A 72089-nucleotide genomic window follows, 5' to 3' on the forward strand; every position below is an offset into this window, starting at 1 on the left:
ACTTTAACCACTAGGCCATCAGGGCTGGCTCCCTCTAGGCTAATTTTTGGAGTCTCCGAGGCGTTATTTTTTTTCTATTACTGTATATCCTACTTTGTTGCCTAAATAATGGAGGCAGTGGAGTCTTTAGATTTAGAATGCAGGTGTGGTGTGGGGGTAGGGCACAGGGTCTCAGCCTTACACTACTGATGGATTTCCTGCTAGTCCTAGCCAAGCCTACAGGAAGCCAGCTTGATCAAGTTCCTACAGGAAACCCAGGAAAGAATGAACTGCTGGATTTTAGTTTTGAGTAGATTGGCTGTGAAAAAGCTGGTGGTGACAAGATTTCTAGATTGTGTTTTAAGCTAAGTTATGATTCAGTGAAAACAATACAAGCTTTTTTTACCCTCTGATTTGTTTTTCCCAAAAAAGTTTTTGTTTCTTTAGCATTTAAGTTACATATTACATTTTAAGAGGTTTTCTAGTTGTTTTTTAAAAAATAGCTCTGTGAGACAGATCAAAAACAAACCTGGTTGGAGAAAAATAGCTCCTAAAGGCAGATTTGTAACTTGTTTATGTCTAGAACTAGGCTGTGGTCCCACTAAAAGAAGTGCCAGAACAGTATTAATTTGGCTATTTTTATATAAATGTGCATTAATATCCAAGAGATCCTACGCCAGGTATGCAAAATAAAGTAGCATTAATTAATTAGTGCTACCTCTGTCAACTATATTCAAGCCCAAGATTCAAAGTGGGAAAGTAGCTGAAACACACAACAGGTATTTAAACCAATCAGTGCTAATTCATGCTTAGAAAAGACACACAAAGGAAGTTTTCCAATCTGTACACACAAAGGAGGAGGTCACAGATAGACACCCTCATATTTGTAACAGGAAACATGACCACTCCCTTCCAATTCCTCCCTCCTGTCCCTCCCAAAAAGATCTCCCACAAATAATGACTAACACACACGGGCTGGAGGGACAGAAGACCTTTACAAGAACTTGAGTCTCCATATATTTTTTCAAATTTTATTATTATTTTAGTTTTTAGATAAGCTCCACTCTCAGAAACTAAAGTGCAGAATTAAATGTGGAGGTAGTGGGTAGAGAGAGGTGAATTGCTCTCGATTAGTAAATTTTGGGGGTGGTGGGGGTGGGCGCACTGCTGAGAGGGAGCCACAGAGAAGGGAACAAGAGGGCGGGAAGGAGGAGTAAAGAGGAGGTCTGAGCAACAAAGGAAGACAGAAACCTGAATTGCTGACTATATACTTTGATTCACTGGAGCAGATAATATTACATAGGGAGAGATTGTAGAACAAGAAAAGGACGAAACTTTGGGGAAAACTAAAATTTACGAAGAAGAGAAAGAAGTACCAGTGAAGGAGATTACAGACAAGCTCTCCTTCTCCCAAATCTGTTCCATCTTCCTTATTTTCATAGTACAGACAGTTACACACACAAGGTGTGGTTTTCTCCCTCCTGAACTGTCACTAACAACTTTTCTCTGAGCTCTAGACTTTGGAGAAAAATCGAAAGCACCTAATTTTCAGCAATAGGAGAATTAATAAATAGCTGTATTGCATCCACATACAAACACTATACAGCAGGTAAATTGAGTGATCTACAGCTTCAGGTATTAACGAGGAAAAATCTCAAAAACATAAGGATGCATGGGGGAAAAAAGTGCAAAATGATACATCCAGTATGATACCATGCATGTAAAGGTTAAAAACTAAAAAATCAGTAATTGTCATGGATACACATATCTGAACGGAAACGGTAAACAGCAAATTCAGAATAGAGGTTATCTTCAGGGAGAGAGTGAAGGGAATGGAATTAGGCAGATGTTGATACAGGGGGTTACATCTCTACCTGCAATATCATATTGCTCCCTTTCTTTTCTGTAGGAATAGAACTTTCACCTGACTTTAAAAGGGCACTTGGCTGCCTTGCTAGAGATTAAGTTTTTTGGTCTCCCTTGCAGCTGTAATATGCTCACGTGACTAAATTCTTGCCAAGATAGTGTGACTAGAAGTGATAATATGTGACTTCCTTAGAGGAAATTCCTTGTCTTTGCATCTTTGTCCTTCCTTTTCCCATATGCCAGAATGTGGATGTACTACCAGTAATCCAGTCTCTACCCTGAGGACAAGGACAGTACTCTGGGGCGGGGGTCATGGGCCTTGGGCTAACGTCCTTGTTTGATGCATTTAATAGTAATTCACTAACTTTTACTCCTATGTCTTATTTTATTGTGCAAATACACCATGGTTTATCCATTGTCCTGTTAATGAACATTTAGATCATTTCCTGTTCGGGGCTATTAAGAATATCCTTATATAAGTCTCCTTCCCTCATAGATTAGAGTTTCTCTATGATATATCCTGTTTTATTTTGTTTGGGCTACTGTGATAAAAATACCATAAACTGGATGGCTTATAAACAGACATTTATTTCTCGCAGGTCTGGAGGCTGGAAAGTCCAAGATCTAGGCAGCAGCAGATTTGGTGTTTGATGAGGACCTACCTCCTAGACGGCCACCTTTTCTCTATGTCCTCACATGGCAGAAGGGGAAGGGAGCTTCTTTAGACTGCGTTTATAAGGGCTCTAATCACTGAAGGCTCTGTCCTCTTGACCTAATCACCTCCCAAAGACCCTGCTCCCTAATATCACCACCCAGGGCTTAGGTTTCAACATATGAATTTTAGTGGGACACAACAATCAGACCATAGTATATATATTTAGGGATGGAATAGCTGAATCATGGAATTTGTCTCTGTTCAATTTTCCTTAGTACTGTCAGGATAAACTTTTTTCCAAGTGGCAGCCACAATTTTTATTTTTATTTTTTTTAAAGTAGTGTTGACATACAATATTATATTAGTTTCAGGTGTACAACATAGTGATTCGACATTTCCGTATATTACAGAATGATCACCACGACAAATCTAGTAACCATCTGTCATTGTACAAAGTTATTATAATATTATTGACTATATCCCCTATGTGGTACATCACATTTCTGTGATTTATTTATTTTATAACCAGAAATTTATGCTCTTAATCCCCTTCACGTATTTTCCCCATCCTTCCACACCTCTTCCCCTCTGGTGACTACCAATTTGTTCTTTATAAGTTTGTTCCTGTTTTGTTTGGTTTGTTCATTTGTTTTGTTTATTTTAGGCTCCACATTTAAGAGATAGCATACAATATATGTCTTTCTCTGCCTGACATTTCACTTAGTATAATACTCTCTAGGTCCATCCATGCTGTCTCAAATGGCAAGATTTCATTCTTCTTATGGCTAATATTCTATTCTTTCTCTTTCTATATATATATATACCACATCTTCTTTATCCATTCATCTATCAATGGACACTTAGGTTGCTTCCATATTGTAGAAAATACTGTTTCAAATTAGCGTTTTCATGTTCTTTGGATAAATACCCAGAAACGGAATTGCTGGATAGTATGGTAGTTCTATTTCTAATTTTTTGAGGAACCTCCATACTGCTTTCCATAGTGGCTGCACCAATTTACATTCCCACCAAAAGTATACAACGGTTCCCTTTTCTTCACATCCTCGCCAACACTTGATTGTCCTTGTCCTTTTGATAATAGCCATTCTGACAGGTATGAGGCGATATCTCATTGTGGTTCTGATTTGCATTTCCCTGATGATTAGTGATGTTGCGCGTTTATTCATGTATCTGTTGGCCATCTGTATGTCTTCTTTGGAAAAATGTTTAATCAGATCCTCTGCCTGATTTTTAGTTGGATTCTTCTTTTTTTTTTTTTTTTGCTAAGGAAGATTCACTCTCAGCTAACATCTGTTGCTAATCTTCCTCTGTTTTGTAAGTGGGTTGCCACCACAGCATGGCTGCCAACGAGTGGTGTAGGTCCATGCCCAGGAACCAAACCTGAGCTCCCAAAGTGGAGCACTCAAAACTTAACCACTAGGCCTCCAGGCCAGCTGTGGATTTTTTTGTTGTTTTTTGCTATTGAGTTGCACATGTTCTTTATATACTGTGGATATTAACCCCTTATTGGATATATCATTTGAAAATGTCTTCTCCCGTTCAGTAGGTTGCCTTTTTATTTTGTTGATAATTTCCTTCACTGTGCAAAAGCTTTTTAGTTTAATGTAGCCCCATTTGTTTGTTTATTTTTGCTTTTGTTGCCCTTGCCTGAGGAGACAGATTCAAAAACATATTGCTAAGATTGATGCCAAAGAGCTTTCTGCCTATGTTTTCTTTTAAGAGTTTTATGGTTTTAGGTCTTACATTTTAGTCTAACCCGGTTTGAGTTTATTTTTGTATATGGTATAACAAAGTGGTCCAGTTTCATCCTTTTGCATATAGCTGTCCAGTTTTCCCAACACCATTTATTGAAGAGACAATCTTTTCCACTTTGAATATTCTTGGCTCCTTTGTTGTAGATTAATTGACCACATAAGCTTAGGTGTATTTCTGGGTTCTCCATTCTGTTCCATTGCTCTATGTGTCTGTTTTTGTGCCAGTAACATGCAATTTTGATTGCTACAGCTTTGTAGTATAGTTTGAAATCAGGGAGCATGATACCTCCAGCTTTGTTCTTCTTTCTCAAGATTGCTTTGGCAATTTGGGTTTTTTTTTAGTTCCATGCAAATTTTAGAATTATTTGCTCTACTTCTGTGAAAAATGCCATTGGTATTTTGGTAGGGATTACATTGAATCTGTAGATTGCTTTGAGTAGTATGGACATTTTAACAATATTGGTATTGATATTAATGGTATATCTTTCCATTTAATTGTGTTGTCTTCAATTTTTTCATCAATGTCTTATAGTTTTCAAAGTACACATCTTTCAACCTCCTTAGTTAAATTTATTCCTAGATATATTTGTCTTGCCGATGCAATTGTAAATGGGATTTTCTTAAAATCTATTTCTTGTTATTTCATTATTACTGTAAAGAAATGCAACAGATTGCTATATGTTGATTTTGTATCCTGTAACTTTACTGACTTCATTTATTAGTTCTAATTTTTTTTTGGTGGAGTTGTTATAATTTTCTATATGTAGTATTGTGTCATCTATGTATAGTGACAGTTTTACTTCTTTTCCAATTTGGATGCCTTTTACTTCTTTTTTTTTTTTTTTTTTTGCTTGATTGCTATGGCTAGGACTTGCAATACTATGTTGAATAAAAGTGACAAAAGTGGGAGTCTTTGCTGTGTTCCTTATCTTAGAGGAAAAGCTTTCAGCTTTTCATGGTTGAGAGTGATGTTAGCTGTGGGTTTGTCATGTATAGCCTTTATTCTTTTGAGGCCTGTTCCCTCTATACCCACTTTGTTGAGAGTTTTTATCACAAATGGATGCTGAATTTTGTCAAATGTTTTTTCTGCTTCTATTGAGATAATCATATGATTTTTATCCTTCCTTTCATTAATATAGCATATCACACTGATTGATTTGTGGATATTGAACCATCCCTGCATCACTGGGAAAAATTCCACTTGGTCATAGTGTATGATTCTTTTAATGTATTGTTGAATTTGCTTTGCTAATATTTTGTTGAGGAATTTACATCTATGTTCATCAGGGATATTGGCCTGTAATTTTCTTTTTCTTAAATGTCTTTGTCTGATTTTGGTATCAGAGTAATGCTGGCCTTGTAAAATGACTTTGGAAGTGTTTCTTTGTCTTCAAGTTTTTGTAATAATTTGAGAAGTATAAGTATTAACTCTTCTTTAAGTGTCTGGTAGAATTCACCTGTGAGGCCATTTGGTCCTGGACTTTTGTTTTTTGGGAGTCTTTTTACTATTGATTCAATTTCATTACACTAGTAATCAGTCTGTTCAGATTTTCTATTGCTCCCTGATTCAGTCTTGGAAGATTGCATATTTCTAGGAATTTATGTATTTTTCTAATTTGTCCAATTTGTTGGCATGTAATTGTTTGTAGTAATCTCCTACGATCCTTTGTATTTCTGTGGTGTGGGTTGTAACATCTCCTCTTTCATTTCTGACTTTATTTATTTGGGCCTTTTCTCTTTTTGCTTGATGAATCTGGCTAAAGGTTTATCAATTTTGTCTATCTTTTCAAGAAACTAGCTTTTGGTTTCATTGATCTTCTCTATTGCTTTTTTAGTCTCTATTTTATTTATTTCCATTCTGATCTTTATTGTTTCCTTCCTCCTACTAACTTTGGGCTTTGTTTTCTCTGCTTTTTCTAGTTTCTTTAGGTGTAAGGTTAAATCATTTATTTCAGATTTGTTTTTTGTTTCCTGAAGTAGATATGTAATGCTACAAACTTACCTCTTATAACCACTTTTGCTGTTTCCCATCGATTCTGAAACATTGTTTCCATTTTCTTTTGCCTTAAAGTATTTCTGATTTCTGTTGACCCATTGGTTGTTTAGTAGCATGTTGTTTAGCCTCCACATGTTTGTGTTTTTCCAAATTGCTTCTTGTAATTGATTTCTCGTTTCATACTGTTGTGATTGGAAAAGATGCTTGATGTGATTTCAGTCTTAACTTTATTGAGACTTATTTTGTGGCCCAATCTGTGTTCTCTTCTGGAGAATGTCCCATGTGCACTTGAAGAGAATGTGCATTCTGCTCTTTTTAGATGGAAAGTTCTGTATACATCTATTAAGTCCTTCTGATCTAATGTGTCATTTAAGGCCAATGTTTCCTTTTTGATTTTCTGCTGGATGATCTATCCATTGATGTAAGTGAGTGTTAAAGCTACTGTTGTTGTATTACTGTAAATTTCTCCTTTTATGTGTTCTGATATTGCTTTATATATTTAGGTGCTCCTATGTTTAGTGTATAGATATTTACAAATGTTATATCCTATTGTTGAATTTATCCCTTTATGATTATGTAATGTCCTTCTTTCTCTCTTGTTACAATCTTTGTTTTAAAGTCTATTTTGTCTGATATCAGTATTGCTACTCCAGCTTTTTTTGTTTCCATTCGCATAGAATATCTTTTTCCATCCCTTTACTTCTGGTCTGTGTGTCTTTAGATCTGAAGTGACTCTCTTGTAGGCAGCATGTAGATCGGTCTTATTTTTTTTAATCTACTCAGCTATCCTATGTTTTGACTGGAGCATTTAGTCTATTTACGTTTAAAGTAAATTGATAGGTAAGTACTTATTGCTATTTTGTTAATCGTTTTCTGGTTGTTTTTGTAGTTCTTTTCTGTTCCTGTCTTCTCTTGGTCTCTTCTCCTGTGATTTCATGACTTTATTTAGTGTTATGTTTGTATTCCTTTCTCTTTAGTTTTTGTGTATCTATTATAAGTTTTCATTTGTGGTTACCATGAGGTTCATATATAATGACCTATGTATATAGCAGTCTATTTTAAGTTGATAGTCCCTTACATTTGAGCGTGTTTTAAATGCACTAAATTTTAACCCCCTGCCATATGTTTTATGTTTTTCATGCCATGTTTCACATCTTTTTATTTTGTATACTCCTTTGCTACTTATTATAGGTATAGATTATTTCACTACTTTTGTCTTTTAACCTTCAAACTAGCTGTATAGATGGTTGTCATTATCAGTGAAATTTTTTCTTTCATAATTTTCTTATTTGTTGTTATGGACTTTGCTTTTCCACTTAAAGAAGTCCTTTAGCACATCTTGTAAGACTAGTTTAGTGATGATAAACTCCGTTAGCTTTTGTTTGTCTGGGAAACTCTTTATCTTTCTTTCAATCCTAAATGATAACATTTCTTGGTAGAGTATTCCTGGTTATAAGTTTTTTTCTTTCATTACTTTGAATATATTATTCCCTTCCCTTCTGGTCTGTAAAGTTTCTGCTGAAAAATCAGCTGATAGTCTTAAAGAGGATCCCTTTTATGTAATTAGCTGTTTTTCTCTTGCTGCTCTTAAGAGTCTCTCTTTATCTTTACCTTTTGGAATTTTAGTTATAATCTTGATATGAGTTTCTTTGGGTTCATCTTACTTGGGACTCTCCATGCTTCCTGTCTTGGATGTCTTTTTCCTTCACCAGGTTAAGGAAGTTTTCAGCCATTCTTTCTTCAGATGGATTTTTTGTCCCTTTCTCTCTCTCTTCTCCTCCTGGGACCCTTATAATGTGAATGTTAGGATGCTTGATGTTGTTCTTCAGGTCCCTTAGGCTATCCTCATTTTTAAAATTCTTTTTCCTTTTTGCTGTTTTGATTGAGTGATTACCACTACCCTGTCTTCCAGATTGTTGATCTCTTCCACATCGTCTAATCTGCTGTTGATTCCCTCTAGTGTATTTTTCATTTTGGTGATTGTGTTCTTCTGCTCTGGTTGGTTGTTTTTCATATTTTCCTTCTCTTTGATTAAGGTCTCATTGTATTCATTCATTCCTCTCCCAAGTTTGGTGAACATCTTTATGACCATTACTTTACATTCTTTATCTGGTAGGTTGCTTATCTCCATTTTGCTTAGTTCTTTTTCTGAGGTTTTGTGTTGCTCTTTTGTTAGGAACATATTCCTTTGTTTTCTCATTTTGCCTAACTCTCTGTGTTTGTTTTTATGTATGAGGTATATCAGTTACATCTCCTGATCTTGAAGGGGTGGCCTTATGTAGAGGTGTCCTGTGGGGCCTAGTAGTGCAATTCCCCCTGGTCATGAGAGCCAGGTACTCCAAGTGTGTCCCTTGTGTAGGCTGTGTGTGCTTTCCTGTTGTGCCTGGGCTGCAATTACTTCAGGCTAATTGCATGAATTCATGCTAGTGTGTGGGACCAACCCCCTGGGGTGGAAGCTGCTTTGGAAGGGCTCTGGTGCCAGACAGGGGTGGTGGGGAGCTGTTTTGGAGGGGTGTTGGCCAGAGTGGGTTCACAGGGGAACACTGGGGTTGGGCAAACAGTGCTAGCAAGGTGGATGGAGGGTATAAGAAATGGTGTTTGCCAGAGCCAGACCAGCTAGGTAGAAGGAGAGTAAAAAAAAAAAAATGGCATCTGACAGCTCTTCTGTCCCCAGAGGAGTTCCAGCAGATCCCTGTCCTTCCGGCACACACTCTAAAGTTAGCTAGTGACCCCCTTCACATATATCCTGGCACATTTCAAACTGCTGCCTCTGCATGGGGACTCAGAGTGAGTGAGTTTGTGCTTCCATCCTTTAAGACCAGTTTCCTATAGCCCTTCAGCTCTCCTCAATGTAAGTCCCGCTGGTTTTCAAAGTCAGATGTTATGGGAGTTCGTCTTCCCAGGGCAGCTCCCCCAGGCTGGGGAGCCCAATGCGGAGCTTGAGCCCCTTGCTTTTCTGGAAGGATCTTTGTAGTTGTGATGTCCCTCCTCCTTCTAGATTGCTGCACCAAGGATGTGGGTGCTGACTAGGTTATATTTACACCCCTCCTCCTCATCTCGATGTGGCTTCTTCTTTCTGTCCTTAGTTTCTTTATATCCTTAGTTATAACCTGCTAGTCTTTAGGTCATTCTCAGTGATAGTTGTTCTATATGTAGTTGCAGTTTTCGTTTGTCTGTGGGAGGAGGTGAGAGAAGGACCTTTGTACTCTGCCGTCTTGGTCTCAGCCCTCCCTGGTGGTAACAATTTAAATCTTCACCAGCAGTGTGTTAGAGACTCTCCCCTTGTTTTTGATTTAGTTTTAATTTTTAAATCTATCATCATTTTAATTTTCACAAAATTAATTTATCATTTCTCATTATGGTTTTAATTTTTATTTTTCTGATTACCAATATGGATAGGCATCTTTTCATATGCTTAGGGCTATTTGTGTTGCCTTTGCTGTGAAATGCTCATTCACTTTTTCACTCGTTTTTCTATTGGGTTATTTTTTTCTTATTGATTCTACATGTAAATCCCTTGTTAAAAATACATATAGCAAAAGTCTCTCACTCTGTGATTTGTCTTTTTAACTCCTTATGTCTTTTGATGAATGCAAGTTTTAGTTTCAAGGTAGTGATATAACTATCTTTCACTTTATGGTGTGCTGGTTTACTATTGGTCAAGAAGTCCTCTGTAGTCTGAGGTTGTAAAGATATTCTATATTTTATTCTTTAATTTCATTGCTTTCCCTTTAATATTTATCTTAAATTTATGACTAATAGTTGATTTTTGGATATGATATCAGTTAAAAATCAAACACTTAATTTCCTTGTAGATAAACAATTATTACAGACCCACTGATTGAATATTATGCCCCCCACTGATCTCTAATTCATAACTCCTTATTATTAGTGTGGGATTATTTTAGGACTCTTTATTCTTTTTTCCATTATTCTGCTTATCCAACCCATTCAAATGCCACATTGTCTTATAGCTTTAATAAAAATGTTGGTGTCAGATAGGACAAATCTCCCACTCTCCTTGTGCTTCTTATGAGAAGATTATCTTGGATAGTCTTATTTCTTTGCTTTTCTGTCTTAAATTCAGAATCCAATTGTCATGTTGCACCATTCTACATGTAGATCCCACTATTCTTATAGATCAGTCTGGGAGAGAATTTGGGTTTTAGTTCTTTATTTGTTTTTAAGTTTACTTAAATGATATTTCTTTTATATAAATTTCTCATAAGCCTTACTTTTATACTCTCTTGTTTTTTGTGGGTTCTAATTTTGGCTCACAATTAAACAGAGAAAGTAAGAGATAATTGGTAAAGAATTGTTTATAAAAAAGAAGAAAAGAGAGTTTTTATTGTTGCTTAAAGGATAAATTTATACACTCAGAAAAAAATACCTTAGATGGAAATAATGAAAGTGCGAGTCATAGAAGATAAATGTCAGGAGCAAAGCATGTGCCTGATCTCCTTGAAGAGTGCAGTGAGGAAGTGCAGGCCATGCTAGCCACCAGCTGGCCTACATTGGCTTAGGACGGCTCAGCTGCATTCTGGAGCACTCCCTGAGGGAGACAGCAGAGGATGCTGAGGTAAATATTGAGGGTGGGAAAGAATGAGTTCATTATGTAAATAATAGTTGCAAGCCAGATGTTCATAGCTTGGGTATACCTTACTTGCCTCAGGCAGTTGTACAATGCATTTTGAGCAAGTTTTCATATCCTCAGGGGCCTTGCTATCAAATTCCAAAATTACTCCCTCTCTTCAGACAGCTTTCCTCACAACTGCTGAAAAAAGAAACTGTTAGGAAGGTCTCACATTGAGGAAATTTTGGTAAAGTGTGTTACAGGCAAACAGAAAGAGAGCAGGAATTAAGCAATTCAGGTAATTACTGTCGTGAATGCTGGATGGTGTAAAAAAGAGAAAGGATTTTGCTTTTCAGTGTATACTAAAGTACACAAAATGCACAAAGAACGGCTTGGAACTAATTTTTAAAAAATTAAGCAGGCTTTTAGCTGCTCAGATCCCATAAAAATCGAAAGGACAAATATGACTTAAACTTGCTTTACTGAAGCAAATTTTCACACCCTAGCATGTAAATTGAGCTTTGGGGCGCTGAAATAATCCCACAGGCATGTAAAATCTGACCCTATATCTGCATCGAAGTATTCTGCTCTGGGACTTGGAATCCCAGTTGGCAACCTGGGAAAACCATATTACTTACACTTGCTCAACTAGTCTCTAATTAGTTCTTCTGACCCTCTTGTATATTAATAAATATCCCATTACGGAACATTAAAACTGAATTCTTTCCATTAAAAATGATTTTCTTGCTAGTGAACACGATCTAGATTTAATGTCCGATGTTGGTTAACATTAGATCGTTCTAATGTACGGTGAATGCTTTCCAGGATGACATGATTGTAGCTCTAATTAGGCTTTCTGGTTCAGCAAATTAGCTGAGAGGGGCTTGAGTCTTCCTACAGTGGTCTAAATATTGCTTATATTCTTAGTTTGTTTTTGGTCTATTACTTTTTGATCTAAAGAGCTGAAAACGCTAATGTGAAATTGTGTAATAAGCCTTGGAAAATTATGAGCCTAAAGAGACTTTTAGATCACCTCATCAGGTCAATTTTCAAGTTTTATTTGGTTAGTGGTATGAATAGGCTGATGCAATAGGAACTTCTTTTGGGATTCTGGCACATTCCTCACGCCATCCAGGGCTCCTTTGGTACCTCATACGGTATTACTATAGTAGGTACCCAATGACTACATGTTAGATTAATATTGGAAAATGATTCTGAGTGGGAATTAAAATTTCTGAAATGTCTATCTAATAAATCAATAAACACATGTTTATTGAACACTTATATGTGTCCAGCATTGTGCATGACCAGCTCTAAGGAAAATGTAAAAGATGCAATAAATATGGCTCTGTGAAACAATAGCATAGGCATTAGATTATGGTAGGTAATTGTAAACTACCTTAGATTGGAGATATCCTAGAAAACCTATGCTATAGTCTCCCTAATTGCAGGCTGTTCAGAGTGTTGAGTAAGAGGCCAGGGTAGGTTTTTAACACAACAACCAACATTTTTTTTCCTGAGCTGATATGGTGGGAATTTTACTCACAGAACTAGTATTTATTGAGCACCTGATATGGGCCAAGTGCTTGGTAGGCCCTAGGCAGACAGATTATGACTGCCTTTCATAGGACCATGGTCAAATGGGAGAGAGAGACATGCAGACAAATATTATAGTGAAATGGAATAAGTGTCACGATTGCTGTTACTGCAAGTTTAGACAGACTGACCCCATCTCCTGCTGAGCTGGGCTTTGCTTATCCAGATGGAGAGACAAGGATCCTTATGACTTGATGGTGAGAGCAGGTGAGGCCAAAGAAATTGGCGAAGGATGTTGAATAAATAGGAATGTACAGGTGATAGGAAGTCGATGCAAGAAAGAGGAGGTACTTGTTGAATGGCGTGAAGTCTGGTGGAGCTTTGGCGCCTTTGTTGGGACCAGTGTTGCAAGAACTTCCCAATGGCTCTTCCCATTTTCAGCCTGAGTTTGTAATTATCAAGTGAACCTTCTTTAAAATGCAGCACATTCATGTCCTCCTCTCAAAGGTCTCCCAGTTTTTTAAGAAAATAAGCCCAGACTTCTTATTTTGATATTGAAGATCTTCTACAGTTTGACCCCAACACACAATTTTGACCTATGAAAATAGCGTTTTTATATGTTTCAACCACATAACTTTGTCTCTCCCTAGTCCTCCACAAATGTATTCAACTTTAGTCAAGCTTGACTCCTTTATTGCCTCTGTGCCTTTTTCAAAAATGCTGCTCATTGCTAAAAGCCTTTTCTAATCCTGCTCCTCTATAATGCTCTTCCTGGTCCTCCTTCACTCCATCCACAGTATGATTTCTTCCTTACCTGAATGCACGCTGTAATTTATTTCTCTCTAAGGTGTCTTCTGTCTTATAATATAATTACTTATGTACATATGTTTTCAACCTCCTTGATTGTAAGAGATTCTTATTGTACTCAACTTTTGGTTTGTCTTCTCACTCTTCTTACAGCAACCACATAATGTGAGACAATAAATAACAGTTACAAATAACAAAATTGAGTGCTTGATGGAGTTGATAGCGAGACACTTGAAAATCCAAGGCAGAGTGACGTGTAGGAGAGATGCTGCATTGTGATCTCAGGACGACGGATGGAAGAATCTCTCTCGTCCTCTCTGTCCTGTGTGTATGTGTGTGCGTATGTGTGTTTGAGGGTTGTCTAAATGTTTAAATCGAGATCTGGGAGTCTCTCCTAAAAGTATTAATAGCTGTGACTATACTGAACCATTGTAACCTTCTTATTTATTGTGTAATGAGATTAACAGCCTCATTTAAATACTGTGAATAATACAAAATGTCTTTGTTGGGGATTCCCATGTACGATTTTCCCCACCATTTCAATTAACGAATGCAAAGTATTTTCAATGCCAGCAACTTCTGAGAATGAATTTGACCTTAAAGATTTTCATCCTCTACTTGCACAATAGAAAACTTATGGAAAAAAAACTGTATCCTTTTTTAAAGAAACTTATTTAGGAGTGGAACAAGAATGTTTGTGGGTACAGGTAGAATAGTTGAATTCAGTGCTTGTGTAATGAAAGGTAAGTATGTAAAAAGTAAAAGGAAAGATGACCATGAAATCAAACAGCATATAAATAACATTCAAATACATGGTGCTAGTCTACGTTTGCTAAGGTATTTCTGGCTACAGCTAGTTTACCACTCAGAGTGCTCATCTCATACCTGCAGGAGGTAAGCATTCTTCAGATGTGGAAACTGAGGCCTAGAGAGATCATGTAATATGCTCTTATTTTCTTTCTTGCTCTAGTTTTGCTCTCTCTCCCCTCACCCTTTAAAGAAAAACTCCTTTTGAATGAGGAACTCATTACTCTGTACTCTTCATATATTTCACACTCCTGCTCTATTTTATTTGCTGGTCAAATCTTTGAACCACAGATCCTATTCTAAAATCAAGACTTGCTCAGATGCAGACACTCGTATCTAATAGTTAGGCAAAATTCCTTTTGTTATGATCCCTTCTCTTTTGTTTTCTATTCTATCTAGTGCCTTTAAAATATTGCTACTGATCTTCACTTAATGTAGATCTTATATCTGTATTATTATTCTTGTTTTTCTGATAAGAAGAATGAGAGCAGAAAATTTATGAGACTTCCCCAAAGTCTCTGGGATTCTGGGATTTCAGGTTAAATTGTGTCCCCCCCCAAATTCACATGGTAGAGTCCTGACTCCCAGTACCTCAGAATGTGACCTTATTTGGAAAAAAGGTCAATGCAGATGTATTAGTTAAGTTGACATGAGGTCAAACTAGAGTAAGGTAGGTCCCTAATCTGATATGACTATTGTCCTTTTCAAAGGGGGAAATTTGGAGACAGACACACCTACAGGAAAAATACCATACGGAAATGAAGGCAGAGGTTGAGGTGATGCTTCTACAAGCCAAGGAATTCCAAAGATTGCCAGCAAACCATCAAAGGCGAAGGAGAGGCATAGCACAGATTCTATCTCGCAGGACTCAGAAGCAACCAACCTTGCCAACACCTTGATTTTGGACTTCTAGCTTCCAGAACCATGAGACAATAAATATCTGTTGCTTAAGCTGCCCATTGATGGCACTTCATTATGGTAGCCCTGGCAAACTAATACAGTTTCCAACCCAGACCGCTTAGGTCCTGTGCTTTTTCTAGTATATCACAGCTGCATTTTCTGAATAGATGCTGCTTTGACTTGCGTCTTACAGTCTAGGTTAAGTTACTGGGGAAAACAGAAAAGAATGTGACTTCTCTTGTCTGGTGCTCTAGAAGGTTTTGTTGAGAAGCTATCACTTGTTAAGGGCCTTGATCGAAGACTTGGAGTCCATCAGATACAGGCAGATTGGTGAGGGGGAGGAATTCAAGGTAGAAGAAACATGTCTTGCGCTCAAAGATAGGAAAAGAGGAGCACAGTAGATTAGAAAAAAGATTAGGGAAAGTGGATAGATTGGGCAAAAGCCCTAAGTAGGCCGCAAGGCACGTAGAAGTTTTCATAAATGTAGGTAACTGACATGTTTTAATAAGAACAATTCTGACCACAAGAACAGACTTAGCCGGAGGCCATAGGAGGCTGTTGTAATGGTTATTGTACCAGACCAAGATTATGCATCAGCCCAGGTGCACTTCACTCCACCTGTCCTGCAACTCAGGCCTCATCTATTTGCCTCTCTTCCTGGCCTGAGCAGCCCTAGCAATATCCCTCAGCAGGCTCATGAGCCTCTACCACAGCCACGATCATCTCATCTCCCAACACCACCAATTGGTTCAGCCTGCTCTGGAGCAAGGATGTCCTCTGGCACAACCTTCATAGCACTTGCCATAGTGGGGACCAACTGTACATGGAGACTTTGGCTTTCCCAGCAGCTTCCCTGAGGGGCCAGGTAACACAACCCAGAAGTATAGGGGAGTTAACATTCACAGGATTTTGGCCAATTAAAGACAGAAGACAGGGTGCAGTTGGCAGATAAACTGCTTCTCCTTTCTGACAAGTTCTGAGTAGAGGTGCTATTCAGCCTTGCCAGTTAATTGTGGGTATTTTGCTTTTTGTTAGATATTGTAACCAGCTCACCTTATATTTGCTTTGTGTTGTATCCTGCTTCACTTTATTTTTCCTTCATTCCTACTTTTCCAGGACTATCCTACCTCATCCCCCCAAAAGATAAAATAAAACACCAGTAGCCATATTTTGCCTCCATCTCTTGGATAGACTAAAACAACTGTGTGAGGAGTGAAAGCAGGAAGCAGACTCTCTGAAAGGAATTTTGAAGTTGAATTGCCCTCTGGTCTGAAAGACTAAGGATCCCTAGTTGCAGTGGCATCCCAGTTATTAAAGCTTACTCCTATGGTTAATTGGGAAAAGAATACATATGTAAAGCTAGGTATTGGGAAAGGAAGTGACAGTTGCACTGGGGACATTCATAATTATAAGGATTTTTGTGTAGGATAGCGACTTCTGAGAACATTGGAGGCCTTGATAAAAGAAAATGATAAGCTTAGGGCACCTCCTTGCCAAGTTAAAAAACACTGTTAAAGCCACAGGCGGCTTTAAAGGAGGTTCTTCTCTCATGCATCCACAGGACAGACTCTACTGTACGTCAGGCCTAGGGTTTTATTATAAAGCAGCGTTGTAAAGAAGACTAAATGAACAGCCTTGACAAAGTTAGATGCCTGAAAGGGAAAGAGTAGGACCCTGAGACGTTTGAATAAACAGTAAACCCTGACGATCTTCTGAATTCTCCTAGGTGGGAGAAGCCCCTTCTTCCTTTGTTAGAGAAGAACAGCCTCCATTTGTCTGAAGACCATTTAATGTCATTTGAGGAGATGGCATGTGAGATGATGCTTGCTCGTCTCAAGATGTACCACCACCACCCCTCCAATACCTGTAGTCCAATACCAGGATAGAGCCCTAACACAGCCTCAATGGGGAAGTAAAAGTCTTATTGCAGAAAGACAAAGCCGACAAGATGAAGACATCATGGAACTTGTATGGAACATAGTAATGTGCTAACAGAAATTGGGATAATATTTATGGGGGTGGATCTTGAAGTGCTGGCCTGGGGATGTGGAATAGATACCTGAATAAGGAAAATGTCCATTGACATGTTGAGCACTCACCAGTGATTCAAGATTCAGTGTTGTGCCAAGATCACCTGGGGTTGGGGTCTCATATGTTGCCTAGATGACTCCTAGAAGCTTGGACATGATAATGGACTATAGTAAATGAAGTGGAGGGGCCAGAACTTCCTTGGCAATTTATTGAGGAAAGTGAGAGAAGGCTAAAAGAAGTGGGATTATTAGATTGGTTTTGTTAGATACGATCCACTATTTGACGCTGGTCCCTAGGAAGGCCTCAGCAGGGGAGTAAAAAGGAGGACATTCCCTTCACTAAGGCAATAAGGAATTCACTGGAGAGGAGGGCACCAAAATCTTGGAGAAGTTTACTAGTGGCTGTTCTTTGCAGGCTGAGGTTGACAGTAGGATAAGCCATGGAACTAGACTCCCTATTATCTGTAGGGATGTTGAGATTCCAGAATATCAGGGGCCCAGTGACAGTACACAACCATCAGAGTTAAGGTGGATTTAATTTCAGAATAGGAAGTAAAGGTAACAAAGCAATTGTGACAATCATGGTTTCTTTTCCTGCAGGAATCTACGGCAATGGCCTTAAGACTGAGATCTAGTAAGAGATAACTAAGGTATTGCTCAATTTGTGTTATAAAAAAAGTAGAATTGACAATTAGCAGTTAGTTGCTATAATGGAGAATTGAGGCCCCTCATTCAGTTTCCAAATCTAAGTCAGTTCATAGACAGATCCCATTGATTGAAGAGGAGGCAGGATCTCCTTGAGGAAAGGACCCATGACTCCATCACAAGTATATCCAGGATATACTCCTCTGAAGCTTCAGAAAAGATCACGTGCCCGTATACCAGAGAACAGTGAAAGGGGATATTAGATTTGTGATCTGACATGAAGTACTGTGATAGTCTCTTAGTTAGAATGGGGGTTTATGGAAGCCAGGTGATAAGTGGATTGTTGGTCCAAGACAGTCTCACAGTGAGTCTTGTAGATCCAACCTGTGGTTATTTCCCCATTCTTCTAAGATATAATTGGGATAGATATGCTTAGCTGCTGGCAGAGCCCTCTCATTGGTTCTCTGATCCGTGGAGCAAGGTCCATTGTAATAAGAAGGGCCAATGGAAGTCCCTATAACTCCCTCCACCCCTTGGACAATGTAGTGAATCAGAGGCAATATTGCATCCCAGGAAGGATTGCAGAGATTAGTGCTTTCATTAAATAGTTGAAGGATACAGGGATAGTGGTTCCCATTATATCCCCACTCCATTCACCTGTCTGGCCTCTGCAATAACCTGTTAGACCACAACAGAAGACATGAGAGGGTCACCATAAGCTTGGAGCCTCAATTGCAGCTTCTATGCCATATGTAGACTCTTTACTGCAATAGGTCAACAAAGCCTCTGGTACGTGGTATGCGGCTGTTGATTTGGTAAATGCTTTCTTTTAGATCCCCATCAATATATACCCTTCACTGTTTTGCACAGGGCTATATGACTGTGCTGCTTTCTGTCATAATACAGGGACCTGGATTATCTTGACATTCTTCAGTCTATCATACCACTCATATATGTAGATGATGTCATGCTAACCGGACTTGGTGAGCAGGAGGTGGCAAGTAGCCCACATGCTCTCATAAAACACATGTGTGCAAAGGGAAAAAGATAAACCCCAGGAAGATTCAGGGGCTTGATACATCAGTGAAGTATTTAGGGGCCCAATGGCCTGGAGCATGTTGGGAAAACAGTTGGTAAACCTCTTATCACTAGGAAAGATGCACCTTGTACCTTGCATCTTTTATCACTAAGAAAGAGGCCCAGTACTTGGTGGACCTTTTTGGATTTGGAAAGCAGCCCACATGTTTTTGTTTTTTAAGATTTTATTTTTCCTTTTTCTCCCAAAGCCCCCTGGTACATAGTTGTGTATTTTTAGTTGTGAGTCCTTCTAGTTGTGGCATGTGGGATGCCACCTCAGAATGGCTTGATGAGTGGTGACATGTCCACACCCAGGATTCGAACTGGTGAAACCCCGGGCCACCAAACAGAACATGTGAACTTAACCATTCGGCCACAGGGCCGGCCCCACACATTACCTATTTATCAAGGTGATATGGAAATCTGCCAATTTATATTTGGGCACAGTGCTAGAATGGCCTCTATTGTAGGTGCAGGCTGCAGCACAAGCCATCTTGCCATTTAGACGATATGATGTAATATTTTCAACAGTGCTGAAGGTAACCATCATGATGAATAAGGAGGCCTCAGGAGGAAAGTCCTAGAGCAGACCTTTAGGGTTCTGGAGTGAGACCATTCTCTCTTTTAAAAAATAGCTCCCAGTGTGTTTCAGAGTCCTAGTAGAGGCTGAATAGCGATCATGTGACAGCAAATGAGAATGAGACCAAAGCTACCCCTCATAAATTGAATGTTTTTTATCTCATGCACAATGACGTTAAATGGGCACAGCAGTAAATCAGTTGGATGGAAGTGGTACTTTCGTGATTGGGCCTGAGCAGGTCCAGAAGTACAAGTAAAATACATGGGCTCAGATTCCAGGTCGTTTACACCTGATGTACCAATGCCTCTCCCTCAATTCATACATATGGCTTCATGGGGCTTCCTTATGATCAATTAATGAGGACAACTTTATCCTGTTTCACAAATGAGTTGAGAAGTTATGTTGGTGCAATCTAGAAATAGACTGATTTTCTATTACAGCATAACTTTGGAGTTGCAGGAAATCCTCAGAGGACAGACCTATGAGAAGTTCACTTGGTTGTCACTTGTCTGGAGAGAAGGTGGATTGAGGTATGGGTATTCAGTGACTCCTGGGCAATAGTCCCTGGACTTGTCCAGCTTGTCAGGGGCCTAGAAGGAAAAATACTAAAAGAACAGAGTCAAGAAAGTCTGGGGATAGATCTGAGGGTGGGTACAAAGTGAGAAAATCTTGGTTTCTCATGTGAATACTCACCAGAAAGCATCTACCTCAGCAGAGGCCATACATACCCAGGTGGATAAATTGCCCTATTCTGTGGCTATCACCCAGCACTTCCTTGATACCCCAGTACCTCTGTAATGGGCCAATAAACAGAGCAGCCATGTTGGCAGCAACAGAGTCTAAAAATGAGTTCAACAATAGGGCCTTCCTCTTACTAAGGCTAATCTAGCAACCAGCACTGTTAAATGCATAATTCTCCAGCAGCTGTGACTGACACTTAGCCCTTGTATGCCACCATTTTTTGGAGACAGCCATATGGTGGCAAGTCAATTACATTGAATCTCTTCCATCTTAGAGAAAACAGTAATTCATCTTTAGCAGAACTGATAACAGATTGAAGCATTAGAATTTGTCAAGATATGACCATTTTTACCCTACATAAATGACAATTTTAGGTCGTTCAACAAGATATGTTATTCTGGGTGTGAGTGTGGCAAATAGAACGATATTGTCCCCTCCCCAAACATGTCTACATCCTAATAGCCGAAACTTGTGAATATGTTAGGTTACATGGCAAATGGGAACTAAGGTTGCAGATGAAATTAAAGTTCCTAATCAACTAACCTTAAGATAAAGAGATTATTCTGGATTTTCTAGGTGGGCCCAATAGAGGTCCTTAAAAGTGGAAGAGAGAATTGGAAGAGAGAACCAGAGAGATGGCAGAGTGAGGACCCAGCTTGACTTTGACGGCTTGGAAGATGGAAAAAGGGGATCATGAGCCAAGCAATGTGGGCAGCCTCTAGAAACTGGAAAGGCATGGAAACAGATTCTCCCCTAGAGCTTCCAGAAAGAAATACACCCTGCCAACACCTTGATCTCAGCCCAGTGAGATCCATGTTGGACTTCCAATCTACAGAACTGTAAGATCATTAATTTGTGTTGTTTTAAGCCACTAAGTTGTGGTGATGTGTTATAGCTGCAACAGAAAATTAATATAGTGGGTTTGTTTTTCCTGCCTGCAGTATTCATGCCAGCAATACATTCCAATCCTTTACAGAAAGCCTTACCCTTTGACATAGTCTCCGCTACAATATTGCCTTGGGCTAAGAGAGCTATTGTTTGGGAAAGGAGGTATGACATTGGGCTCATTCTCACGAAATTCATGTGTGTTCCTCATAACTCCTAAGTAGGCAGCTTGATAAAATTTGGAATAGTCTGTTGAAGGCTCAGTTAAAGCCTCAGCTTAGGGGCAACCTTTGAGGGGTTAAAGCAGTATATTTATTGCACTGACAACAAGTATATGAAGCCGTGTCCCTGACAGAAAGAATATTTAGGATGAAGAATGAAAGGATAGAAGCAGGATTAGTCTATTTTCACTACACTTCCATTCTCTCACTTACTTCTGATCCTAGAAAATTTAGAATCTGCGAGGTTAGAACCGAAAGCTATAAATACTGCTTAGCTCCTATGGAGTTTCTGTGCCAGTAGATCAGCAGGCAAAAAGGAGTTACTCTACAGGCCAATTGACCCTGACTACTGTCAGGAGCCAGGGCTTCCGCTACAAAATTAGGACAGGAAGGAACATTTCTGGAACTGAGGGAGTCATTGAGTCTTCCCTTGGTGCTCCTGTGCCCTCTGATAATTGTGAACAGGATATTGCAGCAATCACAACCTGACACGGAAACTACAATTCAGAGCCTTCCAGAATGAAGGTCAAGGTCACCCGCTAGGCAAGAAATACAGCCCAGCTGGACTACCGGCCAATGGTGATGAACTCTAAAATGGGTAGCACAGGAGAGATATGATAAATGTCAACATGGCTATAGGATCAGCTAAAGCAGCCGGGAACGTAGTGTGGGTTGCTAACTCTCTTTTTTGAGTTGTTTCAGGGGATGGCAACTGGCATAATCTTGGATGCCTGGGTTTTACCTCTCCTCTGGGGAAGAAATGATGGCATCTTGTTCACATTTAAGATCTGTCTATTATTAGAGGTTGTAAGCAAAGCTAAGCAAATTTTATCAGACTGAGCTTGTGTCATTCAACCTTAGCTTGCCTCCCCACCCCAACCTCAGCGATTTGCCTTACTTTCTGTCCAGATTGGTCCCAGCAACTGCTCACACCATGCTGCTCTGCAGTCTCAGTCACCTTAACTCTTAATGCTTCCAATTTTATAGACCTTCTCCAGGAGGTGAGGGCTGGGCTTCAGCACAACCTTCATGCCACCCACTGTGATGGCGGGGTCACAGTAGCTTTAGTACTTAGGTTCTACCTGAGCTGATACCTGGAGGCTCCAACTTCTCCAGGGGCAATCCAGAGGGACCCAGTAACCAACAAGAAAGTGTGGGAAAGTTAAAGCCCCAAGGGGTGCACTTGGACCAATAAGAGATGGACTTCAGGACCAGCAGAGAATCTGCTTGTCCTTCCTCTCCTGTAGATTCTTCCTATCAGTGCTTTCACTTTGCCTTGTGGAACTGAGGAATTGCCTGGATTACTCTGAGAAGCTGTGCCAGTTCAGTAACAGACCATCTTGTATTTGCTTTTTCTTCTTCCCTGCCTCCCTTTTCTTTTCTCCTCACTCTTCCTCTCAACAAAATTTGGACACTTTGGCTTTGCTTCAGCCTCTGAATTTTGGAAAACATGGGCTAAGATATTGCACTTGAAACATGTTAAAGACTTGAACTACATGAGTCATGTTGCAGATGGTAAAGAGGAGTAGATGTGTGAGACAATTAGGGAGAAGCAATTTCTGTATTTGCTATTGCATTAGATTGGAATTGGAGAGCGGAGGGAAGTTAAAGGAGGCAATTATGAAAACTTTGAAGTTTATAGCATTGGCAACTGTTGAAATGATGCATTAACTGAGATTTCAAATATTAAACATTTGGAGAGAAGGTAATGAGCTGAATTTTGAATATATTCTGCTTGAGGTAGCTGTGGGACATCCAGGTGTTGAAGTCTAGGAGGAAGTTGGAAATGTGTTCTTGGAGCTAAGGCGGTGTCTTTAGTAAATGAAAGGTTGAGTTCAGCACGCTACAGTGTAAATTTTTTATACCCATAGATTTTTTATGGCTACATTTCTAGCAGACATGTAGGTGTGTTTCAGCAGTGAATATAACACCTTTTGGAAAATAAATCATCCAATAGCATTTATTTGAATGTCCCTTGCCCTAAAACATTTTAACACTCCTGTCATTTATTTCTTCCAAATCATCTATCATTTATCCTTTCCTGGCTAAGGCCACATTTATCCACAGGGCTGGCTATGATGTGCTGTCAGAGGTACCCGAAAGGCTGCTCTGTTTCAGGAAGTATCTCTTCTATTGCCTTGCTCGAGCTTGAATTTCACAATTAGTGGTTCTACAATTGAAATGAAAGATGTAACTCATCTAAACTCGGTAGGTAACATTAGTGGGTTTGGAGAGACTGAGAGTAATAGATGTTCCCTGAGGGAAGATTTTTATTGTAAGCAGAGGTGAATGCGTGTGTGTGTGTGTGTGTGTGTGTGTGTGTGTGTAAGAGAGGTTGAGAGAGAGAATGTCTGTGTTAGGGAGTGTCCTCAATGGTGTAAAATAGTGGTTCTATTTAGGCTCTCGTGTGATGCCCGGGTTCATTCCCAGCTGTGTTGTCTCTGGTTCCATCATCTTGGAAAAGTTATTTCACTGAGATTCAATTTCACTGCATCAATAAAATTGGGCAAAATCATAGTAAATGCCTATAGGGCTGTTATGTGAATTAAATGAGAAAATGGATGAAAGGCACTTTATAGTAAGCTTTCAAAAATTATTAATAATATTTTTTACAGTAGGGATTATGAAGCTAAAGACAAACATTACTTGCTTTATAATTTTATCTGGAAAAGGCTTTTTTGATCATGTGTAATTATTTTTAGTAAATTTAGATTTGGGATTCAATTTTTTCCTCTTAATTCATTTACTTTGTAATTTAAGTAAACAGATTGGTTCTGAGAGCCCCACTCCTCATGCCCATGGAAGTCTCATTTACCTGCCTCACTTCTTGGATCACTGGGAAAGCAGCTTCTCAGTGTTATGGTTCTCATTCATTTACCTGGAAGGTGTACCATCTGCCTTACCTGTAAAATACACCTTAAATTGTCTACCTCTCATCATCTACATGGCCTTGACAATGGCAGAGATGTCCTGATGAGAATCCAACTTTCATTTTTCCCCCTACACTCTGTTCTCCTCTCAACACAGAGACCATATTGAGAATCCTTCAACTGATTCTTGTTTTGATAAGAGTAAAATCCAAACTCCTAACCATGGTCTCCAAGGTCTGCCAATAGTAGATTCCTGTCACGTCTCCCACTTCATTTTATGATAGCCACAGGACTTCATTCTATTTCCCAAAACATCAAGCCCTTTTGCTTCTTTCTTGATTGCTTGTTTTCTTGGATCTTTTCACTAGTCTCATTGGCCTGAAATGCTCTCTCTCAGCTCATAATGTGTCTCAAACTTGTGTTTACAAATGATCTCCCTACTGTGATTTGCAATCACAACACCCTTTCATTTTCTTCATAGCTCTTATATCCCAATTTTCTTATAATTATCTTGTTTCTTTATTATTTCATTTGTATAAATCTCTCTCTTCTATAAGAGCCTCATGAGGCCAGACACATTATTCCTATCTGATTTATCTTTTATTTCCAACATTAAAGGAGCCTGGCATAGAGTAGGTACTCAATAAATGTTTGTTTAGTGAATGAATGGATGAATGAATGAACATAAGGAAGTATTATTGCCCATCCATGTCTCCATAACTAACAGAGTCAGAGAATGAGGTGACAAAGACCACCCACATGAAGATAATACACAAGTGTCTCTGTGCCTGTGAGTAGTTGAAAAGAAGTAAATATGAAGGTTTTAATAGTTGAGAAAGTGCATAATAATAGCAAACACATTGTTTTTATTTGTTTGTTTGGCCAGGGATTGTTGTGAGAAATGTAACCATATTAATCCTCACTGTAACCCTACAAAGTAGAAGCTGTTATTAACATCCTATTTTATAGATGAGGAAACAGTTACAAAGGAGTTGAGTAAGTTGATGCTCAAGATCACATAGTTAGCAAATGAATCCAAGCAGTCTGGTTCCAGAGCCTGTGTACATGACCAGCCCACTCTATGAATCTCTAAAGTAGCCTAACAGGCTCATCAATGTGATGTTGATACTAGATGATGAAAGCAAGGACCATATCTTCTAAATGTTTATATCCACTCAGCACTTAATACATTGTCTTACCTGAGATGGTCATGTATCAAATTGAATCAGATATTGAAGTCCCTGAAATGTCAGCAGGTAAGTGAGGACAGAAAGATTCTAAGCTAGATGCTAAAATCAGTCAAGTTAATTGAGAGAATGTTTTAGAGATTAGCAAGGAAAAATGATGATTAAATAAAAATGGGGAACATGGTGATAGTAAATACAAACAATAGAGTTTTTATAGAATCCAGAAAAAAAAGTAGGGTAAGAATGAATGTGTTTCCGGGGAAAGATTGGCATTTAAAAGAAAGAGGGTAACTTGATGAGAGAATACAAATACATGATTAAATTCACAAACATAACCCTTTGCTGGAGAGGAATGACTCACAGTCTTCATAGCTTGATGAAAATATCATCTCTTGAGGCCATGAAATTTCCATTTCTCTGATTCCATATTTACCAAGCAACCTTTGAATTTAAATTCAATTTCTCAAAGTTTCCTCACCTGGATAAAAAAGCACTAAGAAACGAAAAACCAAAAATACAAACAAACAACCTGTCTGGTTTAAAGCAAGAATTTTCATGGAAAATTATTAAATTTTCTCTCAATGATCAATTCAAGCAGTGCTGCTTAAGCACTTAATCTATGCGAGGAGCTCTTCCACACTGTGGGGGCAATATGAAGCTGACTGGAACATCATCCCTCTTCTCCACTTACGAAGCTGGGGGCGAGATTGTGTTTTTTTTAAATATAAATGTGTGTCTTATTATCATCTGAAGATGACTGTGAAATTTCTTGCCTTGTACTAGTGGAGGATAAAATACTGGACCCATGTTGCCTTGTAGTAATATGTCTGCACCTAAAATGCCCATATCCCCAGGGAGGGCACACATTTTCACTTTCAGAATTTGCTCACTGGCCCTGTTCAACATGAATTCTTGCTCCTCTATCCTGTGAACTGGTAGTGACCTGTGAACCAGGAATGAACACTTCCCCACCTGTAGACTAAGATAATGTATTCTTGACCTTCTATGTGTAGGGGAGGGAGACATTTCCTCTACTCACTCTGGGTCCTTCTGCTGGACAATGAATTAAATTCACAAGAGACAGAATAACAGGAGAAGATTAAACAAAGCTTTATAACATGTATACATGGGAGAGGCTCAGGCAAACTGAGCAACTCGCCAAAATGGCTGAAGGCACCACCTTAAATATCATTAGACAAGTACAGTAAACAAGAGTCAGGTTATTATGCAGATTTAAGTCCTTGCCTTCCACATTGATTAAGAGTTTCTAGAGATAATGTCATCCCCCCTTCTTCCTGGTACAGAGAGGGAGACACCTTTGCAGATGGAGATTTCCTTTACAAATGTAAATGTCTCTTAACAAAGGGTAAGTAAATTCTACTTTTCAGAGTTTTTTTCCCTTCTGCATTTTTTAAAAGTGACCAGCCCAAAATAAGCCTTATGCCTCTTTGGCATATCTTGGGGTGGCCAATTCCAGTCCCCCACATATGATAGTGATGCCATAATGTTGGTGCCATGATTCCCTTTTTAGTTGTAGCCTTGGGAAAACTTGAGAGACAAAGGTTGTGTGATCTTGGCAATAACTGGAAAGATTTTTATTATTTACCTGCATCAGAAAGCCACAGAAGAACATAGCGTTTAAGCCTGTTTTAAGAATGTTCATTTTCAATGAAGAATTTTGTAGCTTGATCTCTCTCTCTCTCTCTTACACACACACATACACACATGCATGCACACAAACACACTGCCTTCTCTCACCATCCCATTTTATAATTTTCCAGTTCTATCATTCACCTAACACAGATTAGAACCACACACGTCATATGGGGTGAGGATTAGGGAAAGGAGCGTGGAGATAAGGTTATCTCGAAAGGCTTGAATGAATTTGTTTACCATTGCAATCTTCACCCTTTGTCCTACTTGTCAGCCCCTAACATATGATTTTCAGCATTGCCCCATAAGATTTGGTGCATGGGTCCCTCCCAAGGCTAATGTTAATGTCAACATAAAATACTCATAGTTACATAGATCTTAAATATCAACTGGAATAAAGATAAAACACATTCTAAGACAAAGGGAGTGGGGTTTATGACAGAATGGCTCTGTTTAATAGATAAGGAATATAGGCTGGATGGCTGTAACACTGCTTTGTACTCCTGTACCTGTGAACTTGACCCCCATGCTTATGTGGCAGGCCTCAAATCCTCCTCTAGTCTTGATTGAAATCAGCCTAAACTAAATATGAGGCTTTTTTCTTCCCAACCCCTTTTCTCCTCCATTCCATTACTTTTTCATAGTTAATGTCTATGTGGAACGAACTCACTACACTGTTTTTCAATTCGTTCTCCCCAAAGCCTCCTCTGGAGTCATAAAACCATGAATAAGAGGAATTAGCAAACAGAAAGCCTATGATTTTAGAGTATCTGGGGTAAATGGGAATATAATTAGGCTGGTGCTGGTTTACAATTAGGAGAGGGATTATGTCTGCCTTTACTCACTATCTACGAAGGTAACCTGGAGAAATATGACTAATTTGGAGGAGAATTATCACTTTAGCCCATAGCTCTAGGTTAGCCTCTCTCTTCCCCAGCTGTGGTAACCCTACAGGCCCCTTCTTACAGAGAAAGCTCCAGCTACCACCCCTGCTGCTTTATAAATGCTCTCTTCAACCTGAAGGGATTGTGCTCACAGCACAGTGCAATTTTCATTTAGAAATGGGCTTCCAATTGTGTTGACACACCTCATTAGCTGAGCCCTACCTCTCAAGTCAGAGACTTTCATACAGGTGTTAAGTACTGGAGGAAAAAGAAAGCCAACAAGGAAATGAAGAAAAGTTTCATTCTTCACCCAAATAAATAAGGGAAGACAGCATTCCTTATTCCAAGGCCCTTGTACGATGTAATTCTAAGGTTTATTGTTGTTGTTGCTATTGTTTTATTTTATTTCATCTTTCTTCACTCTAGGGTAGAAAGTCACATTATTTGTAGATGATGAGGGTGCTGTTAGATACGGGTTTGGCTTTTGAGAATTATAGAAAAATTGCTCAATATTGTTTTTCTCTCTACGGCTTCCACTATTGTGCATTCTCTTTGTCAGGTGGGCCATTTGGAAGTATTCCGCTAAATTTATTTAAATGTTTCATTTTATCAGCCTCTGCGGAGGGTATGTATGGCACTTTATTTTACTTATTGGTTTATCTGATGAGTGGTTTCTCAGTTGTCTAAGGAGATATGGGTACTGATAACTGTAGCAGGTGTTTAAGCGTTTGGCAGAGTTTGTCTCTTGGAAGAGAACCAACTCAGCTTGGGCTGTGTCCTCTGGTAGTAAATTTCCGCTCCACTGTAGGTTTCTCTTGCTCATCGATGATTTACGTGTCAGGAAGAGCACCTAGGAGGTTTGATTGAGTTAGATGACTCTGCTGTCCTCAGAAATATTTAATGAATCAGTTCCCATCATAAGACCAGGCTGGAGACAATTGCTTGTCTGTTTTGCTCTTTTTCTTCCTGTTTCTTTCCAAGCCCTTTCCTGAGAAAGAGAATCGCATCATAAACCTATTGTGTGCAATTAATATGTGATACTTGCCTTTTTCTGGACAGCTTTTTGTTTCGTGATTAGCTTTTGCTAACAGCAGAAGTGGGAGACAGAGTGTGAAGAGGGAAAAGCTACTGAAAAAGCTTTCTGTGACAAACCATATTGTCAAACCTTACCAGAAAAAACATGGCTGCAGAATGGTGGCAACACGCAGGGGAAAAGCACCAAAGGCCACCGCAGGTAGCAACATATATTTAATTTCCTTTAAGTTCTTTATTCACATGTTATGGTTCTGAAAAGTATATTCTGGAATGCCATTTGGGTAAATTTATAATTTTTAGAGGTAGAACATTTTTCTTCGTGGACTCTGTGCCCCCCTTCTAGGTTTCAGGGATTTTTGTTTTAGCTCTCATTCTCTATCCTTTTCATTTAACCTATTTGTACTGGAATCTTGCTTCATTCTAACTATTGGCTGTCTTTAGTGATGTTTCCAGAGATGTCAAAGAATGATTCTATTTTTGAATATCATCAGCCCACCTAAAACAACGAGCAAGCAGCCCACCACCGGAAACACATACTCTACTCTCCTCAAGAATGTTTCCCACAATTCAGAAATTGTGTTAAAGCCTTTACTTACTTATTTAAAACATGGGGATATCACAATAATTCTAGTTAGTTTCAAATTATGCTCTGGAAAAAAAATGCCCTAGTGCAGTCTTTCCAAAGCTTGAATTCCCATAAAAATTACCTTCTTGATAATACAGATTCTAGCCTAAAACTAGACTGGTTTGGATCAGAATCTCCAGGGGGAGGGGCCCAGGAATCTGTAATTTTGACAAAAGCTTACTTTTACTATCAGACAAGTTTGGGAACCATCTCTCTATGTCTATGAGCTGTTGGTACAGGGGAAAGAGAATGGTCTATGAAGACAGGCAGATGTGGGGTTGAGTCTTTGTCTTATCACTTGTTAATTACGTGGCCTTGTGCAAGCAAACTTCACTGAACTTCACTTTTCTAGCCTGTACATTAAGGATAATACTAATAGGGGCTAAAACTAAAAATATTTGAGAGCCAGAATGGCATGGCAGAAATCAATCAGAATTAACACTGGTCAGAGCACTGGGCCAGGCATCAGCCTTTTAATTGCTGGATCATGGGAACAGGGAGGGCAGATGATGGCAAGAAAGTCTGGGTAGTTGGGGAATCAGGTGGTGGCACTTGGAAGACTGAGTCAGTGGCTGTTTACTAACCCATGAGAAAGCATTACAGTTTTTTTAATAATTGGGAAAGCTATATGCATGTGCATATCAGCAGACTATCAACCCTGTATGAATTAAAAGGTGGTGGTGACTATCATAGGTATTCAATAAATAGAAGTTACTGTCACCGTTTGTGCTCTTTTATTACTTATATGGCTCCTGTTATAATTAGAATATGGAGCTGAACAAGACCAAAGAAGGTCAGGACCAAAAGTCCATAGACACCCCAGGGCCTTTAGAATAAGATTGTAAGCAGATTATTAATCTGTCCGTGGGAGGACATGGATGTGAATGTAGATAAGGAATCTAAAATTGGGAGATGATTCCAAGAGGAAAGAACAGCTAGCGTATGAACCATGGTTACAGTGAATCCCATGTGTCACCTTAAGCAGAGATGGAGCAGGTAGTTATTATGGGGTCTACAGAGATCTTTTTGATCTCTATCATCTCTGTAGAGAGATTTGGCAAAGATCCGAAGATGCAGGTCTTCAGATATTCAGTAGTAGATGTCAAGAATCTAGATCCAGGCGTGGGGGTGCGAACCAGGTGAAGGATCAGATAATAAAGATGGCTCAGGGACAGGAACCCAGACTCTCGGAAACTTGGTTACACTAGTTACAGTGTCATGATAGCAGATCAATTGATTTAACATGGAGATAAAACACCTTAAATATGAACTCTTAAATTCCCTCTCCCTAAAGACTAGGCTGATTGCACTGTATGGGACAAGTCTTACACTATAGATGAAGGCTAAGTGGGCATTTTTCCAAGCAAACTCTGCTCTGCACAGCAACAGGCAAGCACATCATTGCAAACACTAGGGAGATACAGAGAAAGGAGTGGGTGAGAGACTATGGCAATGATTTGCAGAGTCAGGCCTGGGAAACAGGAGAAGTCAGCAGGCATGGAAAAATATCCTTTGGTGACATGTCAGTTTTTTTCTTCCCACACTCACAGCTCTCTCTGCCTCTAGCCCATTTTTCTCTCATCCATTGACATTTGCTCCCCAAATAGTGTAATTGTGTAGAAGCATATCTCCATTGCCCTAGGAAAGTATTATATACATTTATTAAATGGAAATAGGGCTATTTGTAGTTTCTTTTTGTTTAATAGAAAATACTACTTTCAAGGTAGTGACAGCAGTGTGGCCTCCAATCCTGTCATTGAACTGCTGCTAGAAGGAAGAATCCAGCTGCTGGCACCTCCACGGGGCTGGGGGAGCCACTGGAGTCAAAATTGAGAAAATTTCATGTTGTGTAACCCACAGCAGTATTGCTTATTCTCTGCTGCCTTCTGTGGGAACCAGAAATCATTGTATCGAGAAGGCTGGCCAGGGGCAAGTAGAAAAAGAGGTTTCCAAATAGTTTGCGAAGTACCAGGGAGGGGAGCATCTTTCAGCTGGGACCTCTGGGTCCCACGCTGCCTTTTGCAACCTGCCTCTTCCTCTACTTACCTCTGGCCAGAGTTGGTGTGGAATAATAGGGAACATGTCTTCATCCTATTATCAGCAAATTCTAATGGGAACTCTTACCAAATTGCCTCCTGGTTGCTTTCACTTCTAAATTTTGTGCTGGTGACTAAAGTTACTTACAAGGTGGGTACCTTGTGCTCAATGACTTAATTAATGTATGTTTATTTATATCTTTAAATAAGTTTCTCTAAGGCACCTACTGTTCTAAGAACTGTCACAGTTAAGCTGAAGAGGGGGTGATTTTGGGCTGGAAAGACAGTTTCTGTTTCTTGAATTTAAATTACATCCTTGACATTATAAAACGTTACAGATACATTACCATTGTCGATTGTGTACTGCTCGTATGTTTTTGCTACTGCATTATTCAGAATTAGGTTAAAAATTCTTTTTATTGTGTCTTAATGTTTCTAGGATGTGGACAGATCAATATTTCTAGCCTGTGCACACACTCTACCTAGGGCTGTGAGTCATATTTGCTTTGAAAGAAATAGCACTTAAGGACTGTCAGTCAAGTCAGTTGTAAGAAACATAGAACTCTTTAAGAATTACTCTGCCTCCTCCTCACATCTAAATATAGCTAACTGGTTGGAGTGTCTAAGAGAGATAGCTAAGCTGTATTGTAAAAAATGGTGCAATTGCAATTAATCAATGCAAGTAAAAAACTCAAGGTTTTTTTTACTTACACATATCAAATATATAATCTTCATTAAATTAAAAATTATATCACAATATGAGTAAGGAATATGTGTAAGGAAATGGCCCAGTTTACTACAGTCATGTGTATGTCAATATTGCAGTATTTTGTTTTAATAGGTCCCTATGCCCTTGTTGGGAAAGGACTGGGAAGGGTGTGTGAAGATGGGATTTCTAGTCTCCGTTTGGCCACTGCTTAACTAGATGACCTTTAAAAAGTACTGCCTTCATCTCTTCCTTCTCAAGATCTGAGTATCCTTTCAGACTACAGGTTAAGGACTACTATTAAGAATTAACTGGATATTTTCAGATTTACTTGCTGTGTCTCAGTGAGAAGTCAGAGTTAGTATCAATAGAGCTTGATATAGAGGAAATCCTCCTTTAACATTAAAACGAGCTTGCTTAATTAAGATGTGTTTACTGTTCCTGAAAGTAAATAAAAGCAAAACTGTTCCTCTGGTATCTAATATACTAATAATGTAACAACCATTTATGCAGGGACTACATACCTTAGACTCAACACTGTGGTAGGTGTGTGTATTTAATCTTCTCCTCGCATGAACTTCCATTTACCTATCACATAATTTATATTTGCAAAGTGATATTTGGATTCTTCTGGCACATTACCGCCACGATCGCCAATAAAGGAGCCATACTGTGCCCTAATATCCCTGATTATATTTGTATCTGTGTCTGTAGAGTTTGCATCTGCAGATGGAACAATGGACTGTACTATTAAATTAGCACAATTTTGCAGCATTGCCTGGCAGAAGCTCACATTTAATCCAAGAGGTTATTCAACCCCATCCAATATGATTACTCTATAAATATTTGCCCAAGCTCAGCACCAGCCGTTACATCACTAATCACACACAGGTTTGTTATAGCAAAGACCCCTAGTGTCAGCAATTTGAAAAACAAAGCTAATTAGTTTTGATTTAGGGATGAGAAGACTTATTAAGTTGAAAGTGAACAGTTTGCATGGTATAGAGGCTATTCAGAGCACATACAAATATGAAGGAGATTTACTATTATTGGTATAGGATTTTGAGAAGGAATAGAAAGCCTGCTCGGCTAAGAATACAGACACATGTCACAACCATTGGCAACAACCAGTGATGGCTGCGGTGCGGACTGCGCAATAGAATAACTGCCTTAAAAATACTGCTGGAAATAAATATCCATTAAGTAAACAGTGTACTTTCTATGCAACCAGCTTTAAGATAAGTCCCTGGTATCCCCTTCCAAATAGATCACTGTTCCGAAATCCCTCCAATGGAAAATTCTGGTCTCAACAGCAGTGTTGACCCAAATCTTTTGATATGGGGAGAGAGTGGCAAAGAAGCCCCTTACCCTACATTCCTCAGCTACCAGTCTACTGTAGGACTTGAGGGTTTTTCTTTTATTATTATAATGTTTGCATCCCTTAAAAAAAAAATGTTTTGGAGGCTGGCCCGGTGGCCGAGTGGTTAAGTTCGCGCGCTCCGCTGCAGGCGGCCCAGTGTTTCGTTGGTTCGAATCCTGGGCGCGGACATGGCACTGCTCATCAGACCACGCTGAGGCAGCGTCCCACATGCCACAACTGGAAGAACCCACAACGAGAAGTATACAACTATGTACTGGGGGGCTTTGGGGAGAAAAAGGAAAAAATAAAATCTTTAAAAAAAAATGTTTTAATTGCAAAATTTTTACTAACATATATCTTTATGAGCACCAAATAATACAGTGCTATTTATTCCAGTTTTTGAAAGGCACTATTGTTCAACGGAAAGACTTCTACTCTGAGACACAAAAGGAAGAGAACTAACATTAATTGAGCCCTTAAATTGAGCCCAACACTACGCTATCCTCTTTAAATGTGCTCTCATTTAATTTAATAATCATAACAATTTTATTTGGTAGGGCTCATAATTGCCCCTTTCAAGATGAGGAGACTGAGACCCAGGGGGGTTAAATGACTTAGCTGTGGTCATCTCACACTGTCTCGCATTGACAACTGGATTCTTCTACTCACAGCTGAGATCTTGGGTAAGTTGTTCCTTTCTTTGGGGTCACTTGCCTCCTCTGTGAAGTAAGAGGAGTAGGCGAGGTCACTGGTCTCTCAACTTTTAGTGAAACAAAAAAATTTTTGAGTGCTTACCCTCTAACATAAGTCATATATATACTATTATAAGTCATTTATATTTATATTATTATGTCATATATATATACTGTGAATCCATTCATTAAATAAGTTCATTTTTTCTTAAATTTTTTGCTAAAAATACATAAAAATATAAATCTTAATATATTTCCTTCTACTGAACCAAGCAAGATTCCTGTGTACTCTACTTTAGAAACTACTCGACTGGATGGTCTCCACAGGTTCTAAAAATCTACAATTCTAGGTTGTCTATTCAGCTTTGTGAATTGTAGAAATAATGAAATGATGAAAATCTTACTGGCATGGGTAAATGTTGATAGAGGAGCCAGAGGAACCCGGAAAAGCCAGGCCAGGAAAGTTCAGTTGTGAGCCCTGAGCAACGGAATGTGGAGAAACCAGGAACTCAATAAATGGGGAAGATGAAGTAAGGATCAAAGGAAGCGATGATGATGATAATAATAACAATAACAACAACACAATAGAAAACTTTCTATGTTTCAGGACCTGTTTTAATAATTTTATATGTTTTTTTAAATCATCACAGCAAATCTATGAGGTAGGTATGATTATTATCTCTAAATGAGGAACAGAGAAGGAGAAAATGAGGAACAGAGAGATCAAGTAACTTACCACCAGTTACGTAGGTAATAAGTGGCAGAATTGAGATTCAAACCCAGTCACTTAGTTCTAGAAGTGATCTATAAAAGAAAGCAGAAAGGACAAAAGGTCATAGAAAATTGCTAAATCTTAGTAAATACTTGTTCATTGTCTTGTTAGGAGCCAAGTCTCCCAGCCTCATTCCTAAAGCTATTCCCAAGTTTCCCAGTCAACATTTGGATGAAATTGGCTCCCATCCTCTACTCTAGAGGTAGGTCTACTCAGCAGTTGTATTAATCAGGGTTCTCTAGAGAAATAGAATCAGTTGGATAGATAGATAGATAGACAGACAGACGGGTTTATTATAAGGAATTGGCTCACACAATGATGGAGGCTGGGCTATCGAAAATCTTCAGTGTGGGCTGGGAACTTGGAGACGCACGAGAGCCAATGATACAGTCGAACACCAACGGTGCAGATAAAGACTGAAGGCAGCCTGCTGGAGGATTCCTTCTTGCTCTGGGAAGCCAGTCTTTTTGTTCTATTCAGCTCTTCAACTGATTGGATGTGGCCTACCCACATTATGAAGGACAATCTACTTATTCAAGGTTGACCAATTTTAATATTAATCTCATCCAAAAATATTTTCCAAGGTGACATCCGACATTAGCCACCACAGCTAAGCCATTCAATGTATTTCATCTACTTGATTTCAGAGATAGATACCCAGCCCAGTTAAAACCAATGAGGGCCAAGAAATCTTACCACTGTGACTTACTGTGTTTCTGGGGACAGGGCTACCTTGTAAACACAAGGGGAAAGGTTGCCTGAAGGCAGCCAACACCAAGGAAGAGGAGCAGAGCTATGGAGAGAGATCCTAATTTCATTTTAGGAAACTTGATCCAAGTCCTTACAGAAACTAGATATACCTATAGACTACACAATTATGTAAGTTAAGAAATCCCTTTTAATTGAATTTGGGTTGGATATTCTGATACAAGCAACATAAAAGTTCTAACAAATATATAGAGAGAAATTAGGCAGAGAAGGAGCCCAAACTTTTTGAGGTCAACTTCAGGTTGTAGGCAGCTACCATGCCCTTCTTAACAGGACCATGGCAGCTGACTATTAGGCAGAAACAAGATGACATTGCAGACATTTTCATGTTTTTTTAGCTGCAGAGAAAAGCCTGGCTAACCTTTCCTGCCAGATGAACTATTCCCTACTTCATGGTTTCACCCAAGTCTCACTTAATGACTAACAACCAAAGAGAAGGATGTGGCCATACATCAATTAAATCAAAACCAGAAACCCTGAAGAATTTGTGACTAAAATTATCTTAATATACTCTATAAAATAATTCATCTTCAACTCCATTGAAAAATCATCTTGCGAAAATCCCCTATACAAACATTTCACTTTTTTCTCCATCCAGGTCAATCTCCCTGTATTTCTGACTATTCTTCTGCTCACATTGTTCCCCTCCTAACTGTCTGTCCAGTGGTCCCAAAAAGTTCTGCCTTCTTCAAAAGCATTTTGCTGTTTGTTTTCACCCATATTGATCTTTCCTTTTCTAAACCATTGAAGCTGGCATTGCCTGTTTTACTCGTTTGAGCACTTAGTCACTTTTTGTCTTCATCATTAACTTGTAGACTTGTGTGTATGAAAGAAAAAGAGAGAGAGATGTATCACTCCAATTCATTCTTAGAAGACCAAGATATTCCCTATGAGTCCGACGAGGCAAAGAAAGCAGAATAGGAGGAAAATCTAGACGAGTTGCTCAGCCAGGGAGTGGCGAATTTAGAAATAGGCAAGTGGAGACTAGAATGTTTCAACTGCAAAGTCAGGCCAAGTGTGGAATAGACAGAAATGATGTAAGTACCTTCAAGTTCAAACAAATCTTTGGTATCTGTCAAAGGAGGAGAGATATAGGTGATGAGCACATAGTCAAATAAGAGGCCAGGCACTGAAGATAGGCCCTGAGCAGTTAGGAAATACCAATGGGTGCCAGAGATTCTTGGCAGGGAATCCTTCCCTGTGGTCTAGAATGAAAGCAGGAGTCTAGACATGGAAGACTAGAGTGTAAGCAGAGGGTAGGGACTCTAGGATTCAAATTGGATTTATGTCAAAACCTGAAATTAGATCAGAGAAATGTAACGCTCTAAAATAATCACAAACAAGAATCAGGACAGTATGATAATAATAGCCAGAAGCTTAGACTAAGAAAATGTAGGTTCTGGTTACTAGCTGACTGACCTTGGACAGGTTATTATAACTTGTCTGTGCCTCAATTTCCTCTCTAGTAGAGTAAATGGATTGGACTAGATGAACCCCAAGTTCCTTTGGGGGTGATTCAGGGGTTTCTTACCCAAGGAAGTGCATTTTGCTCCAATCACTAAGGCTTTTAGACCTTCTGAGAAACCTGCACCTTGCTTTAAATTACATTAAGTATTAAGGTTTTGTTCTTTGTTCTTCAGTTTCCTAATTTATGCAAGGAAGATAATACTAGTCCTAAAGTGTTTTAAGAATCAAATTTTCAGTGGAAGACATTTGGAAAAAACTAAAGTGTTGTAAAAATTTAAAGGGATGAAAAGTCAACTTTGTAAACAGAAATTGTTTGGCCCTCTGTTCCTGATGGACCATGCCTGGGCTATGCTGAAAGGGTGACATACATTTAATTTATGTAAAATGGATGTCACTGTCTATTAGTGTTTGCTATAATGTGCTCCATTCTTGGGCATTCTAAAATGTTGAGAAATATTTGTATTAGATTTATATTATTTCTAGAATAAAAATTTTAGTTGGTATAAATTGGTAACGCCATAAAAATTTTCTTGAATGACTGGAAAGACGTCCGACCAAGATGAGCCAAATCAGATGTTCTCAGTTTGGGGTAAGTTGTTCTCTGTTCACCATACACGTAATCCTTCTTGCTACCATTTAATAATCTCAGTGCCCTAGTCTCCCTTTTTTAGCACTAATGCCATACCTCAGCCTTGCTTGAAAATTTGTACTGTTGCTACCACTGATATATCTGTTGTAGAAAGAAACAGACTTTCGTTTCCAGGACTGTCAAATCAGGAGCCTTCACAAGAACACAAAGATTCACTCTATTATTGCACATCATAAAACTCATGCCTGTAGTTTGAAAATAGAAGTCTTTGGTGTAAGCATTTGCTTGTTTGACAGTTCTGTTCTAAATTTTGAAACTAGTGGTACTGTAAAGTGCCTGTCTGACAATGGTGTACCAGAGCTTAGTCATGCAAAATAATTATTGTTCACGGTTCCTTAGCTGAAGTCAATAGCTCCGTGCAAAACACAACATAATGCAGAGATCTAAAGTTGCTGAATCAAAAGTGAGAAAAAGAAGAATCTTAAACAGGTTTGGCAGAAAAAAACAGGTTCAACAAGATTTGCCAAGTGATTTTTCTCAGCACTTGGAAGGCCCTAATATTTCTAAAAGAGGCTTCAGGATGGAATCGATGGTAACCTACATTAGTACATTCTGGTAATTGCTGTCAGTAAGCATATATGATGTCAAAGAAACAAAAGCAGTTGTGGAGACATTAGCAAATGGTGCATAGTGCTTGTTTTCTAAACTTGAAATAATATTTTCCGATTTGCTTCTGTGAATTCCGTGTTTTAAAGCCTCCAGTATATCACCTACACTGAAGGAATTGATTAAATTATTCTAAATATGTGAATTTTGGTGACTGGAGTGGCAGGATGCCTCCCCTGGATCTATACTGGAGTCCATGAAAGGGTGTAGCTGCATATGCTGGAAAAGTCAACATTCATCCCACAAATAAAGAATTATGTCTCCATGTTGCCTGAAACATTTGCCAGAGAATCTTGGCAAGATTAGGTGTCGCTCCTTGACTGCTTGAATGAAAAGGATGAAATGATGTCCTTCTTAACCCTTGGCAGACAATTGCACTTAAGAATATCCCTCTTATGGGGAAAACTAACGATATCTATCGTTTCCTTAGAAGAGGGAGAAATACAGAAACAAACCAGGATTTCACAGACTCTGCTCTAATATATTTAACTACATTTTTCTTCAACACTCTCAATCCAATGTTAAGAATGGAATTGATAGAGGTGAATATGTAATAACTTTAGGTTTAGCTCAATGCCATTTTTTCATAGAGTTCATGAACTTTTTAAAATTAGTTGTTGAAGTATAATTTGTATACAGCAAAGTGCACAGATTTTAAGTGTACAGTTCAATGAGTATTGACAAATGTATACTCTCATGTAACTAATATCCTGAGCATTTCCACCACTCCAGAAAATTTTCTTATGTTCCTTTTCAGCCAACCAACACCCCCTTTCCCACTAAAAACAACTGTTTTTCTCGTTTCTATCATCATAGATTAGTTTTATCTATTTTTGAGCTTCATATAAATGAAATCGTGCATATCTAGTCTTTCGTGTGTGTTTCTTTTACTTAACATAGTATTGAGATTCAGTCATGTATTGTATCAGTAGTTTATTATTAATTTTTTATTGTGATGTGATTAGTATTTTTAGGTGAATATTCCAAAATTTGCTTTTGCATTCTTCTGCTGATGGACATTAGGCTTTTCCAGTTTTTGGCAGTTATGAATACAGCTGCAAAGAAATTCTTGACTAATCTTTTTTGTGTCTATTTGTCCTTCTTTCTCTTGAGTCATACCTTGGAGCGGAATTGTTGGATTATAACATAGGTCTATGTTTATATTTATAAGAAACTACAAGACAGTCTTCCTGGTGTGAGTGTTCCATTCTATACTCTGACAGGCAACATGTGAGAATCCCGTTTGCTTCACACCCACAGTAATATTTGTTTTTGCCTGTCTTTTTAATTCTTGCCATTCTAATGTTTGGGGAGAAGCACCTCATTGTGGTTTTGATTTGCATGTCTCTGAAGACTAGTGACATTGAACATCTTTGCATATGCTTCTTAGTCTGTTCAAATCTTTTGCATATTTTTTCTATTTCTAATTGTATATTTTTGTCTCTTAATTATTGCTGTTGGTGTTCTTTATATATTTTGCATACAAGTTGTTTGTCAGATAAATGTATTGACAATATTTTCTCTTGGTCGGTGGCTTGCCTATTTATTTTCTTAATGACTTTTTGATGAGCAGAAAAAGTTAATTTTGGTGAAATGTAATTTATCAATCATTTTCTCTTATAGACAATGCTTTTTGTGTCTGGCTTGGGAACTCTTTGCCTACCCCAAGGTCATGAAGATATTTTCCCATGTTTTCTTCTAGAAGTTTTATAATGTTAGCCTTTAGGTCTATGATCCATCTTGAATCAATTTGTGTGTGCGGTGTGAGCTAAGGGTTGAAGTTCATTATTTTCCATATGGTTATCCAGTTGTTCTAGCTCCATTTGTTGAAACTTTCTTTTCTCAACTGAATAGCTTTGGCACCTTTGTTGAAAATTAATTGACCAATTAAATGTGATTCCATTTCTGGACTCTATTCTGTTCTTTTGACCGACTTGCCTATCTTTACACCCTTACCATATTCTCTTGGCTAGCTTCATGAGTTTTATCCTTTTTTTAGTCCTCTTTCTCTCACTTTGGTACTTTTACCTCCTGCAGGTGTTCGGTTCAGAGTTTATTTCACAAGTTAGTACAATTTCCAAACTGCTCCAGATCTCAGTGTCCATCTATAAAATAGGAAAAATAAGAACACCCTTATAGGGTTGTTGGGAAAAATAAACAATCTAGTATACCTATAAAAAGTATATTATAATTTTAAAATAATATTTGTATGTTTAAAATCTTGCTTATTTTTAGTTCACTTTTTACTTCCCTTAGTTTGAAGACATGTTCTCATGTATGTTGACTAAAATCTCTAAGAAGGGTATGCACCCTTAATTTCAGACTGTGGGGCCACTCATTCTGTGGATTTAGGGAAAAACAAAGATCTCAGATAACTAAAAGAAGTGATGGGCACCAGATTCCTTCACACTTACAGGGAGCCTACTTTAGTGGTGACAGCAATCCTTTCTGATATTTCTCCTTTGTCTGTTTTTTAAAAGGCAAGAACTAGTAAACTTCTAATGCTTTATTCTTCCAGACCTTTCTGATCTGATCTCCCTTTTCTTTGCTGTGGCAGCTATCTTTGCTGAATGACCTTTGCTCTCCCCACCCCTAGTCAATGACATTTTAAACTCTCTTAATAATTAGTAGAGAATCATTTGTGCCAAAGCTTGGATGGAGTTTCTCTGAGAGATTTCATTATAGGCTTCAAATAGTGTGAGGAGAAGAGTTCAAAGTCTGAAGCCTTCACTTTACCCAAACTACAACAAGCTGAATAACAACTCTTTCTCTTCTCACTCATCGGACAGCATATAACAAAAATGAATAGAAAATTCGAATTCCTTCACAAACTTTTTCCTGTTACTGCTCTAGTTTGTACCCCAATTATCCTTGTCATTTCTAATTTAAAATCATTTCTTCCTCAAGTTTAGTGGCAACTTCTTACTTTTTTGCTCTTTTTTGTTTACTAGATTGTAAACTCCTTAAGCACAATTATTATTATTATTATTTTTAAGACTGGCACCTGGGCTAACAACTGTTGCCAATTTTCCTTTTTTTTTTTTTAAGAATTGGCACCTGGACTAACAACTGTTGCCAATCTTTATTTTTCTGCTTTATTTCCCAACCCCCCCCGCCCCCTTCCCCCTCCGCACTCTCCCCCCCCCCCCCCCCCCGCCACGTACATAGCTGTATATCTTAGTTGCAGGTCCTTTTAGTTGTGGGATGTGGGACGCCGCCTCAACGTGGCCTGACCAGCCGTGCCATGTCCGCACCCAGGATCCGAAGCCTGGGCCGCTGCCGCAGAGCGCGGGAACCTAACCACTCGGCCACGGAGCCGGCCCCGAGCACAATTATTTGATGTTACTTATCTTAGTTTCAGATTTCAGCTTCAAACCAATTGCCTTGTATTCACTTCATAAGTCTACTGAATTAAATTCATTACAATCAAGTGCTGATATCGTGCCAAAGAAAAGTATCATATATACAACAGACAATAATTATTCCTGGTTATTGACTGCAGGAATGCAGTATTTATTAGTTGATTGGTTAATAATTTGAATACATTTTATAATTAGAGCATCAGATGAGTCATGAGGGCTTTTCTTTTCAAAAACCTGTTAGAAATGTTCATGGCATTCTGTAGATCAAACTATTAAATAATAACTCTTTGTACTTTTCTCTGTAATATTATCCATAAGATTTGAGCTGTATCACCTCATAATCAATGAAGAGTCTCTTAAATAATAGTAGTACTAAACTCCCCTGATGAGAATTCAGAATAGACTTATCTCCAATTCTGTCCTATTTTTTAGTGTCACAGCCAGGTTCCAGTGGACTTTACCCAGATAGGTGAATAAATATAATTTTCAAAAGATAGAGACATGAAAATGAAGCACCAGTGTCTTCTGATGCTAGATTTCCCAATTCTCCTACTGATATGCTTACGTAGAAATTTTTCTCAGGTCTGTGATTAATTTCTGCTGCCTGGAGCAAACTGGTAAGTCGTACTTAGATTTTCCGTAGAACATGGACTTGTCCATCAAATCCTAGACAGCTAGTCCTGGGGGCCCCCCCTTAAAGCCTAAAGGAAGTAAAATTAGGACAGATAAAAGGAAGTACACTACACATAGCCCTTAAACATTTTTAGGTAAAGCCAAGTGATGTGGATTAAGGCTGCCCCAGCTAGAGAAGCCCAAGGTGACCTGGCCTACATGCCAAACTATACGACCCAGTGGACTTTTTTTATGGTATGAATTAGGACTGCCCCAGGGAGAGAAGCTCAGGGCATCCTCACCTACATGCCAACCTATATGGCCAGATTCGTATCTAAAGTTATATGACCGCACAATAACCAGACCCCATCTGCACTGAAATCATTTAATGACTTTTTACATCATCTTTTCTTTTCTCCAGTAAAAATAAAAATAAGTCACGTACCCATGCCTTATAAAATTAGCCCTAACCCTCAACTCAGGGCAGCAGCAGGAGCTCTGACCGCCCGTGGGTCCTGTCCCCACGCACCAGCTCTGCCTGCCCATGGGCCCTGTCCCCATGCCAGCGGGGGCAGCAGAAGCGGCGGCAGCAGAAGCTCTGACTGCCCATGGATCCTGTCCCCATGCTATTCCACACTATTCTCTAAATAAAAGAGCACTACTGCCAGATCTTGAGAGTCTAAGAAATCTTTCTTTTGACTCCTCGGCTCACCGACCCCACATCATTTCTGGTGGCCCGTACGGGGACTTGCTTCATCGGCTTGTGAGCTCGAGTTCTGGTAAGTGCCCTTTTCTTCCTTGTGCCTTTCTCTTTTTCAAGGATGGATCTAAATTCACTTCTCCATCGGGAACTTTCTTGGACGGCTGTATGAATCCACGTTTGCTGCCCATGGCTACTCTATGGGGCAAATCGTGGCATTCACCTTGAAGAGAATCAGTACCTTAAGCCTCAGGGTGATGAAGAATGAATTAATCCATCCCTTCCTGACTCTATCTCTAATAGACAAATTTTACATGGGCACGGGTCGGCCACTTAAGTCATTAGGACTGTCGCCAATCTCCAAGACTCCCGTGGAAGGTTTCTTTTCCTAAGGCTGGATTGGGATCCCTCCCTCTGGCACCTGACCACTCTCTGAACTGCGAGGAAAGTCCCACTCAGGACTCCAGTTCAAGGAAAGTACCAAACTCTAACCTTTGGTGGAGTATGGGAACCCCTTCTTGGGAGAAAGGCTCCAGGATGCAATTGGGTAGAATGTCCCCCAGACTGGTGGAAAATTCCTCACTGTTTTTCTCTATCCTTTATCCTGGGGACCATTCACCAGGCACCTATTACTGCCAGGCATAATAGGGAAGATGTTCAAGGGATGCCCCCATCATCCCTTGCTACAGGAACTCCATTGGGGGGATTTTCAAGGTAATGGCTCCTTTTCTCTCTGGGACCATTCACCAGGCACCTATTACTGTCAGGCATAATAGGGAAGATGTTCAAGGGATGCCCGCATCATCCCTTGCTACAGGAACCCCAATGGGGGGATTTTCAAGGTAATGGCTCCTTTTCTTTCTCCTTTTCTCTTGGGGACCATTCACCAGGCCTATGCTGCCAGGCAGAATAGGCACCAGGCACCTGTTACTGCCAGGCATAACAGGGAAGGTATACAAGGGATGCAATGCCGGAGGACGCCCCCATCACCCCTTGCTACAGGAACCTCACAGTAGGAACAATGGGTAAGTCGCTACCCTAGGTTCAGGGGGGATTTTTCAGGGTAATGGACCCGTTTCTTTTGTCTCTCTTGGAGTTACAATTGCCATTTCGTCTCCTTTTGAGCTTTGCAACTGGGAAACAAAGAAATCTTTAAAGAGTAAAAGGCTCCACCCCTGGGAGCCCCAACTTTGGGTTTCTGGGCCTGATGACCCCAGCAACCCTAAGTGGGGTGCCCTCTCTTGACGGTTGACCCATTGAGTATTTTAGTCACCTACTGAGTCAGCTATGAGGGTAGGAGACCTGTGATTCATTCTGTGAACTGTCGTGCTAGCGTAGTGTGCCCCAGCACGGGAACTGTTGTGTGACTCTTATCTTGATAACCCTCTGGAAGAGGCCATGAGGGTGAGGTCTGATCTCTTCTTTTCCTTTCTTTGTCTGTTTTGCTCATCATCTCTTCTGTTGTCACCAAGTCGAGGTTAAGTTCAGGCTGGACCTGAGCAGAACCTTGACCTCCTGTAAAATTGAAAAACTAAGCCTTTTGCCAGGGATTTAACTCTCAACCCTGGCTCTGGGAGCCCCAGCCTCCAGCCAGTTCCAGGCCTTTGCCTCCTGCTTCCCTACCTCAACTTTGCTGGCTCAGAGACAAAGTGCCCAGGCTGAGTGGGACTTGACTAAATCTTATAACTATGTCAACACCCGCAATCAGCCTCTGCACCCTTTCTCCAGCTGCTGTCAGTCAGACACTGGCTTTACTGCCATGGGGAGGGCTCCTAAGCATCCCCAGAGACCCACCCTGTAGATGCATTCTAACTCCATCTGGGAGAAAATCTGAGGGGTTTCTCTGTGCCTTTGTGATGCCGTTGGACAGGTAGATCAACCTGGAATATAATTTGAGTTACAATCCAGTTTCTGGGAAATCAAGAGCAACTGTCCTTAGAAAATCCTTGCAAGACTGGAAATACTGCTCTAGAGGCAGTTCAGATTCCACCCAGTGCCTTTATCTCGAAAAGGATTATCATCTCCCATCTCCAGGAACTACTATCTAGCCCATCACTAATTCCTAAGACTGAAGAAAAAAAAAAAAAGAAAGAAAGAGGACGGGAGAGGAAAAACAGCCATAAGTGTGCCCTTGCCAAAAATCTAGCATCTTGAGTGTCTCCTCCACAAAAATTGGTAAAAAAAACAATAGCTGTGCAGTCTCTGTGTACGTATGTCTTATGTATGTTATATGTGTGATATTTTTACTTCCGGATGGTATGGCCAAAATTAAGAGCTGGGTTTAATTGGCTTAAAGTAAGCGCTTACATAAATTCTAAATGTAGTGGAAATTAATCCAATGTCTTTCAAGTTAACTTGATGTGAATTAACCTTTGGTAAATGAAAGCTTGTTTAAGTTTGTTGGTTTGATTGAAAATAGTCTTCTTGTCAGAGTTGTCGGTATTTGCATACGATGCAGGCATGCAGCCTGGGTTTACTAGTCAAATAAGTTCACATTGTCTGTTAAATTCATCAGCAAAATAATAGCTTTAAATGATGACCAGTTTTGTTTAATGCCTCATGAAATTTTTATGGGTACAATAACTGTTTTATGGTCTGTATACTTGAAAAAAAAAACCAGCTTCCAAATTCTTTTTGATAACAACCTTGAGTTTTGCCAAGTTAAGTTAAATGATAAAAATCTGAGCATCTGGGTCATTTTTGGATTGGATAGCACACAAGCATTACAGCTAAACTTATCTAAGTTATCTACTTTTGGCTTCTTATTGCAGAGAGGCTAAAAGTCTTTGGGTCTGTTACTGTAAAGTGGCGTGTTTCTAGAAATTATGAAGTGTTTAGAATGCTGATATAAAAGACAATTTGTGATTGCTTACCTTTTAGTGTTTACTAGGGTCTGTTAATGGTTAAAAGTTCTAATTAACATATATAATTAAAGCTACTGGGAATTAATAAGGAAAATAGCTCTGTATTCAAGGAAAGTTAAAATGTATGTTTTCAGTAAAGAGGGTATAAAGAATAGAAGTATTTTTATTTGTTCAGTTAAGAAAAGATAAATTTGTCCTAATGTACTAGAAGGGAAGAAAGCAAGTATGGGACAAATTCTGAAAGTAAAAGGTTTGTGAAGGAGAAATTCAGAAAGGAGTTTTATGCCTGGTCAAGTAGACTAAGATTAAAGTAAATCCAATTAAGTAAATGAGTTTTAATGTTAAAAATAAGCTGGTGCAGAAATTAAAATTTGGTTTTCTCTCAAAGGATAATTTTCTTGAACTTTTGGCCTGCTCTAACTCTACCTAAAAGACAGAAAATCTATGTTTTGTTAAAATAATTTCCTATATTCAGAAAGAAAGAGGTCTCGTCTAAAATTTTTTGACGGTGGTGTTTGCTCTTGACTGTCTCTGTTGTCACTTTGAATGGATACCTGAGCATTGTTTAACAGTGAGCGTTGTTTCCTATTTGAACAAGCATTTTAAAAACTTTTGATATTTTTGACAAGCTTCTCCCTCAAAAATATTCAAATCCTGAATGAAGGCTTTCTTTTGACCTGGTAGATGGAAGAAGAATTTCTCCGAGGATTTTCAGAGGGCCCCTGAGACTTCTCAGAGAAACTTGCTCTCTTCCTATAAGGAGGAAAATACTAAATTAATTAGGTTTATTTGGTTTATTAAATTACATGGGAAGCATTGTCAAATAAGCGATGATAAACTTTCTTATGTGGTATTACGTGGGTGAATGTTATTAATATACCTGTCTTAACGTTATATAGCATTCCTAAACTTCTAATCTGTTCTGGTTATCAGTCATAAAATTCCAGTTATTATCTTAAAGTGTTATATGTCACAGAAGTAGCCAAGTTTCTTTGTCACTTGCCCTTTTGAGTCTTTTGTTCATTTGCAGATAGTTACTGTTTTACTCTGATGCTTTTTGCTTTTGCAAATATGTTTCATCTTCAGAGAAATTCCTGGAAAGGATTCTGACACACGGTTCTAAGATACAGTTTTCTGATAAACTTTCAGATTGTAAAACTGAACTGGGTAAGAAATTACAGAATTCTAACAGAAACTAAGCTCATAGATCTGCTAACAGAAGATTAAGCTCAAGAACTGATTATACAGGACTGTGTGAACTGATGAGGATGATTATAATTTTTAATGACTTCTGTTTGAAATATTGCTGAGTTTTGATGTTTTGTTTTGTTTTCTCATATTTAAGGAAATCTTTCTCTCTTTTCTCTTATGCTAACTATGACTTACAGAAATTTAGTGAAATACATCTTTATGAGCAAAACTGAAACATTTGTCTTTTTCTCCTGACCTGATCCCTCCAGAATTTGGAAGCTCTTTGTGAGTACGGTTATTTCGTGGCAATACAGTTATTTGCATAAGTTCAATAAGAATTTGGTCTCCTTATAACAGGACATATTGGTTATCTTACCAAGGCTTTGACTGGAATGTCATATTTGAGAGAAACATACAGGCTCAGATATGACAACACAGCTTTTCAGGAACAAAGATTGGACTTTCTGGAACTAAAGCTGCTTGGAAATATGGGCCTGGTACCTTGTTTACAGAGATTCTGGCAATCTAACCCGGTAAGTAAGGAAGCTTGCTTGTCTGGCAGGTGCAAGGAACCTCAAAATGTTTTGGGGGACTTCGAGAAGAGAGGAGTCCACCCAAATCTGGAGGTACTGCAGGCAAAATCTGATGGCAAGTCCTTGGCTTGGCTTTTCTGGCCTCGAGAGGCCTTTACAGTTCAATCTGAGACTCCTCATAAAAAAAATTCCAGCAAAGCAGATTTAAAAAAGCCTGTATAATCAATTGGTATTCTTGCTGCACTTATGTAAATAATTGGCAGACCAGTTAATCTTAATTTGGCTATCTTTTATAAAAATGAGGGTTATTTTAGAGAGAAAAAATTATGTTTCAGTAGAAGGTATAGTACACATTCATGGATATTAGATTCTAGCTCTTCTCTGCAAGATTCATCTGTTACTAATCATAATGTTTCCTTGTGGCCATCCATCTCTGATACCTGGGAGCTCCCTGGCCACAAGCAAACCTTTTCCTTCAACACTACTGCCCAAATACTAACTAGATTTGCCTTGTCACAGGTGGATCATAAACAACAAGTTCCAAAGGTAAAGTCCCCAACTTATCGATACACACAGGATGGACTATATCAAACTTGGGACGAATATATTTGGCTCACTCCTACTAGTGATCAACTCAGTTAAAGGCCACTCTATGTTGGGAACAAACCAATCACACCTGTGATACATGGCCTAATAGCACCCGACCTATGGGACAAATTCCCCGTCATATGTGTTCTCATATTATAAGCTTAAAAAATACTGATTGGTTTGGGACTGACTGGGATAGACGGCCCAGCACACGTTGGTTAGCCCCTAATGGCACTCAGTGGCTATGTGGCTCCAACTTATGGCCTTGGCTGCCACCTGGATGGATTGGACGATGCACTCTAGGCTTTGTCTGGATGCAAGGTAGAACTACATTTACTATATCTCCTCCTGCTAACCTACCCAACCTGCAACAGCGCTGGACACGCTCTGTCTTCCAGTGGTATGACCACGTTGCCTCAATTTTCCTTCCCCAGTTAGGAATCGAAAGTGTCATCTGGCCCATGGAAGCTCTAAACAAATTTACTATGAACGCATTAAAATGATACACAACATAGCCTTTTGCTGCTTGATTTAGAAGTATCCCAAATGCGTTAAGGCAGTCCTCCAAAACCAAATGGCACTGGATGTCTTGACAGCAGCACAGGGGGACACTTGTGCCATTATAAAAACTGAATGTTGTGTTTATATTCCCGACTATCATCAAAATATCTCTGGCTTCCTATCTGATATGAACCACCAAATTAAGTTCACGTCTGACCCTACCCTATCTCTAAACAATTGGTTTAACTCCTGGTCAGAACCAGGCTTCTAGACTACTATCAAAACCTTATTCATTGGGTTAATCATATTGCTAGTATTTCCTATTATAATTTGTTGTCTGTTTCATTGTTTGTCTTCTGCATGTCAACAAAGTTTCACCTCCTGGACCACCTCTCGTGAAATGATTCTCTCGTCTCCAGAGGATCTGTACACCTTGTCAGGCTTGGACTCCACGGGTGCAGCCTTTCGGTCCACTGAACTTCCTACCTATACCTATGGCCCCATTTAGGGACAGCTCTACGACTTTGTACAGCTGGAAGTAGTTACAGAAGACTGACCGTCGTCCATATCCCCAAAAGATTTCGGGGCCAAATGGGTTCAGGGGGCGTTTATGATGTGGATTAAGGCTGCCCCAGCTAGAGAAGCCCAAGGTGACCTGGCCTACATGCCAAACTATACGACCCAGTGGACTTTTTTTATGGTATGAATTAGGACTGCCCCAGGGAGAGAAGCTCAGGGCATCCTCACCTACATGCCAACCTATATGGCCAGATTCGTATCTAAAGTTATATGACCGCACAATAACCAGACCCCATCTGCACTGAAATCATTTAATGACTTTTTACATCATCTTTTCTTTTCTCCAGTAAAAATAAAAATAAGTCACGTACCCATGCCTTATAAAATTAGCCCTAACCCTCAACTCAGGGCAGCAGCAGGAGCTCTGACTGCCCGTGGGTCCTGTCCCCACGCACCAGCTCTGCCTGCCCATGGGCCCTGTCCCCATGCCAGCGGGGGCAGCAGCAGCTGCTCTGCCTGCCCATGGGCCCTGTCCCCATGCCAGCGGGGGCAGCAGAAGCGGCAGCAGCAGAAGCTCTGACTGCCCATGGGTCCTGTCCCCATGCTATTCCACACTATTCTCTAAATAAAAGAGCACTACTGCCAGATCTTGAGAGTCTAAGAAATCTTTCTTTCGACTCCTCGGCTCACCGACCCCGCATCACCAAGGAAGCTGGATCCATAAATATTGTTATGGGGACTAGGAAGCCTGGAGAAATCCCTAATCTAGATATTGATGTTCGAATAACCGCCTTCCTAAAGCGCTCTCTAAACGTCCCTACAAAAACCATACTAAGCTGATTGTATAACGAACTGAGCTGGTATCATCTCTTCCAATTCCATTTTGGAAGCTGAACAGAAGGGGACAGAGTGAGGGAGCAAATTGTCTGGGGCCACAGATCTGGCAGACTATAGGTGAGCTTTACTAAACTTTACATCATGTCAGTGCCAGCCTTTTAGGGAGGCCAGGCCACCAGTGCAGGGAGAGTAAACAAGTTCAACGGAAAGTAATTTTATCAGTCTTCCAATCAGTTTTTCTTTTTTTCCTAGAAATTTAAGTTTTCTATAAAGCTTTCAAAATTCAACATTAAGATCTTTTTAAGTTGCTTCCAGCATAATGTTTCTAACGTTAAGATCTTGTTAAATTGAAAACTATTTAACTAAATACAAGTTAACAGCCTTACTCTCCCACCTACTCCCAAACCTGAAATGTTGGAGGATACAGAATACACTTGCTAACTCCCCGCCCCCACGGATTAGTGGAAGTGGCTTTTCAGGAAGGAGGGCTCCTACAGGCGCCCAATAGAAGGGTTCAAAGAGCAGAACCGGTATGCGGTGGTTACTCCCGGAGAGAAAGATAAGGTGATTTAGGGGAGGGGCTTGGCGAAGTCGCAGGTCTACGTTCAACGCTGGAGAAGAAGTTAATAGGCAATTAGGCAACGAGGGCGCGGCCCCTGTGTCCCGCCCAGTGGCTCTGTGAAAGTCCCCGCAGTGCCCACGCCGCTCACCTGCTGGGACAGCTTTCCTGCTTTGCTCGGATTCACAGTAGGTACCCGGGGAGGGAGGTGGAAGGAGACGGTGTGGAGAGGGCGGCGAGCAGGCAGGGGAAAGGGGTGGCGTGTGTGGGCTTGAGAGGTCCCTGCAAGCCTGAAACTTCTTTGCTCCATTTAGCTGCTGAACGTTTGCTTTTCAAGCGATCACTTCTGAAAGGGAGCTGTGTTCCTGCACCCTTGTAGGTAAGTTTTACCATTGTCACATTCCAATCTTTTCATGTTAAGTGATGCTTTACTCACTTTTTAGTCCCAAGCCAACGTAACATCCATTTTGAAAGGGCTCCCTTGAACTTTTGGGAAGTAAAACTTACATGCAAGTTGCAGGATATATGAAGTCGCTGCAGTTTAGGCAACTTCTATTCACCCTAGGGGTGTAAAAATCCTGCAGCCGCTCTGATTTCATGGACAAATTGACTTTGTACCCCCTGAAGGACAGGACTTGCTCCTCTCAGATAACTGTGATAGGCAAGAGAAACATCAGCAAATTTAAAATAATAATAATAATGCTAAAGCAACAACTAAGTGCAGGAGGGCATGGATTAGATCTTGTGATATTATTATGAACATCTGGCTGGAAAGCTAAGGATGAAACTCCCTGGGAGGGTCTCAGCCCCCCAGTCTGGAGGAGGAAGCCTGTGGAAGGAGTAAAAGAAAAGGGAAGCCTTCCATGGGAGTTAGGGCCTCAGATTGCTCTCGCTGGATGGGAGCGGTGGAGAGCAGGGTGCATGCAGATCTTGCATCTCCTTGCTTCCTTTACAATAGTACCAATGTCTCTTAGTAGTCTAGGCACCACTTTTGTTTTCTCTTTTTCCCCCTCACTGCTTTCTCTCCAAGGGAGTGTCAAGTGGGCTGTAACCCAGCGCTGGTGAATGGCCAGATGGAAACTTTCCCAACCTCCAGCTAACAGCCTTTGAGCCAGTCAAGCCTGGAGTTCTCAAGGCCTTAGGCTGCTGTGAATACCAAACTGGGCACACCTTTTGCATCACCTGGGGTTTTGCTATCCTGGGTGTCAGGGTAGTATTGGGCTTTGCTGTCCTCTTCTGTTTCCAAAATAAGAGGACTTCGGTCATTTTTTAATATGGCAAATCAGTCCATATTTGAATACAACTCTGTGTAGCAGACAAGTACCATTCTTCTAAGGGTTTGTTTTAGAGTGGAACTTATTAACTGATGAGACTAGAAAAGGAGATCAGCACAGTCCTCTGAGATCAGCCTCACCCCACATCCCCCCAGGGCCACCCGCCTTTCTCCCAGCACCCGTGCTCTGAAGCATAGGAGGCCAAGTCTGCAGTCACCTCAGTCCATTCAGGAAATTCTGGAACTCATAAACAACAAGGCTATTGAATTGTCTTTTTTCTTTACCTTGCGGGTAGTGTTCTGTTGGTTTCAGAAGGTACAAAACTGCATAGTCATGGCTCTGGGGATGTTTGCCCAAATTTTCTGTGTGTTTCACAGTATTGATGCAACCAGGCTGCCATAAATAAAAGAGGCCTTTGTTCTTTTGGGCCAAAAGCCTATGAAGAGAAAAAGAGTATTTCTGAATTGAGAGATGAGACTCACCTGTGATAGATCCCGTAGAAATGGGGAGTGGGGCTTGGGTTGGGGAGAGGACAAGATAGAATTGGGATTTAACAGAAAAAGGCCCTCAGAATTCTTAGCCTTGGTGGTAGATAGCCCATGAGTGAAACACTTGAGAAAACTAGCTTCCATTCTTGTTTCTGCACTGTGAATTTGGGTCAGATTACTCATTCTGCTTCTCCAGGTCTCAGTTTCCTTATAGGTTAAAGGAAGAGACAAATATTATTTGCTCTGACTACCGTAGAGTTTTCCAGATCAAGTGAGATAATGTGAAAACTTTTTGAAAACTCTAAAATTGTATCCTTATTGCCTAGAACAGAGCCAAAGAAGGAACTTATTTAATTATTAAATACTTATGTAACACCAGGGCTCAGGGCTTTTCCATGTAATTTCCATGTTACCTGTTGAATGCTTACAAGAATCCTGTGAGGTAGGAAGTATTATTAACCTTATTTTACAGGTAAGGTAAGTAGGCACCAGAAGTTAAATCACAGCTTGTAAGTGGCAGAGTCGAGGTCCACCTGGACTTCAGTCTAGTTCCAGAGTCTGTGTGTGCTCAACTCTCTGCTCTTTGTCCTCTCAAAGGCAGTCACCCCCGCATTAGTGGACTGAGCCTGGCTTTGTGGCAAGATAGATGGAGGTATCCTCTACTGTGCCAACCAATGATGGACAATAAAAGGAACAACACGCTGTCCATTGTAATAATTTATTTTCTAGAATTCATAACCAAATTTCTTGTTCTGCACTGCTTATTTTTCTGAGATTATTTCTACCGTACTCGAATCACCTAGCATTTTACTCTCAAATACTGCTCTCCTCCCTCCTGGCGACCTTTCCTGGTAAAAAGCTTTCTGGAGTTTTCTTTTGACTGCAGGGACCAGCCATGATGCAGGCTCAAGGCAACTGATTGACAAATCAGCTTGGAAAAAATGGGTCTAGGCCAGTGTCACCTTATGCCATGCTATAAATGACTTCTATTTCTTTGTGCCTGATCTTTACTGTGCCTCACCAGACCCTCAGGTGTGGTGGAGTGGGAGATGTTGGTCCCTGAGAGGCCATTCATGGACCTCTGGGGTGTGGTGTCAGAGGCTCAGTGTTGGATCATTTCCTAAAACCACAGGCTTGAGGAGTTGAGCCATGTTCTTGGTGATTGAGAAAGCCTCCCGTTGCTCTTTTCCTCCAACTGCTGACAGCTTTGGTTTCTTTCCCCACCAACCGTTCTGGAAGGCTTCCACTTCTCCAAGCTCTCAATCGCAATTTTCATGGGGAGAAAACCATTCTCTGGACTTTCATTCTGTTACTAAATCAACTTTGTTCTGTTTGATTTTTTAAAATTATTGTTTAATGCCAACATTTCCTACTTAAACTTTCCTTAATTTTTTTTTTTTTAACATCCCTGCTGTGTTTCTTTAGATCTCTGTTCAGAGGCACAGGACCTAGGGATCCCTTATTAAGGGAATTACTTTACATGAGTTCTGAAGGATAGTGAAGTTTATTCGTGACTTTCACTCCCCAACACTAGAATGAGAGCAGATACATTAAATGGTACTAAAAGTACTATCTTGCACTGAGGACTTATCTAACATTCTGTGCTTTCAAGACTACTGACTTGTGGAAGTAGATTAATTTATCATATGCATTTTGTTTTGTTTTTTAAACTAGAATTTGTAGTTTCTGTTTGCTTAAATCCAAAGCGTACATTTTTAGCCTACCTTTTAAAATAGAGGTTACTTAAGAAGCTTTGGTTTCTTTATCTGCAAAATGGGAATAATAATACCTACCTTGTAGCTTAGTTGGAAAAGTAAAGAAGATAACAAATGTGAGGGGTGCCAGCAGTACCAGCCACAGAATAGGCATTTAGTCAATGTTAGCCGAACCTGAGTTAAGCAGTTTGCAGTCTCTTGAAGGAGACAGTCCAGTGTGGTTGGTGTAGGAGATACGAGATCAGAGAGCTGGGTTTGTGTCCCAACTTGGCTACTTCACATCTCGAATTCCCATTTTCTTCATCTGTAAAATGGATACAGTTATGAGGATTATAATATTATAGTTACAAAGATTATGTGAGACAATGCACATAAAGTGCATGGCATAGTTGGATGCGGAGTGAACTTGGAAAATTCAATGTGTATGTATATGTATGTGGTTTATATTGCATTCGACAGCAACACTTAGACAACTACATGACCAGTAACAGAGTAGAGAAAGATATATAGATTATTGGTAGATGGATAGAATGATCAGAATTTGATAGATGCCAGTCTAATAAGCTTGTATACAGAGGTTGAGGTTTAAATGCAGGAATGGACATCATCTACAAGAGACAACACTCCATGCTAAGCAGGTTAAATTGTGTTTAAGCTTGGGTATGAGAAAAGATGTGTGTTTGTGTAGAAGAGCTAGAAGATGCAGATAGCAGGGCTGGTAAGCGAACAAGAGGAGGTTAACGTGAATGACTATCCAGTTAAGGTGGGGAGTTTACATTTTAAGCTTTGCTCTAAATTCCTACCCACTTGGACTTCAGTATCACCAGGGGAGTTTAAATTGTAAGCTTTACTCTAAATTGCTACCCCTTTGGACATCAGTGCCACCAGTCTGCCTTAGCTTTCCTCCTGAGCACATTTCCAAGTATCCTTCAACTCCAGACTCAGGTAGCTACATTCAATGGAATGTACAGTAACCTGAAGAGTTACACAAAGCTACTCCTCCTTCCATTATTCCTTCTATCAAAGTACCATCAATGGCAATTTCTTTCTTTGGATTTGCAAGCCTGTTATTTTATGTTTATCCTTCTTCTCCTTCTTCACTTGTGTTGGTATTAATGATGACCATGGTCATGGTGATAATGGTGATCATGAGAAGGACATCATAAACTTTACTGGAGGTTTTTCATGGGCAGGTAAGTATATTCCACATGTTATCTCAATTAAATCCTGACAATGACCCAATAAGTTAGGAGCTATTATTATTCCCAACTTATAAATGAAGAAATTTAGTCTCAGAGAAGCCACATCTCTCAACCAAGGTTAATAACCAAATGGTGGGACTGGAATTCAAATCCTGGAGCCTGAGATCTTGAATACTACTGAGATGACAAAAAGCTGTAAGTTAGATTTCTGAAGAAGGCTGTGTATTAGAACTTAGGCATTCCTAATCAAACATTAATGGTACTACTATGTATATAGTTTGATATTTCTAATGAGATCAATCTATGAACTCTGGTCTTTTGTGTTCAACTTGTGGTTCATCTTGAAATGAAAAAATATGATTTGTCTATCTTTACAGCATTTTGCCCATTTATTTTTGCTTGCAATACTTCCTACGTTTTCATTTTTATTCTGTATTTGTTTAATGTCTTTAAGCTTAATGTTATAGAACTAGAGAAAACAATAGTGTTTATTTTGAAATTTTAAGAAACTAAATTATTTCTTCTGCAAATAACCCAAAATATTTTTAAAAACAGTATGGTTAACGTTGCAATATAAGCACACCAAGCGACCATCAAGTTATTTGGCGTATTTATGTCTGCTTTTTCCTATCTTGTCTAAAATCTTTTAAGATCCCAGACCAAAACTGAAAAAATGGTTGGCCTCACCCAGGTAATGGAAAATGAAGCATTCATGGCTTTTGCCTCCTATGCAACGATTATTCTTTCAAAAATGATGTTCATGAGTACTGCAACTGCATTTTATAGATTGACGAGAAAGGTAAGATATTTGGAAGTAATATTTTCTTTTAAGAGTTGGAATTCTGGAAAGCAATTTTCTTAATTTACTTTTTTTTTTTTGGTAAAGCCCTATGACACATTGTTTAATGCTGCACATGACGGATGGAATCATTTGGTACAGATGTGTCTGATATATTTATGGAAGAGGTGCTTTCTCCCAAAAACTAGTAAACGGTTTTTTCATTGTGGCTTGTTACCTTTGTCATGCTGCTTAGCATATGAGATTTCTGGAGTATCAAAGTCTGTAAGGATACTTTCTGTGATTTTGAAGTTAATTTTGCCAACTAGAGTTTAGAAAATAGTCATTTTCTGGCGACCAGACAGTTAACTGGTGTTTTCAGCTCTCTTATAGGTCAAGGATATGCCTTTGGGGACAGAATGAAAGTTTGTATTATACAGCCTCTTATGACTGGGACAAAGCATTTGAATTTTGTGTAGTTTTGACTTCTTAAATGGATAATATTTCTACTCAGCTTTATAAGAATGATTCTTGGTTTTTTTAAAACTAGAGGCTTGAGGAAGGAGGTAGAAAGATTTGAAGCACATATCTTGCATTCAAGCAAAGTTTATGACCCAGTGAAGAGGGTAGAGCAAAGGTTCCTTAACAAAGTTAAACTATTTTCATTGGTGTGGTCCCTGTGCCTACTCAGCAACTTCTTCCCAGGAACCATCTGTTTCTCTCTTAGTGCCTGTCCTCAATTTTTGTCCTGCAGAGCTTGGCCTTTTTTTTTTTTTAAAGATTGGCACCTGAGCTAACATCTGTTGCCAATCTTCTTTCTTTTTTTCTTTCTTCTTCTTCTTCTCCCCAAAGGCCCCCCAGTACATAGTTGTGTATTCTAGTTGTAGGTCCTTCTAGTTCTGCTACGTGGGACGCTGCCTCAGTATGGCTTGACAAGTGGTGCTAGGTCGGCGCTCAAAATCTAAACCTGGGAAACCCTGGGCTGCCGTAGTGGAGCGTGCAAACTTAACCGTTTGGCCACGGGGCCGGCCCCCAGAGCTTGGCTTTTATCTAGAGCTCACAGTCTTCCCTAAAGTATTGAGGTGTAATTCCTTCCCAAGGATATTTGCATTTTAACGGGGACACATACCCACATGTTTAAATCTCTAATGAAACAATGTGTTAGAGCAGTAGGCTATAAAGTGGCTGCCTACCACGAGGTCCACACTGTCTTCTGGAAACAGTGGCACCAAGGATAGCAGAAATGTACTCTGTCTTGTAAGAAAAGGAGAAGGGAATTGAGATTTGTGGAGTGCCAGTGATATGTGCCAGAAGTCACGATGCTCTTTGTATGTGCCAGATCACTGAATCGTTTTACATAATTGTTAGTGTTATCATGTGAGACGAGTATTAGCCTCCCCATTTTATAGACGAGGAAGTGAAAGCCAGAGAGGTTACGTAGCTTACCCAAGTTTACACACCAATAAAAGGCAAGGCTGAGATTTAAATTTAGATTGGTTTAAACCCAGATCTCATGGACTTTTATTGTAATACATTTATTTACTTATTTGAAATGTATTTATTGAACATCTAATGTGTGCCAGGCATTTATTTAGGAACAAGACAGACAGACCCGACCTCAAGAGCTGATGCTGTGTCGCATCCTTGCCCATCAGTTCTCTTCAACATCTTTACCTGAAATAAATGCTCATGTCAAGAAAAATATTATAATACTTATGAGATTTCTAAGTTTAAATTACAGCTCATTTTGTAGTTCATGTTTTTCTTTGCTATAAATTGTTAAACAGTGGAACATACTTCAGTATTTTTAAATGCGTGTTTCAAGTTACAAGGCATGGGGAAATCAGTTCAAACAGCATAATAATTGCAGAAAGGAATACATAAACATATGCCCTGGAACATGTACTTGGTATTTATAGGAATGCCATTCAAGGTCTTATATTTCACTGTGTTATTCAACCCAAAGTTCTAGTTAATTCAGAAAAAGAAAAGAGGTATCATAGCCTAAAAAAAGAGGTACACATAGCCTAACAGGGTGCAAAGTACTTTTCCTGCCCCTCGCACTTTTATGCTTCTTGCCTGTTCTCTAATATCCTTGGCAAGTAAACTTATGACTTTCATATGAGCCACTCGGTTGGAAATGTTACTCCTCTTGAGGGAAGGTGCAGCAACATCACTATGAAAAAATGCCAGTTCACCATAATAATAGTCAATGATGACTTAGAATTATACCCTCTTTTCCATTTTTGCTTCCTTTTCACTATTTTTATACATTAGTTTTTATTTTTTCAGGTTCTTTTTTTAGTTTTTAATTTTTTTGTGAGGAAGATTGGCCCGGAGCTAACATCTGTCACCAGTCTTCCTTTTTTTGTTTGAGGAAGATCATTGCTGAGCTAATATCTGTGCCAATCTTCCTCCATTTTATCTGGGATGCCGTCACAGCATGGCCTGATGAGTGGTGTTAGGTCTGCACCCAGGATCTGAACCGGCAAACCCCAGGCTACTGAAGAGGAGTGCATGAACTTAACCACTACGCCACTGGGCCAGCACCAACTTTGTTTTTTATTTTTCTTATTTGTGCTTCTCCTTTTAAAAAAATTTTGCACTGTTAAAAAAATTCTGATTTAAAGTATAAATGCTCTTCCCTCCTCCTGTGTTTGATCTCTTCCTCCAAATTTTCTTTCCATAAGGCCAACATGGATTCCTACATTTATTCCATTAAAATGCAAATAACTTACCAGGTAGACTAACCTCGTGTTATTTGGTGTTTGAAATAGGTTTTTTTCTTGGTATTTGGAATAGGTTTTTGCCAACCCAGAGGACTGTGCAGGTTTTGGCAAGGGAGAAAATGCCAAGAAGTATCTTCGGACAGATGACAGAGTGGAACGTGTACGAAGGTAAATGCGCTGTCTACTGAAATTATTTGCTTGATCAGAGAGTTTGGGCCAAGGAGTTCAGTGAGGATGTTGGGGTCTTGAAGAGGAAGGAAGAAAAGTCAGTCATCTTACCTAATTTATGTAGTAATCAGAGAAAATTAGGGACCTGCAAGTCTCTAACTATCACTGCAATTGCACATATTGCCAATTTTGCTACACTTTTGTATGCACGTTGTTGGGGTTAATGACTTTGTCCTGGGTAGGGATATGTCAAACGTAATGACAGGTAAGAGGCAAAATGAAGAGAGTCGATTCTTGCAGTTTTGACATATTTCTCCAGAGGTAAGACTGCCAGCTTGTGTAAAAGGTTGAAGAACGAGGTATTTTTGTGTAGATTCAAAATATGAATGTGGGGAGTTTCTCTCACCTCTCTCCGTCTCTGTCCTTTGTAGGTATTATGTTTAATGTACTGAGAATTCAATGAAATATGAAAGACAATAAGCTAAGATACTAGCTACATTGCTTCCTAATAATACAATGAATATACTTATTTTAAAAGCATATTGAATTCTAGTTCTGGAGATATATTCCTTAATCCTTGTGATAAAGTCATGTAAATTGCAAACTTTTTTTCACCTTTATTGAGGTATAATTGACAAATAAAATTGTGAGACATTAAATTAGAGTGTCCAATATCAAGATTTGATACACTATACATTGTCAAAGGATCCCACCCATCAGCTTAATTAACACATTCATCACCTCACATATTTACTCTTCCCTTTTTTTTGATGAGAACATTTAAGTTCTACTTTCTGAGCAAATTTCAGTTATATAATACAGTGTCATTAAATAGGGTCACCATGTTTTACATTAGATCCCTAGACCTTATTCATGTTATAATGGAAAGTTTGTGCCCTTTTAGCAACCTCTTCCCATTTCCCCAGCTACCCTAGCCCCTGGCAACCACTTTTCTGCTTACTATGAGTTCAAATTTTTTTTTTAAATTCAATATATAAGTGATATTATACAATATTTGTCTTTCTCTGTCTGGCTTTTTTCACTTAGCATATGCCCTCCAGTTTCATCCATGTTTTTGGAAATGACAGAATTTTCTTATTTTTTAAGGCTGAATAATATTCCATTGTATGTATGTATATATATATATATATATACACACACACACACACTATATATATATATATATATTATATCACACATATTATATAATATGTGTGATATAATATATATATATATATATAACATTTTGAAAACTCCATTCATCCATTGATGGACATTAGGTTGCTTCCATGTTTTGGCTACTGTTGAATAATGCTGCAATCAACACAGGGGTGTAGATCGTTTTTGGATAATGGTTTCTTTTCCTTTGGATGTATACTCAGAAGTGGGATTGCTGGATCATCTTGTAGTTCTATTTTTAATTTTTTGAGGAACTTCCATACTGTTTTCCATAATGGCTGTACCAGTTTACACTCCCATCAACAGTGTACAAGAGTTTCCTCTTTTCCACATCCAGACCAGTATTTGTTATCTCATCTTTTTGATAATAACCATCCTAACAGGTGTGAGGTGATATCTCATTGTGGTTTTGATTTGCATTTCCCTGATAACTAATGATGTTGAGCACCTTTTCATGTACCTGTTGGCCATTTGGATGTCTTCTTTGGAAAAATGACTATTCAGATCCTTGCCCATTTTTTAATTGGGTTATTTTTAATTTTTCTTTTTGTTTTTTTTTTTTTTGCTATGGAGTTGTGTGAGTTCCTTGGATATTTTGGATATTAAACCCTTATCAGACATGTAATTTGCAGATATTTTCTTGCATTCCACAGGTTGCCTTTACATTTTGTTGATGGTCTCCTTTGCTGAGGAGATGCTTTTTGGTTTGATGTGGTCTTATTTTCACTTTTGTTGTTTGCGCTGGTGTCAAATCCAAAAAGTCATTGCCAAGACCAATGTCAAAGAGCTTACTCTCTGTTTTCTTCTAGGAGTTTTATGTTTTTAAGTCTTACATTCAATTCTTTCATCCATTTGGAGTTGATTTTTGTGGATGGTGTAAGATAGGGTCCAGTTCCATTCTTTTGCATGTGGAAATCCAGTTTTCTGAACTCAATTTATTGAAAAGACTATCCTTCTTTATTGTATATTCTTGGCTCCTTTGTCAAAGATTAATATAATTTATATGCATGAGCTTATTTCTGGGCTCTCTATTCCATTTCATCAGTCTATGTGTCTGTTTTTATGCCAATCCTATACTGCTTTGATTGCTATAGTTTTGTAACCAGAAAATGTGATGCCTACAGCTTTGCTCTTCTTTCTCAAGATTGCTTTGGACATTGATGGTCTTTTGTGGTTTCATACAAATTTTAGAATTGTTTTTTCTATTTCTCTAAAAAATGCCATTGGAATTTTGAGAGGGAGTACATTTAATCTGTAGATTGCTTTGGGTAGTATGGACATTTCAACAATAATAATTCTTCCAATCTATGAGCATGGAATATCTTCCCTTTTATTTGTGTCTTCTTCAATTTCAGCAATATCTTATAGTTTTCAGTGTATAGATCTCTCACCTCCTTGGTTAAATTTTTTCCTAAGAATTTTATTCTTTTTGATGCTATTGTAAACTGGATTATTTTCTTAATTTCTATTTCTGATAGTTTGTTATTAGTGTATAGAAATGCTACAGATTTTCACATAATGATTGTGTATCCTGCAACTTTACTGAATATATTTATTAGTTCTAATAGTATTTTGGTGGAATTAGGGTTTTCTGATATAGTATCATGTCATCTGCAAATAGAGACAATTTTATTTCTTCCTTTCCAGTTTGGATGACTTTTATTTCTTTTTCTTAATTAATTGCTCTGACTAGAATTCCAGTACTGTGTTGAATAAAAGTGGTAAGTGTGGGCATCTTTGTCTTGTTCCTGATCTTAGAGGAAAAGCTTGCAGCTTTTCACCAGTGAGTATGATGTTAGCTGTGGGCTTGTCATATATGGCCTTTATTATGTTGAAGTATATTCCCTCTATACCTACTTTGTTGAGACTTTTTATCATGAAATGAGGTTGCATTTTATCTAATGCTTTTTCTGCATCTATTGAGATGATCATATGATTTTTATCCTTCATTTTGTTAATGTGTTATATCACTTTGATTTGCAGATATTGAACCATCCTTGCATCCCTGGAATAAATCTCACTTGATAATGGCATATTATCCTTATTATCCTTTCAATTAAACTGTAGAATTTGGTTTCCTAATATTTTGTTGAGGATTTTTGCATCTATGTTCATCAGGTATATTCACCTGTAATTTTCTTTTCTGGTAGTGTCCTTGTCTGGCTTTGGTATCAGGGTAATGCTCACCTTGTAAAATGAGTTTAGAAGTGTTCCCTCCTCTTCTGTTATTTGGAAGAGTTTGAGAAAGATTGTACTAATTCTTTTTTACATGTTTGGTAGAATTCACAAGTGAAGCCATCTGGTGAAGTCTGGGTTTCTCTGTTGGGAGGTTTTTGATTACTGATTCAATCTTCTTACTAGTAATGATCTGTTCAGATTTTCTATTTCTTCATGATTCAATCTTGGTAGGTTGTATGTCTCTAGGAATTTATCCATTTCTTTTAGGTTGTCTAATTTGTTGGTCTATAATTATTCATAGTAATCTCTTATGATCCTTTGTATTTCTGTGGTATCAATTGGAGTGTCTCCTCTTTCAATTCTAATTTTATTTGAGTCTTATTTTTTTCTTTGTTAAGTCTAACTAAAGGTTTGTGTACTTTGTTTATCTTTTCGAAAAATGGGCTCTTAGTTTCATTGATCTTTTCTATTGTCTTTTTAGTCTTGATTTCATTTGTTTCCTCTCTGATCTTTGTTATCTCCTTCCTTTTACTAACTTTGGCCTTAGTTTGTTTTTCTTTTTCTAGTTTCTTGAAGTATGAAGTTAGATTGTTTATTTCAGATCTTTCTTTTTTCTTAATGTAGGCTTTTATCACTATGAACTTTTCTTTTAGAACTGCTTTTGCTGTATTCCATAAGTTTTGGTATGTTTGTTTCTATTTTCATTTGTCTCAAGATATTTTTTTGATTTCTCCTTTGACCCATTGGTTGTTTAGTAGCATGTTATTCAATCTCCACATATTTGTGAATTTTCCAGTTTTTGTCTTGTAATTGATTTCTAGTTTCATACTGTTGTTGTTGGAATAGATTCTTGATATGATTTCAAGCTTCTTACACTTATTAAGGCTTGTTTTGTGCCCTAACATTATGATTTGTCCTGGAGAATGTTCCACCTGTGCTTGAGAAGAATGTGTATTCTGTTGCTCTTGGATAGAATGTTCTGCAAATGTCTTTTAGGTCCATCTCATCTAATGTTTAGTTTAAGTACAGTGTTTCCTTATTGGTTTTCTGTCTGGATGATCTATCCATTATTGGAAGTGGGGATATCAAAGTCCTCTACTGTTATTATATTGTTATTTCTCCCTTCAGATCTGTTAATATTTGCTTTAGATATTTAGCTGCTCTTACATTGGGCACATGAATATTTACAAACGTGATATACTCTTGATGAATTGGTGCCCATTATCATTGTATAATGACCTTGTTTCTCTCTTGTTGCAATCTTTAGCTTAAAGTCTGTTTTGTCTGATATAAGTATAGCTACTCTTGCTTTCTGTTGGCTTCCATTTGTATGGAATGTCTTCTTCCATCCCTTCACTTTCGGTCCATGTGTGTCCTTAAACCTGAAGCGAGTCTTTTGTAGATAGCTTACTGTTGAGTCTTGCTCTTTTATTCATTCAGTCATTCTATGTCTTTTGATTGGAGAATTTAGTCCATTTTCCTTTAAAGTCATTATCAATATGTTTGTACTTATTGCCATTTTGTTCATTGTTTCTTGTTGTTTTGTAATTCCTTTGTTCCTTATTTCTCTCCTCCTTTGTGACTGATGATTTTCTCTAAAGTATGCTTTGATTGCTTTCTCTTTCTCTTTTGTGTGTCTAAGTTTTTGCTTTGAGATTACCCTGAGGCTTACATAAAATACCTTATATTTATAAGAGTCTATTTTAAGCTGATAACTTAAATTGAAATGCACACAAATGCTCTACATTTTTACACTCCTCCCCCCATTTTTTATGTTTTTTGGTCACAGTTTACATCTTGTTACACTGTGTATCCATTAACAAATTATTGTAGTTAGAGTTATTTTTAATATGTTTGTCTTTTAATCTTCATACTAAAGTTATAAGTGATTTATCTGCCTCCATTACATTAGAGTATTTTGAATTTAACTATATATTTACTTTTACCAGTGAGTTTTATGCTTTCTTATCTGTTCCTCTTAGTAATTATTGTCCTTCCATTTCAGCTTGAAGAACTCCCTTTAACGTTTCTTGTGAGGTTGGTCTAGTGGTGATGAACAATTTCAGCTTTTGTTTGCAAAAGTCTTTATTTCTTGTTCAATTCTGAAGGACAATTTTGCTAGGTAGAATATTCTTGGTTTGCAGTTTTTTTCTTTCAGTACTTTGACTATATCATCCTACTTCCTTCTGGCTTGCAAAGGTTCTGGTAAAAAAAAATCTGTGAACAGTCTTATGGGATTCCTTTGAACGAAACAAGTTGGTTTTCTCTTTCTGCTTTAAAGATTCTTTGCTTATCTTTAACTTTTGATAATTTAATTATAATGTGTCTCACTGTGGATCACTTTGGATTCATCGATTTTGGTACTTTCTAACTTCCTGGATCTAGATATTTGTTTTTTTCTCCTGGTTAGAGAAGTTTTCAGTCATTATTTCTTGAATAAGCTCCCTGCCTTATTTCGCCCTCTTTTACTTCTGGGAGCTCTATACTATGTATATTGGTCTGTTTTATAGTATCCCATATGTCCCTTAAGCTGTCTTTTTCATTCTTTTTTCTTTTTGCTCCTTTGATTGGATGAATTCCACTGCCCTGTCTTTGAGTTTGCTGATTCTTTCTTCTGCTTGACCTCATCTGTTGTTGAACCCCTCTATTGAATTTTTTTAAATTCACTTATTGTATTCTTTAGCTCTGTGATTTCTGTTTGGCACTTTTTTATACAATTTTCTATTTGTGTTGAAAGTCTTTATTTGTTCATGCATTGCTCTCCTGATCTCAGTGAGCATCTTATGATCATTATTTTGCACTCTCTAACACTTATCTCTGTTTCATGAAGATCTATTTCTGCAGATTTATCTTATTCTTTTGTTTGAAATATGTTCCTTTGTTTCTTTATTTTCCTTGACTCTCTGTGTTGGTTTCTACACATTAGATAAAACAACCAGCTCTCCCAGTTTTGACAGAGTAGTCTCATGTAGGAGATGAACCTCATCAACCAGCCTGGCCTGAGCTCCTGGTTGTCTCTCAAACCTTTGTGATTATCCCAGCTGCCTTCTTTGTTTTTGCTGGCTCCCAATAGTTGAGGTTGTGTCAAGACTTGTCCAGTGTTCCAAAGGGGAGGATCACCATCATTACCTAAGTGCACACTGACTGGAAGCCAAACCCTCAGGCAGTAGGTGGGAAAGTACATAGTTGAGCCACTTTGCTTGGGCTATATCCATAAAAACTGGAGTGCAGACATGTGTACAAGCTCCTTTTAGGGGGATACTAGTGACTTGGAGGGGGCTAGAGGAAGAAGGTGAGGAAAGTATCTATTAGCTTCCCTGGTCCCTAGGAAGGATAAGCCAGAACTTAGATGCATGCTAAATTGGAACCCTGACCCTCAGGTAGCAGCTCCTTTTTAAAAAATTATTTTATTGAGGTCATGATCCTTTATAACATTGTTAAAAGTCAGCTGTATCTTATTATTTGTCAGTCACCATGTATATGTGCCCCTTTACAACTGTGCCCACCCTTCCTACCCCCTTACCCTCTGGTAGCCACTAATCTGTTCTCTTTGTCCACGTGTTTGCTTATCTTCCACATATGAGTGAAATCATAGAGTGTTTGTCTTTCTCTGTCTGACTTATTTCACTTAATGCAATATCCTCAAAGTCCATCCATGTTATTGCAAATGGGACGATTTTGTCTTTTTTTATGGCTGAGTAGTATTCCATTGTTTATATGTACACCACATCTTCTTTATCCATTCATCAGTTGATGGGCACTTGGGTTGCTTTCAAGTCTTAACTATTGTGTATAATGCTGCAATGAACATGCATAACTCTCTTTGAATTGTTGATTTCAAGTTCTTTGGATAAATATCCAGTAGTGGGATAGCTGGGTCATACAGTATTTCAATTTTTAGTTTTTAGAGAAATCTCCATTCTGTTTTCCATACTGACTGCACCAGTTTACATTCCCACCAGCAGTGTATGAGGGTTCCCTTTTCTCCACATCCTCTCCAACATTTGTTAACTTATTTCTTGGTAATTATAGCCATTCTAACAGCTGTAAGTTGATATCTCATTGTAGTTTTGATTTGCATTTCCCTAATGATTAGTCATGTTGAACATCTTTTCATGTGCCTGTTGGGCATCTGTATATATTCTTTGGAAAATGTCTGTCTGCCCATTTTTTGACCTGGTTGCTTGATTTTTGTTGTTAAGTTGGATGAATTCTTTATGTATTTTGGAAATTAGTCCTTTATCAGATATATGATTTGCAAATATTTTCTCCCACTTGGTGGGTTGTCTTTTCATTTCATTCCTGATTTCCTTTACCTTGCAGAAGCTCTTTAGTCCAATGTAGTCCCATTTGTTTATTTTTCTTTTGTTTCCCTTGCTTGAGGAGACATGGCATTCCCAAAGACGCTTCTAAGACCAATATCAAACAGTGTACAGCCTATGTTTTCTTTTAGGAATTTTATGGTTTCACATCTTACCTTCAACTCTTTAATCCATTTTGAGTTAATTTTTGTGTATGGTGAGAGATAATGGTCTACTTTCATTCTTTTGCACCTGGCGGTCCAGTTTTCCCAACATCATTTGTTGAAGAGACTTTCCTTTCTCCATTTTATGTTCTTGGCTCCTTCATTGAAGATTAGCTGTCTATAGATGTGTGGTTTTATTTCTGGACTTTCACTTCTGTTCCATTGATCTGTGTGTCTATTTTTCTACCAGTATCATGCTGTTTTGATTACTGTGGGTTTGTAGTATATTTTGAAGTCAGGGATTGTGATGCATCCAGCTTTGTTCTTTTTTCTGAGGATTGCTTTAGCTATTTCGGATCTTTTGTTGCCTCATATGAATTTTAGGATTATTTGTTCTATTTCCATGAAGAATGTCATTGGGATTCTGATTGGGATTGCATGGAATCTATAGCTTGCTTTAGGTAGTACAGACATTTTAACTATGTTTATTCTTCCGATTCATCTGCATGGAATATCTTTCCATTTCTTTATGTCATCATCATTTTTTTTCAATAATGTCTGATAATTTTCATTGGATCGGTCTTTCACCTCCTTGTTTAAATTTGTTCCCATATATTTTATTCTTTTTGTTGTGATTGCAAATGGAATTGTATTCTTGAGTTCTCTTTGTTACTTTGTTATTAGTGTATGGAAATACAACTGATTTTTGTAAGTTGATTTTGTACCCTGCAACTTTGCTGTAGTTGTTTATTATTTCTAATAGTCTTCTGATGGATTCTTTAGAGTTTTCTATATATAAAATCATGTCATCCACAAACAGTGAGAGTTTGACTTCTTCCTTACTTATTTAGATACCTTTTATTTCTTTTTCTTGCTCTGGCCAAAACTTCCAGTACCGTTTTGAATAAGAATGGTGAGAGTGGGCATCCTTATCTTGTTCCTGTTCTCAGAGAAATGGCTTTCAGTTTTTCCCTATTGAGTATGATGTTAGCTGTCGGTTTTTCATATATGGCCTTTATGATATAGAGGCCCTTTCCTTCTATACCCATTTTATTGAAACTTTTTATCATAAATCAGTGTTGGATCTTGTCAAATGCTTTCTCTGCATTTATTGAGATGATCATGTGGTTTTTATTCCTCATTTTGTTAATGTGGTATATCATGTTGATTGATTTGCGGTTGTTGAATCATCCCTGCATCCTGCTATAAATCCCCCTTGATCATGGTGTATGATTTCTCTCTTTTTTTTTTATGAGGAAGATTGGCCCTGAGCTAACATCTATGGCCAATCTTCCTCTTTTTGCTTGAGGAAGATGGTCCTTGAGCTACCGTCCTTGCCAGTCTTCCTCTACTTTGTATGTGGGATGTTGCCACAGCATGGCTTCATGAGTAATGCACAGGTCTGCCCCTGGGATCTGAACCCATGAACTCAGGGCCACTGAAACAGAGTGCACAGACTTAACCACTACATCATAAAGCCAGCCCCTATGAACTTTTTAAATGTATTGCTATATTCAGTTTGCCAATATTTTGTTGAGCATTTTTGCTCCTCAGGGAGAAGCTGGGAGTTGGGAGTTTCCTCCTGATAGTACGGCACTGTACTGAGGGTGGGGTTTATGGCAAGATTGTGTCTCAGCCTTTCCTACCCATTTCAATGTGGGTATTTTGTCATTCACTCAGTATGTAGAAGTTGCTCAGCTAGTTTCTGGATTTCTTTCAGATGTAATTGCTTTATGTGTAGCAGTACATTTAAGGTATCTATGGGAGGAGGGTAGTTAAGGAGCCTCCTATGTCCCCATCTTGGTTGAACCCTCCCCTCCAGCAAAATTTTTTACATTGAGATTCCATTGTCAATCCATTAGTTATCTTTTTCTAACATGTGAAACATCAAAGCTCTGTACCATCTTCTCATTTAGTATTTTCTAATGCTCATCCAAATTGTGTACAATTCTAGACACATTTCAAAGAATAAATAAAATTATTTAAACTTAAAGAAACAATTAAGAGTTTCATAGCCATACTTAAATATACAGATATTTAGTTTTGTGATGAATAGTTAAGATAGGAAACATCATGAATATATCTGCTTATTCTTCTTCAATTTTCTGAGTATGAATAGACAGTGAAATAGAGACTGAAAGAAAGAATTTGACTTGTGTAATTCAGCTATCAGCTGCAGTCTCATATCCCTTTAGGATCTGGATCATATTTGCAATATCACTTCTTTAATTCCCTGTGAAATTCCAAAAACTCTCCCAGGATTTCCGCAGATTCCTTTATGGTCTATAGTCTCAAGATTAACTCTCAATCTGAGTTCCTACATTTGTGTGTGTTTTCATATTCTGCATTTTGTTAGGCTGATGTAAACTTGGTGCTTTCCTCAGCTCTGTCAACAAATCAACTAAAAAAATGTGGATAAAAATAGATTTGACTAAATTGAGGCACAGATTTTACACTATGGCAACACAAACATTTTAAGTTGTATGGTAGACGGTGCTCTCACAGTATCCCTCAGACCCTCTCCCTGGGGAAGTGCACTGTACCTTCTTCACTTCCAGTGATGCCCAGCATTACATCATTTTGCAGGCTTTTTTTTTTTTTTTTTTGGCCCCATGTACTCTTCTGCATTTCCAGAACTGAAATTCAATTCAAATGTTTTCTTATGCAGAGAAGTTTAACCCCAAGTTATTTATCAAGCAAGAATGTTTTTCTTCTAAGAGAAAGTCTGTGCTAGATAGTTAGAATAAAGTATTAACTTCTGCTTTACTTAGTTGTATATTTGCTAATTCTGCTGTCCTACTGAGTAAGTCAGCCAGTCTTGAAAATGGATTATGCCAGGAATATGAACCTAAAACAGGTTCAGGACAAAGAATCAATGTGAGAATTTCAAACAGTATCAGAGAAAAATTGTAAGTGTTATGATGAAAAAGAATAAAAATTGGAAAAGATGAGTAAAGCTTTACTAAAACCACTAAAGAGACATTAAAGAGTTTAAAGCTTTGTCTTGCCCTTTTTGTGCATCCTTTCTAGAGAATACATGGTGCTAATCATGACCCTATACTCATAAAATTGCCCAGGATTTGAAAGTGATAACAATTAGACCCTCAGTAGCGTAAATGAGTTTGGAAGGAAGATCCAAGTTAGTCTCATGTGTGAAAGTTTAAGAAAAGATGTTTTATTGTGGGATTTTAGATTCTTCCCCACTCTCCCTTCCCACGCCCTACTTCCACCCCCCATGCCCACAGGATCGTACTTCCAGAGGAGAAAACCATTATCTAAGCTGATCTTCCAGTCAGGTTGTGAACAACAAATAGATTTTAGTAAGAACAATTGCCCTTAGTTCTGAAAGGAGTCAGCGTCCTTGCGGAGGTGTAGCGATTGTGTGCACAGCACCCCCTGGTGACCAGACACTGGCTTTTCAGTGTGGCAAGAGAAGAGAGCATCGCGGAGTGTCCAGTTTCCAGCTGCATTTTTTGAGACCCTGTCTGCCCCATCAAAAATTCCTCATAACAACTCGCTTTTGGAGATACTTTTCAGAGAAAGAGTTTCCAGAATCTCCCCTTTGCATTTTTAACTCAAACTTTTTCTTTTTCACTACTTCTACATGTAATTGTAATGTTTCTATTATTCATATTCCAATGGCAGGGACTGAACAGGACCCCAAAAGAAGTGAAAGGTATGCTTTCAGTGTCCAATATTGGGAAAATTAATACCTACACCTTTGGAACAATTAGTTAAAAACATAAAGTAATCTGTGTTGAAATGTTAAGATAAGTGGCCAAGTAAGTTTTTTGTGTTCTTGGCAGACAGAAATCAATGATGATTAGAAAACATTATACATATGTGTTTATTTAATCTTATCTCATTTGGTTCTAGAAAGAACTCAAGACCATATACATTCAATACAATAAGATAAAAAGAAAGTTGTAAGGTAATCAGGGCAACTGGAGAAATAAAGGAAATGATTCAAAAGCAGAAAAAGAAGGCTTGGGTTTGGTATTTAGGGAAAGGAAAGATGTTTAGAATATTCTACCTTCAAAGGTAGAGAATACCCCTTTATTGAGAGTGTTCAATGGATTCTAGGCAACACTTGTTGGGGATTCTGTCAAGGGACTGAAGCACGGGCTAGGAATTTAACTAGGTGACTTCCCTTCTGGCCCCAGTATATAAATAAAGCATTTATTGAGAGATTATTGAGTATGTATCACTGTCAGTTCTTATACTGGGATGCTATAAAAGAGCTTTGAGACTAAGTGTTTGCTCTTGAGGGGTTTATAACTTTATAAGTTCCTAGGGTATTTAGGAATGTTTCATGAAGGAGGAACTTGAAGGATATTGAGATTTGGAAGGAGGAAGAGAGGAGGAGAGATCATGCCAATCGAGGAAAATTTCTTTGTGGGAATTTGGACACACTGCTGTATGCTGGGCATGAAGAGCTTTGGCTGAGATAAGGGAGTCAGGAAAAGTCTGGTGTGATGCTCCTTTTGTAGTTGTCTACCCCCTGACAATTCTCAAAAATGTGTAGTAACTCTGGTCCAGGTCAGGTCGATGCTGAGATCCAAATAGTTCTGATCTGTGGAAGGGAGGTATGTGACTGGTGCATCATGAGCACAGAGCAGGGCTGGTGGGAAGGTCGGCCACAGAGCAAGCTTGTACCAAGGGGCACGTGTCCAAAGGAGAAAGGAAAATGAGAACACGAATCATGAGGTGGGGGAACAGACGTACGTAGAAAGTGGTCACACATAAAGACTCATGTCCACCTGGTAATAGATTTTGGTAGCTGTCTAGAAATGACACAAAAATGAAGGAAGCTGCCACTCTAGGATGAGCTGTCATTCAAGCAGAGAAAGAGTGACAGTGGAAGGGGGATAGTGAATTACAGCTGGTGCTCCCTAGGAGAGCCGGGTAAGTGTATGCCTAGGGCAGGGTCTAAAAAGAACAGCATACAAAATGGCATAAATTAGCATAGAGTATGAGGGTCTGTTGAAAACAGGCCTTACTAGGACAATGAGGAGCATTATGTGTGAGAACATTTCAAGGGTTGCGGACAGGAAAAGAGAATTGAAAAAGAGAAACAAGATAAAGAGAAAGAGGGAGGCCAGAAAAAAATGCAGAGACCAGTAAGTTCCAAGGAAGCTCTGCCCCTGACCTTCCTTTCCTCTACCCTCACTGAAGCTTCTTACCCAGTGTTGTCCTTGACTGTCTTCTGGTTTAACTCTACATTCTATTTGCCAATCCCTTACTATAGGCTTGGAAGTGAACAT

General features: G+C 38.7%; 1 protein-coding gene and 2 long non-coding RNA genes across 4 annotated transcripts in view; all 3 read left to right on the top strand.

Moving 5' to 3' along the window:
• The first annotated feature begins 17515 nt into the window (after positions 1-17515).
• Positions 17516-20801, top strand: LOC139041521 (uncharacterized). The gene is made up of 3 exons (XR_011496812.1): positions 17516-17574; positions 19667-19756; positions 20544-20801. It is a non-coding gene; the product is annotated as an uncharacterized lncRNA (long non-coding RNA).
• Positions 20802-31099: 10298 nt separating this feature from the next.
• LOC139041617 (uncharacterized) lies at positions 31100-33882 on the top strand. Its single transcript, XR_011497084.1, has 3 exons — positions 31100-31514; positions 32205-32336; positions 33533-33882. It is a non-coding gene; the product is annotated as an uncharacterized lncRNA (long non-coding RNA).
• Positions 33883-50497: 16615 nt separating this feature from the next.
• Positions 50498-72089, top strand: part of MGST1 (microsomal glutathione S-transferase 1) — a 23674-nt gene continuing 2082 nt past the window's right edge. Inside the window, exons 1-5 of one of the 2 annotated variants that reach the window (XM_070494099.1) lie at positions 50519-50837; positions 50964-51028; positions 55980-56127; positions 58909-59003; positions 70471-70502. In XM_070494099.1, coding sequence (XP_070350200.1) covers positions 56002-56127; positions 58909-59003; positions 70471-70477 — 228 coding nt within the window. In that variant the 5' untranslated portion in view covers positions 50519-50837; positions 50964-51028; positions 55980-56001 and the 3' untranslated portion in view covers positions 70478-70502. Of the gene's footprint in view, positions 50838-50963; positions 51029-55979; positions 56128-58908; positions 59004-70470; positions 70503-72089 lie in introns of those variants that run through there. The other variant, XM_014866012.2, reaches the window with a different exon arrangement.

This window comes from Equus asinus, chromosome 22 (genome assembly GCF_041296235.1).
Source record: "Equus asinus isolate D_3611 breed Donkey chromosome 22, EquAss-T2T_v2, whole genome shotgun sequence".
Lineage (NCBI taxonomy): Eukaryota > Metazoa > Chordata > Mammalia > Perissodactyla > Equidae > Equus > Equus asinus.